The following is a 72,089-nucleotide window of genomic DNA, read 5'->3' as shown; positions in this document are numbered from 1 at the left end:
GAAGACCCACCATGTTCCAAAGATCGATATGAGGAAGTTTGATGGCAATGATCCCGTAACATGGATACTACAAATGGAGCAATATTTCAATCTCCATAATGTGAAAAACACACAAAAGGTACGCATTACAAATTTATATTTGGAACCAAATCAGTTTGTATGGTATCGATGGCTTTTCTCTTGTAAACAAATTGTCACTTGGGCAATTTTTACGGAAGAAATGATAGCACATTATGAGGATACAAAAAACAACACCTTTTTTAGCCAATTGATAAATCTCAAACAAAAAGGTTCAATGGTGGAGCACATTGAGGACTTCCAAAAATTGAATATAAGGGTAAAATATATTCTAGAGGAGCATAGGATTGATGTGTTCATAGCAACATTAAAGGATAACATCCAACATGAGATTCACATTTGGAAACCTGATTCATTGGAGAAGGCATTCAGGTTGGCAAGAAAAAATGAAAGCAAAATTATGGCAACAAGGAAGCCTACCAATCACAACTATAAAGATGGAAGTGTTGTTTCCCATAGCCTTCCACAACCTACAAGGTTGACACCACAACAATTGGAAGAAAAAAGAGCAAAAGGGCTTTGTTACAGTTGTGATAGCAAATACACTAAAGGTCATAAGTGTGCTGAGAAGAAATTATTTTACATAGATTGTGAAGAGGAAGAAGAAAAGGAACAAGAAACATCAAAAGAAGAGGATACACACCAGGAACAAAGCCTAGAGAAAGAAGAAATGAATCTGACCATATCTTGTAATGCATTGGCCGGAATAACCACTCCTCAAACTATCAAGATAGAAGGACATATCAAGAAGAAAAAGGTAATAGTGTTGATTGATTCAGGCAGTACCCATAATTTTATTCATTGTAAGATAGCAAAGGAATTGAATTGCTTCCTATATCCAGCACTCGAGTGTCAAGTGATGGTTGTAAATGGAAGAACCATAAATTGCTCTAGAAAGTTCCATAATATCAACCCATCCATGGGAGAATATGTGTTGAATAGTCCAATGTTTTCCATTCCAATAGGTGGTTCTGATGTCATATTAGGAGTCCAATGGCTATAATCTTTAGGTATGATAGCTTTTAATTTTCAAGAAATTTTCTTGAATTTTTTTTAACAAGGAAAGGAAGTTGAATTAAGGGGTATCGCAGGGAAACCAGGAAATATAATCATCTCTAACGGCATGACAAAGCTTCTAAAGAAAGAACAACATGGCATAATTGCACAATTATGTTCGCTAGAGGTTCCCACGTTGAAATCATCTATTTCTCCAGATCTCCAAAAAGTCTTGGAAAATCATTCCAAGGTATTTGATACTCCCAAAGGCCTCCCACCTATTCGTGATCATGATCATGCTATTCATTTGATTCCAGGAAGTGTTCCTCCAAACATCAAGCCTTACAGATATCCCTATGCCCAAAAGAGTGAAATTGAACGCATTGTTGCAGAAATGCTAGAGGCTGGTATAATTCAACCTAGTCAAAGTTCTTTCTCTACTCCAATAGTATTGATGCATAAGAAGGATCGATCATGGCGCATGTGTCCGGATTATAGGGAGCTCAACAAGACCACTATTAAAGATGAATTTCCCATTCCTGTCATTGATGAATTATTGGATGAATTACATGGAGCAATTCACTTCATCAAATTAGAGCTTCATTCAGGATATCATCAAATCAAAATGAAGACTGAAGACATTCTGAAAACAGTATTTAGAAATCATGAGGGTCATTATGAATATTTGGTCATGCCTTTTGGCCTTACCAATGAAACTTCTACATTTCAAGGTTTGATGAATTCCATTTTCAAACCCTTCCTTAGAAAATTTGTGTTAGTATTTTTTGATGATATACTAATCTACAACAAGTCTTGGAAGGATCAGGTTCAACATGTTGACAGAGTGCTCAAACTATTGGAGAAGAAACAATTATATGCAAAAACTTCCAAATGTCTCTTTGGAGTACAAGAGGTGGAATATTTGGGTCATATTGTATCTCATGAAGGTGTTGAGGTAGACCCTAGCAAAATTAAAGCCATTAAGGAATGGAAAATCCCCACATCCATAAAGCATCTACGAGGATTTCTCGGGTTGACAGGGTATTATCGCAAGTTTGTTAAGAATTATGGGAGAATAGCAGCACCTCTAACAACATTATTGAAGAAAGATGCATTTTCTTGGACTCCAGAAGCAACGAAAGCCTTTGAACATCTTAAAGAGGCAATGTGCCAAGCACTGATCTTAGCTACGCTAGACTTCACAAAAACCTTTATTGTGGAATGTGATGCCTCAGGAAATGGAATTGGTGTTGTTTTAATGCAAGAAGAAAGACCCATTTCTTTTGAAAGTCATCCAATCAAAGGAAAGTATTTACACAAATCTATTTATGAGAAGGAAATGTTGGCAATACTACATGCACTTAATAAATGGCAGCCTTACCTAATGGGAAGACACTTCAAGGTAAAAATAGATCATGATTGTCTTAAATATTTTTTAGAACAAATATTATCTTAAGAAGAGCAACAAAAATGGGTCACAAAGATGTTGGGTTATGAAATTTAAATCATCTACAAAAAAGGGAAGCAAAATGTTGTTGTAGATGCACTCTCAAGAAAGGATGAAGATATGTAAGCATTTATTTGCGTCATTTCTATTATCCAACTAGATTGGATAAACGAAGCAAGGGATGAATGGAAGAATGACGAAGAAGTGTGGGCACTCATTCAAAAGATACAACAAGTCCCCAGTACATCGGATACATTTAGCTGGAAAAATGATTCGTTATGGTACAAAGATCACTTATACCTCTGTAAGAATTCCCAGATCAAACAAAATATTTTTATGGAATTGCACACCTATCCCTTAGGAGGGCACTCAGGATTTTTAAAAACAGGGAAAATTTTGAGGATGGAAAATTATCTTGAAGTTTAAAAACATTGGCGAATCTCACTAGTCCCTAATATGCAAATGATAAAATGTTTTAGCATTTTTGGGATTCAACTGCGTTAAGTAAGTCATTCAAATGTATGACCATTTCCATGAGAGGTAGTCGTAACTGACTAATTTCTCATGATTTTTGAATAGTTCACTTAGCACTCAGTGCATCGGGTGATGCTCACAGGGGTGAAGAAGTGGGATTGAAACTAGCGAAATGTGGAGAACGAATCACATAGCATCAATCATCACTTCCGGGGCTTGCACCCGGTAACCAGGACTTCCCAGGAGGTCACCCATCCCAGGATAAAATGTTTGTTGATATATTTCTAAAATTATTCAAATTTATAATGATTTTATATATAGTCACTATATAATGTTGGCGATTTTTAGGATAAAATAATTTTATATTGTAAAACTTGGGCGAATCATTTTTAGAAAAAATGGAAATTGGCCAATATTTTTTTGGGAAAATCATGGAAAATTAGCCCACTTGCGAATATTAGCCCCTAAAATTTTCCATGTTTAAAAACTTACTACACAGTTAAGAAGGATTTTTTTGGGATGGCCTTAAATCTGATATTCAAAAGTTTGTGGCAGAATGTTTGGTTTGCAAACAAAATAAAGTTGAAACAATTAATACCCCGGGTCTATTACAACCTTTATCCATTCCAAGTCAATGTTGGGAGGAGGTTTCAATGGATTTTATCACAGGTTTACCCAAGTCCAAAGGAAAGAATGTCATCATGTTTATAGTTGATAGACTTACCAAGTATGCACAATTTTGTGCATTATCTCATCCCTTTAAAGTTAGTACAATTGCTACTGCTTTTATCGAAATAATTCAAAAGCTACATAGAAACCCAAAGATTATTGTAAGTGACAGAGATCCCATTTTCACTGGAAATTTTTGGCCAAAATTATTTTCTTATCTGGGTGCTCAATTAGCTCATAACTCATCATATCATCCTCAATCTGATGGGCAAATTGAGATAGTGAAAAAAAATTGGAAGGATATATTCATTGATTTGTACATGATAAACAGACACAATGGGTCAAATGGTTTCCTTTGGTTGAATGGTAGTATAACACTTCCTTCCATACTTTAGCAAAAATGACCCCATTTATGGAACTTTATGGATATCATCCACCATCCATCACATCATATTTAAGAGAAAATTCTAAGGTTCAAGCAGTGGAAGATCACATCGAGCGTCAACAACATGTTCTCCAACTCTTAAAGGATAACCTCACTTTGGCACAAAATAGAATGAAACAATAGGTAGATAAACATTGCAGTGAAATAAATTCTGATGTAGGTGACTGGGTATTTCTATGGCTACAACCATACAAACAAATGTCCCTCAACCACGCAAAGAAGGATAAACAATTATCACCAAAGTATTATGGTTCGTACAAGTTGTTGCAAAGGATTGGTACTATGGCATACAAATTGGAGCTTCCAACAACTTCCCGAGTGCACCCAGTTTTCCATGTTTCATTCTGAAATAAGGTTATAGGTGACAAGCTCCCAGTTTAAACAATATTTCCAGAACTTGACGAGGAAGGAAAAATCATACTGGAACCTGAAGCAGTCACAGAAACAAGAACTCGACATCTACGAAATCGATCAATTTCAGAGTATCTCATCAAGTGGAAGAACTTAACTGCTGAAGGTTCCACATGGGAGGATGAGAATTTGATACAAAAGCATCCATAATTACTCAAGCATTGAGGAAAACACTTTTCTGAAGGAGAGGTGCATGTTAGGCCCTTATAAAACTAGTGTATTCCCTTATTATTATTGGCATTGTAGCCCCTTATTGTTATTTTTGTGCCCATGTTGTCCCCATATTGTTATTATTGTGCCCCATAGAAGCCCACTATTGTTATTGTCGTGCCCTTACATTATTATTGTTATGTCATCTTTGACTATATTGTGACCCCTTAGACTCCTATATATAGAAAGGAGGTCTTGTCATTTGTATCATCCAAGAATTGTTCATTTGTGTAATGTAAAGAAGGTTGCCCCCTCGAAGAGGCTGATTTTGAAGTTGTTTCTCTATCTTTTCTTCTTTTTTGTGAACTGGTTGCATAATAGGATGATCCAAACCATCCTTTAAACCATACTAGGGTAATAAAAACAAGATTGAAGAGAACACTACCAACTGAAAAATTTGAAGAGTTGATGAGATTAGCATACATTGATGACATGCCACCTAGCCTTAATGATGGTGATGATAGTGAAAATGTAATGCATGAAGAAGGATTGAATGAAATGCTTACAATTTTCTTTGGGGATGGAAACAATGATGATGATAATGATCATATGGTTGACAGTAACGATGATAGCAGGGGTAATTACCACCAACGTAATATTGATGATAACAACCTGAAAGACTCAATCAAGCAAGCAACTAAGACACCTGTGTTCATATCAGGTGCAAGTAGAACCTCAAAACTTGCATGCACATTAATATTATTAGAAATCAAGTCACTATTTGGTTGGTCAGACAAAGGATTCACTACCCTATTGAAGTGAGTTGAAATCTATTTCTTACTTTGCATTGTCAATTGGTGTACATAATTCATAAACATTCATCAACTTCGTTTATATTTATTTAAGGGATTTTAAAACCATATATTATATATAAACAATCCTAGTATAGATTGACATATCAAACATGTTCATCATAAGTCAAACATTCAATTGATTTAATCTCAGGCAATCTTACAGGGCACTAAAAACTAAAATATTCCCTGAAGAGAATGTGTTTCCATCAACTTGCAGAGAAGTGCATTAGTTGTTGGTTGAGTTGGGGATTGAATATAAGAAAATTAATTCATGTAAAAATGATTTCATTTTATACAGAGATGAATATCAAGACAAGGTAGAATTCCCTGTATGCAAAGAGAAGAGATATCGTACAAATGTACAAGGTCCTACAATTCCAAAGAAGGTTTTACATCACATGCCAATTATACCTAGACTTCAACGAATGTTTTGTTACAAGTCACTTGCACAATTGATGGATTGACATGCAAAGAATAAGAGTAAAGATGGATTCATGTGAATTTTGGCTGACTCCAAAGCAATGAAACACATAGAGGAAAAATGGCCAAGAAAATTCAAAGATGAACCTTGTAGTATTAGGTTTGGTCTTGCAATTGATGGAGTGTGCCCATTCTCTTTCCTGAGCTCAAATTATAGTGTTTAGCTAGTTATATTGATAGTATACAATATTCCCCCATGGATGAGTGTTAGAAAGGAGCACCTTATGCTGACTCTCATCATTCCAGGAAAACATCAAGTAAAAAAAATGGATGTTTATCTTGCGCCTTTTATTGATGAGATGCAATTGTTATGGAAAGGCATAAGAATGTATGACATATCACGTCCTCCATCAAATAGGTCCTTCATGTTGTATGGTGTGCTATGTTGGACTATTCATGATTTCCCAGGACTTGGTGTTTGTTCTAGTAAGATAAAATATTTATGTATTTACACTCATAATTTATTTTCATCCCAACTTTCATACTTACATTTATACTATTATTTTGATGTTATTAACATTACTTATTGAATTGTAGGGCTTCAAACAAAGGGGATATTTGCATGTCCAAGATGTGCAAAACAATTTCAAGGGCATTATTCTAAAGATATACATAAATTTATTTATGTAAACAACAAGGTTTTTCTACCACCAGATCATAAGTTTAGAAATCACTAGAAGAATCAATTTGATGGAAAAGTTGAAAATAAACACCTTCCCCTAATTATGGCTCCAGGTGATTAGCTTAAGAAGTATGAAAATATTGAATCAAAAGCTTGAGAGGATTTTTTTGATCGGGGTGATTCAATTGTTGAAGAACCATAACAAGTTGTAGTTAATATGTTGTTGAGCCTCGAACCTGCACCTTCCTATACACCCTCTCAGCCTTCTTTTTCCACTCATTTCATCCACCACGTTGATTAAATCATTGTATTTTAGTTTAAAAATGAGCTTTTGACATGGTTTTCTAACTACGCTGATGACTGTTGTTTGGTTTAGAATTTTGTTCAGACAGCTGCAGAAGCTTCTCAGTTTCCGCAACCGGCATAGGTTTCCACAGCCGACCCAGGTTTCTGCAGCCAGCACAGGATTCCGCAGCCATTTTGTCAAACACCATGCTACAGGTGTCCTCTGAAGAAATGAGCCACATGGGCAAGTTACAGGAGTCTGGGACATGGAACGTGTCCCTCCAGATCATCCAGCACGGCCATAAGAGCCCGCGGTCAAACAAGGGGCAAAGGATAGTCGACGGAAGTGTTCAGCGGTGGCACGGCTCTGCGTAGCTCTGTTTTTGAGCATGTGAAGCTACGTGGCACAGTCCTTAGCCACGAAGACATCCTGATAGCGTGAATACAACAGCCATACCTCCCAGATTTAATAAACATGATGACAGTTACCTAGATCCGGGCTGAAGAGGATTTACGTGTCTCTGGCAGCGTGGTTAATAGCGTAGATTTAGTTAATCTGTTTAGCTTTCTTTCCTTATAAATAATGCGTCCATGAACGCTGTAAAAGTTAATCTTTTTGGTAATGTAATTCGAAGTTGTTGTATTTCCCCACTGCACTTTTACGTTGTTGTTTAATATATGAGAAGACTGGTTTAAACTTAAGCTTGTAGCTATTCGTTGAATCGGTTGAAGTGGCAGAGGGCCCCTGCTTACTGAAGCCTTGTACAGTTGTCCTTTAACTCTTGCATTACCTTTTTTTTCTGTTCATGTATATTAGCTGTACAGTTGTCATTTAAATGTTGCGTTTTATTTCATCATGTATATTAGTTGTACATAACAAAGCTTTTTGATTTCTGTTGATTTACATTTTCATTGCTTCTCTTTTATGGTTACAACTGATCAGTGTTTTTGCAGGTTTTCTTAGGCAGCCCGGGGCAATTTTTCACCTTTTCTTTTTATAACTATTGGCATATGAGATCATCTTGTCTTTGTCGCTGACTCTTGTTTTCTGAAGTTCGATTTCCAGTACTGTCATTTCCTTAAGTTGTACATTTATTTTCTGCTCTTAGAAATCATGCTATTCATCTGTTAACGGTTTCTTTCTATAATCAAATAACTTTATTAGGAACCAGAATATCACTCATTATAGCTTGATTTAGTTTGCTTTAGATCTCACATTGCTTGACTTGTTCATGACTGTTTCTCACAGGGTAAATTAAGCTGAAAGGCAAAAGGTCAAGAAAGTTAAAGTAGTGTGATTAGTTTCTTTTGTGCAGTTTAACTTCTTTTAGATTTCACATTGCTTAACATTTCATGATATCTTTTCACAAGGAAGATTGAGTTGAAGAGTTGAAATAGTGTGGATTAGTTGTTCTTACTTTTAATTGAATTTAGTGTAGATTTCACTTTCATTTTCATTCAGCAACAAAGATACTGGGCCGATGTCATAGTTCATTGTTTGATGTCTTTATTTCTTTTAAAGAATTGATTTCATTGCAGTTATTTTAAAGCTTTCTCTCTTTTAAGTTTTGAAAACCACTTAGATATCACCATAATCATCCATATTTCACTTGCTTTATCACCTTTTCATCATCTCACATTAGGGAAAGATAAATTCAAAAACAAACTTAAAAAAAAAAACTAAAAACGACAAAAGACTAAGGAAATGGTTATCTAGTACATATAGTACACTTCACTTCGTCAGTTTACGAACCCCGGGTTGACATTATAAATAGCAATTTAGATCACACTAAATTGACCAAACATATGCCATAAGGAATGAAATGGAAATCCATATTTTATGAACTCCCTTATTGGAAGGATCAATTAATAGCTCACCTATTAGATCCTAAGAACATCTTCAAAAATGTCCCAGATTCTATATTTCAACATATATCAGGCAAAGATCAGGACGCCTTGTCTTCAAGGAGAGATGTTTCTCTTTCGCTTACCAAATTTAATAGAAGACATTTGTGACCAAATAGGGAAAATGAAACATATGCATAAGATCCATGGATTTTGAAAGAAAAACAGCTAGACCAACTAAAAAAGCCACTCGTTCAATGAGGACACCTACTAGCTATGGGGCATCATTTTGAAAAAGCTTTTACAGTTGATGGACATATGGCAAGATTTAAAACACATGATTTTCATAATTTCGTGAAGGTATTATCATGATTTAATATTTACTAGTAACATTTATTAAGTACAAAATATATTTTGATATTCTATTGTGTGAGAAAAATTACTAATGACCTTTGAGAAATTTGTTTGATAACATATTGTTCCATTGGAAATTAGGGTGGATTCATGTCTTACCGTTGACTTAAGGGATGCCATAAGCCAATTTAAGCGTTTGCAAGGTATGTGATATGAAATGTTCATGTGTGATAGACATAAATCTATTATATTGATTTTTAATTTTTGACTAAAGGTTCATACTAATTTTCTATTCTTATATTATGTGGGTGACCTCCAAGGCGATCCACGAATGTGAAGTGCCAAAATGGAAGAAGAAAATTGTAGAAATTGTATGTGTATTTGAGAAGGAGCTCCCTACAAGTTTCATGGACCTACAAATCCATTTACTTATACACCTAGTCGATGCCATTAAATTGGCGAGTGCCGTATCAACGGGGTGGATGTTTTTCTTTGAGAGGTATATGAAAACTATAAAAATATATGTCCAACAAAAGGCACATCGAGAGGGTTTCATGGCTGAAGGGTATGCATTGAATGAATCATTTTTTTTCCTATGTGAATTCCTTGGTAAGGATTTTGAAGATGGGCCACACTTTTAGGATGAATAACCAACATCATATATTATTGATGGAGAAAAACCACAATCTAATGATGTTGAAGTAGAAATTAGTAAGAAAATTTGTGATCGTTGTGGTTGTTTTCCTTGCAATCATTAATTTACTTTGTAATTTATTTGTCAAATATAAAACATCACTGTTGGATTTTGAAATAAACATGTTGACATGTAATAGGTGCAGACGAAAGCGCTATTTTCGACAAGTTCATTTTGTACCACATGGACTTTATGAGAAAATGCATTGATTTATATGATAAAAAGAGAGAAGAAGTGTTAGAATCAAGGACACAATTTAAGAGATCGAACCTAAGGAATACTCCACTTCCCACTAATTTGCTTGGGGAATGGGGAAAAGATCGCACACTACAATGGGTTACTAAACAAATTCAAATTCAAATGGAAGATGTATGTATATATATATTTATATATATTCAAACATAAAAGAATTTGAAATCAACATGTGTAGAGGATGTGAAAGAAAGGTACTGTTGGAATTTTACAAAATGCTCTTTCTTTACAATTTTGACACTATTAACTATTTTATTTTTCATCATTATATTTATTTTCACTGAAATAAATGGTCTTTTATAGGTGAGGAAATATCCTGCGATGTGGGCATATAGTCAACATTATTGTGTAGAATGTGTAGATGTAAAGAGACGATCCTTTGATTGTGGCATCATGGTTGATTTGAGGCAAACTAGTCAATCAAGCTCAAAATATAATAATATTATTGAAGGGAATATATAATATGTTGGGAAAATACAATAAATTATTAAGTTGGATTATCACTCTTTTAAATGTTGTATTTTTAACTGTAGATAGTATGAAGCATTTGAGAGGACACGGAGACATGTTACCCTTCGTGGATTGTTTTCTATAGATTCCTCAAGGTTCCTACCATAGGATAAGAAGCCTTATGTTATACCAATTCATTGTGAACAAGTATTTCTTTAACTCAAACAAGAAGCGGTAGTGATAAATAATTTATTAATTCATAATTTATTATGAATATTATATGTGTGTGTATGTGTTTATTAACAATAAAATTGTTATAACATAGGTCTAATATATGTATGTCATTCATGTGCAAATATTTTTCTATGAAGATATTTTGGACCCGAAATGGATCTTTGTCATACATTATGATCCAATATTAAGGCATATATTTGACGATGCATTAGTGGATACTGAGGAGAACAATGATGACCAACAAATGAGAGAGAGGAATTAGAGAACATTAAAGAAATTGACATCCATGATGATGTTGAAGATGGTAATGTTTAGGCACTGTAAGACAACAATTCAGAGTTAGATGATGTTATAGAAGACAACAATATGGATGTTATATAAAATGATGATCCAAATACTTGGAACAACATATGAACATTGACAATGATACAATGGATGACATTGTTAGACAATAATGTAAATGAGCAATAATTCTAACTTTTCAAAATTATTTGCAATCCATGTTTAAAAAATGATGGTTTTTGTGGCTCAAACTTTGAAATGCTTCAATATTATTTGTGTCGATACAAATTACCTATTGCAATATCCTTAAAGTGTTCAATCTTTGGTATGAATTGTTGGCAGGAAAAAATATGATTACTTGGATAAGAGTTAGCATGGTTAGTGGTCATTTATTGGTTGATAATGGTTTAGAGGTGTTGTCAACTTATTGGTTAGACTTAGATTGAACTAGGATGAAGAGCCTATTGAATAACAATACATTAAATATGCAAATTTTGTTCATTAGTTTATATTATAGAATAAATTGAAATATTTCACTAAGCCCAAGCATTTTTTTTTGTATGGGAGTAAAATCATTCAATTTTGCCTTGTAATAAAGGTTAGACGTGCATTTTTGTCAAGCACGCCAAAATTGTCGTGCTTCACTAAAATGCACACTCAAGATTCATTTCTTGGCCAATATGGTTGATTCAAATTGTATATTGTTTATTTACTAAGTAAAGACATTATGTCTTTTGCTTGATACTTTGGAATGTTGGAGCTGGAGTTGATAATTTCTTGAGACTTGAAGCCTTATTTTTGTACTATTTTTTCAGTCTTAGAAGGATATTTTGTCTGGTGAGATAAGGATATGTGGATTATATTCTTGGTGATGTTGATATATACAATCTTATTATGCAGTTATTTTGTTTTGATGCTACTAAATTTGTATCTCATGTAAGCTTTATGCAATTTTCTTATTAATAGAAAAAACATGTTGGAGAAGAATGGAGAGACCTTTCTAGGAAGCCCACATCTCTGCTTGATTAATTGAGGTAGTGCCAATCCCCCAGGCATAAGACATTATTTTTTTTACCATTTTGGTTAAAAATTACACCTCCAGCTCCAACAACCCCCAGATTTCCTTTTGAGGCACCCTATGGTAAATTTTTCCATATGATGCACTAAGCATATTGTAAATTTGTTCTACTATGGAAAGAAGACATATTTTATATTTCAAATAGAAATTTAGTACATCACTTAGCATGGTTTTCTCAGTTCAGTAAGTTATCAACTTATAAAAGTCCATTACATTGTCCAAAAATAAAAGAGTAACTAGATCTCAATGAGACCACAACCAGATAAAAACTCCATGAAGGAGACATAAAAGTAAGTCCTCAAAAAAGACTAGCAATTTATTAAAAAATGCACATTAATGGAAAATATAATGATATATAATGCACGTTAATATATATATATATATATATATATATATATATATATATATATATATATATATATATATATATATATATATATATATATATATATATATATATATATATATATATATATATATATATATATATATACATGTTGAAATGTGTCTACATAGATACAACACCTAAAAATTGTTATTCTGAAACTCAAGGATGCTTGGGAGGATTTTGCAAGCCCTCTTGAGAAGAAGAGTGTCTCTTTCCTTCTGTGGATAATTGTGATTGTTTGGGCACTAAAACAAACACATCATTTGATCCTTGTTGAAGATGTTGAATTTTCCTTTCATAATTTTTCTCTCATATCGATTTTTTCTTGTCTTAGCTTGTTAAATAAATCCACATAATTCTTATATTTATTCTCAATTACGTTCCTTTCAAGATCTTCCTTTCTAGATTTCATTTGATATCTACATTTGGCTAATTCACTAGTGAGTTGTTGTACTTTATCCTCAAGCTATTTTTCCCTTGATTGTTGTTGATTGTTGTTGATTTGTTGATTGTTGTTGTTTTTCCCTCTCTAATTGTTGATGCAAATAAGAAACTTGAGATTTCAAATTTTGTATCTCCATGTCACATCCCAAATGTTGTACTTTTCGGCTGCTCATGAGATTGTTGCGTAGCTCTGCAATTATTTTTCTCTCTCAACTACTGTCTACTTCAATGATTGAACTACTATTGATGAGACACACAGATCACCCACATATTTCATGGTTGAGACCCTTCACTCATGCTTTTAGCTTGGTTTTATCTAAACACTTTGAAGGCATTTGTTTTACTCTTGTATCCTGACTTGTACCTTTACCCTTACCCTTACCTTTATCCCCACTCTCAATACCACCTTCTATAAAATGCCGATATTTTTCCTCTTCAAGTTCTTTAATCTTTTGTTTTTCCTAGGAAATTTCAAGATATCTCTCTCTCAACTTATTAGCTTGCCTATGAAAAGTTTTCTCTAACTTAGTTACTATTTTCTTATATTCTTCAACCTGTGATTCACGCTTTTGTTTGATCCGCAAACTGTCGTGGATATTCCACTCAATAGTTCGTCACAATAGATCTGATAATAATATATTAAAATACCATATTTTTACACTATTACAGCTTTATTTAAATTCTAGATTTGTATATTTTACTATAATTAGTGCATTCATGTGAATGGAAGTTATGCAGAAAAGTAGATAATGAAAAAATAAGCTCACATACACATAAGACACAAGATATGCTCTTTGGGAAACCCTTTCGGGAGAAAACCTAGTTGGAATGTGAGGTCACTTTGCTCTCTTTCTCTATTTGGAAATATGGCTACAGGTACAAAGAAGTAATGCATGTGGCCCCTAGGCCGTTATAGTGCATATATCCTCTCTGTGTGCTCTAGATCCTATCTCTCCTGGCTATCTTTTCTCATCTATGGAACAAAATGCTCTCTAAAGAATGGAATGCCTCTTCATCATAGTGGCCCGGTTATAACACAACTCGATAGCCTACTAGTGGTTAAGTTTGACTACATCAACTCTTAACTAGAGTTACAAATAGACTCTTCTAAAGTATTTTACATGACAAACACATGTCTAGCCCATTTTCCATGAATAATGGGGGCTGGCGCGACATCCTCCCAAACTATAGGTGTGAAAATAGGAAGGTCAACATATGAGTAGCGTAACTTTTGCATACAGACTCTATTGACGCGCTTCTTACACCGTTGGAAAGGTATATGTGTGTAGAATAGCATGAAATGGTGTGGCGCTAAAGTCACAAATTTATACCCCCAAAAAATGTCGTTTGATGCCTCAAAATGCTCCCGGAAGGTTTCAGACCCTCTTTCGCCAAATTGGGTCCCATCGGTAAAAACAACCCTATGAGTTGATTCCTCCACTTTTTCCACTCCAAATGCATCAAGATGAATGAAAAACAATATAATGATCCAATTCATATCACTGTTGGTCATGATCTTTAGATTTATTTGCAATTTTAGCCTTTAAATATTCAATAAATTTATCTTTTTCATTCAATAACTTGACTAATTTAGCCTTAGAAGTATCTAAAGTTGGCAATGGAGGTATATCAAGAACCTTTGGTCTTCTTCCCAACTCCTCTTTGAGTTCAATAATTTTTTCATCATATGTAACTTGAACCTTTTTGAACCTTGCATGTAGTTCATCTATTTCCCTCATACCTTTATCACTCATTCTGGATACTTGATTACATAATTCATCAAAAAAATTATCCTTGGCATTTACGTATTTCACTGATTTTTGTGTTTGTTGCACAACTGGTGATTCTAGCACTACATTCTTCTTCATGCATTCAACAATATGCTTCTCCTTTTGTCCGTACTTTTCCTTCCAACTGTATATAAAGGAAGAATCCTCCATTGCAACTTTTTTGTAATGGATTATTCTATCATATACTAAGAAAACAAATCTATTATCAAAATTGTATGTTGGATTGTGCACATTTAAACTTGGAGATGTAGATGTTGAATCACCCATAAAAGGGAAATTATACTGAGGTGCCAACTATTTAGAAGGAATTCTATCTATTATAGAGAAATCATCATTACACGTTTCCTTATATTGGTCCATAAATTCCTCCTCCTCATCTTCATCCACACGCACATGCAAGTCTGCTAGAACACTAGCAACTATATCTTCAACATGGAAAACTATATCAACAAATTTTTTCACACCTTCAATCAGAGTCCGTTCAGGTTCTTCCTCAATGGTTTTCTTTGTTTTTGATTTCCTAATGTAAGTTTTAAGAGGCCTTGTTTCAACATCGAGTTGATACAAATCAATAATTCTCTTAATTGTTCCCGAGAATTGAAATTAACCTTTGTAATTTTACGTTCTTGTAGGGCATAATGTAATTTTTAGCCAATAAATGAGGGAAATCTACGGCCTTACTTTCAACCTAATGAATAACTAGCCTCATGCAGTCACCAGAAATATCAAGCTTGTGATGATTCATAATTGTCTTAAGGACAACTTGAATCAAGGATTTGTATAGTCCTTGGGGAACATCTTGCATTTTTAATCCATTCCTCGGAACAAATACTTTTTTCCCACATATTTTACTGGTCATTTCAATCTTTTCTAGCTTAGGGGTTTTCTTGGAGTTAAATATTGCTCCCCCTCTGCATGGAATTTTTGTTTCTCTTACAACCAAATCAGGGTCCAGATTAATCCTCTGCCCAAATATTTTTAATTCCATGGAGTTATCATCAATTTTCTATGGTCTCATCTATCTCATCATTTTGTAAATCGAACTATCCAAACATAAATTTATAAACCTATGCTCTTCTCAGGATATCCAGCATACCCAGTGGACAATTGCTTGTATCTCTCCATGTATCGACACACTTTGAATTTTTTTACTTTGAGCTTCTCCTGGGAATCTCGTGTGTCAACTGTTTGCGGGGAAGAGGATGTTGTTGTTTCAATTGAGGCCATCATTGTCTAGTTTCAAAACACACTAGCTAAATGCATGTTGAATGCAAGAATGCATGCCGAATGCAAGAATGCTTGCTACATAGACGGTGAGGAATGCATGTTGAATGAAAGAATGCACGCTGAATAAATTATGATGAATGCACACCGAATGAAAAAATGCACATTGAATCAACTATGAGGAATGCATGCGTAAATGAGTTGTTTTTTAACTTATTGCTTTATTTTTCTATAAATCACTTTTATAAATAAAAGAAATTTTTATTAATTGAATAAAATCGTCTATAATTTGCTTTGACTTTGCTCCTTTACTCCTATTTTTTCTCAGATACTAAATTAAAAATTCAAATTTATTATTTAGATATAAGATATCGTTTATTAAAAAATAACACTTTTAAAAATAAGGTTGCAAGATTTTGCTGGCATGTAAGATGGCCATCACTTCTTTCTCATGGGTAGAATTGACCAAATTTCCAACATGCAATTGGTTATTCATAAATGATAGTAAATATCCTTTTGCATTAAAATGGCACCCAAACCTTTTTATAGTAAATGTCCTAACTAGGCCACTTGACCTAATATTAAACTTAAAACCCTGAAAAATGTGTACAGTATAGAAAAATCATAAAATAGACCCTGCAAACCTTAGGTGCTATCTCTTTATCTATCCCTTGGAAACATTTAAAGCTAATTACTACTAAGATAAGGTCATCCAACCTTACTTATAGGGTTTCAACCAAGAAACTACAAGTCTAAATTATTATAATTCAAGTTTGTTTTTACTTAGTCCATCACCTTGTTCCCAAACATTCCTAGCGTGCATTTATTTGAGGCACACAAACCCAGCCTTTTATCCTTTTAAACCCATGCAATTTGGATTATTTTTTAACAACATAAACATATTTGTGAAAACTTATAAATAATTAATTGCATTAATGTTACCTATGAGTAAAAAAATACTCTCCAAGTTGAATCATTTAATTTGGCCTTGAAATGAAGGCTAGGTATGCATTTTTGTGAAGTAGTAAAAAATTGCCTTTCTTCACTAAAATGCATGCCCAAGCTTCTTATATTGGCTAATCCGATTGATTCAAATTGTAGATTGCTTACTTAATGAGTTTACATACTTTTGCATTGTTATATCTTACCTAGACTTCATTGCGAAACAAGAAATAAGAACTAGTCCTATTTGTCTCCATTCTCCTTACATATTTATCTTCAAAACTTAACTAGGCCACTTAACCTAATATTAAACTTAAAACCCTAAAAAATATGTACAATATAGAAAAACCCTAAAATAGACCCTACAAACCCTAGGTGTTATCTCTTTATCTATCCCTTGGCAACATTTAAACCTAATTACTACTAAAATAAGGTCATCCAACCTTACTTATAACATTTTAACCAAGAAACTACAAGTTTCAACTATTAAAATTCAAGTTTGATTTTTCTTAGTCCATCACCTTGTTCCCAAACATTCCTGGTGTGCATTTATTTGAGGCACAAAAACCCTGCCTTTTACCCTTTGAAATCCATGCAATTTGGTGTATTTTTTAAAAACACAAACATATATGTGAAAAATTAAAAATATTTAATTGTATTAATGTTACCTATGAGTAATTTTTTTTAATCCAAGTTGAATCATTCAATTTGGCCTTGAAATGAAGGTTGGGCGCACATTTTTGTGAAGTAGGCCAAAATTGCCTTGCTTCACTAAAATGCACGCCCATGCTTCATTTATTGGCCAATCTGATTGATTCAAATTGTAGATTATTTATTTAATTATTTTACACACTTTTGCATTGTTATATCTTTACTTAGACTTCATTTCCAAACAAGAAATAAGAACTAGTCCTATTTGTCTCCATTCTCCTTACCTATTTATCTTCAAACCCTAACTAGGCCACTTGACCTAATCTTAAACTTAAAACCCTAAAAAATATGTACAATATAGAAAAACCCTAAAATAAACCCTAGGTGCTATCTCTTTATCTATCCCTTGGCAACATTTAAACCTAATTACTCCTAAAATAAGGTCATCTAGCCTTACTTGTAGTGTTTCAACCAAGAAACTTGAATTTTAAAGATCAAACTTGAATTTTAATAGTTGAAAGTACAAGTTTCAACTATTAAAATTCAAGTTTTATTTTTCTTAGTCTATCACCTTGTTCCTAAGCAATTTGGTGTGCATTTATTTGAGGCATAGAAGCTCTGCATTTTTCCCTTTGAAATCTATGCAACTTGAAGTATTTTTTAAAAACATAAACATATATGTGAAAAATTAAAAATATTTAATCGTATTAATGTTACATATGAGTAAAAAAATACTCTCCAAGCTGAATCATTCATTTTGGCCTTTAAATGAACTTTGGGGGTGCATTTTTGTGAAGCAAGCCAAAATTCACTTGCTTCACTAAAATGCACGCCTAGGTTTCATTTATTGGCCAATCTAATTGATTCAAATTGTAGATTTTAAACACATTTGCATTGTTACATCATTCTAAGTTTTGCTTCAACTTGCCTTATGCGAAAGTTGTGTATAAGTGGGAAGCATAGTTATGTAAGATATTTATGAAATGTAATGCAAGGTTATATCCTAAGGTTAGGAATTGTCCAATCATGTCCCATTTCAAATTTCATTACCAAGAGTGTAATTGGTTTGGCCTAGGAGTGCATATTTGTTTCGATTGTGATCATTGGCATATATGATCAATTGCTATTTCGACGGACTTGGATTTCAGTGTATAACATTTCCTTTATGAAAATGACTATGATATGTTGCATAAAATGGTTTTATATTTAGGTTGGAATGATCATTATCGCACAGTCAATTAAGTACAGGTCCTAGTGTGCATTTATTTGAGGCACACAAACCTTGACTTTAACCCTACGAAATTGATCCAATTTGGCATATTCTTGCACAACAAAAAATTCTGTGTGAAAAATTAATGTTAATTATGAGTAAAAAAGTACTCTCAAAGTTGAATCATTCAATTTGGCCTTGAAATGAAGGTTGGGCGTGCATTTTTGTGAAATAGGCCAAAATTGCCTTGCTTCACTAAAATGCACGCCCATACTTCATTTATTGGCCAATCTGATTGATTCAAATTGTAGACTATTTATTTAATTATTTTACACACTTTTGAATTATTATATGTTTACTTTGACCCTTAAATAATTCTGCTTCAGATTTCATACAACATTCCAAGTTTTGCTTCAACTTGCATTATGTGAAAGTTGTGTATAGGTTTTTCTTCAACTTGCTCTTGGGGAACAATTGTCCTTTTAATTCAGAGCAATAGTTCCAACTCTTCACATTAATTGTCAATCCGGGTAGGTTTTGTTATTGCAAGGCTATTACACAAAATATATGCAAGGGAAAATGATGGCTAGTGCTAATGAATCTCAAACTCAATCGTTGTAATCACACTCTCAACAACTCAACACTCTGGCTGTTACACTCTCAAACCTTGTTCACACTCTCAAGAAATAAACACACAATGCAAAATAAAACCACTTTGTCACACTATCACTCTTATTCAAAAAAGAAGAGCACTCCTGGAAACCATTCTCTCAACAAATTCTGAAACACACATTCAAATGAAATGAACACACCATCAAACTGTAATAGGAATTAAATAACTTTCACACTAACAAAGAGACCGGTCCAGGACTTATGTTGTTACACAATATAATGGTTAGAATTCTACAATCATTAAAGCATGAACAAGACTAATAATAACAATAACACTACACAACACACAAGCTAGTCAATAGAAAGGTATGGTGCCACCAATGATTGAGATTGCATTAATGAAAAATACAGGATTACAATGTTGGTGCTCTCCCCCTTTATCACTATCTATCTGTTTCTATATGTATATATCGCATGGTCAAAGAGTACATCTCTTTATAATTTCAAATTTCAATGATAAAATCATTATGACAATCTCTCGATTCTTATGTGATATAATTTGAGAATACACATTAACAATTTGATAACAATTTCCAAGGTTAGGACAAAGTTGTAACAACTTTTCCAAATTACAATAATTATCAATAGAAAATCTTAACTGTTTCAATTGCATTGTCCATAAACTTCTCCTTTTATAATCAAACTATCGCTTTACCAGATAATTTCCAAACTGATCTTCATAACTAATTAAAGGAGGTGACCACATCCAAAATATATCTTCATGTGCAACAAAAATGCTCAGTGAGCCATTATCCTGTCCTTGGTGAGGCAAAATTGGAAAGTGTAATCTTGCAACAACATCTCACCATACCACAAACACTGTAACAACCAGGTTGTCATTTTTATGAAAAAAATAGTGTAAAACAATAGTTATCATGCCAAATTATAAGTAGAATTGGATGATAAGGATGACATATAAAAAGAGACATACCTAGGTTGATAATGATTGTTATAATAGCAAATTATGGTCTCAAAAAAAAAATAAAAAAAAAAAAATAAAAAAGTAAATAAAAAGTAGGAAAATGAGTGCAAAAAGATGCCAATTTCACATCCCAACATCTTCCCCAAACTTAATTATTTGCATGTCCATATTTGCATGATTTCACATCCCATCATCTCCATCCCACTCTAATTCAATCGATGTTTTTTTGTAACAACAACACATTCAGTAGGTTCTTGTGGAACAATGGTTTGGAATTCTTCATCTTTTTCTCCAACTTGAATTCCAACTGAAAGAGTGGTTTTCCTTTCATAACCTACTTCCTCCAACACTTCCTTACATCCATCACATAATCTAACTAACCTTACTTCTACCACTTCTTCCATGGTTTCTCATTCATTTTTTTTTCTAGAGTGAAGTTTCCCTTCAACCATGGTAAGTTGTTTCCTTAAATTCTCATTTTCCTCCAATTTATTAATTTGTTAAGGAGGTCAGTTTTAGACTTACCTGGTAAAGAGACATCTTCTTATTCCTTTTTGAGCTCCTCCTCTTTTTGTCGTTCCTCAGTTTCCTTTAATTCAAGTGGAACAACATGAACTCCAGGTGTCAGCGTATGTTTTTTTACAAATTCTTCTTCTTTCTATTCATTCTATTGTCCCTCATACTCCTTTATTTATTTTGTATTAGTACATTCCTCAAATATTGGGGTATATGATTGTATAACAATTACCCGCACTCTCTTCTTGGGATTCTTTCCACCTAGTGGCTTCTTCAATTTCCTCTTTTTCACCACAAATTGCATGAGAGTATATTTTTCAGATGCTTTCTAGATTCCCTAGGAATTTCTATTTCAGGAACCCCTCCTTTAGCTGACATTGTTCCAGGTTCCCATGTTTCAATAGTATCTACCTCATGCCCTTCTTCCTTAATAAGGAATCCATGATAACTATCCTGAGATTGTCTACTGGATACAGCCATATGTTCTTTAGTGAATGCTCTTTTTCCTTCAACGGATGCACCAATAGACATTCTTATGGAACTCCATTTATTAGGGTTTCTATGATGGGGTATAGGAGGCGTAACCACTCTTCTTTATCTAGGAAGTGTAATTGCTCTACTTTGTCTAGGAGGTATAACTGCTCTATCTGCTAGTGTTTTTCCATCAGTTAACTCTTGTTCTTCACTTTCTGGCTTCTTCAATTTCCTCTTTTTCATCGCAGTTTGTACATGAGCAGATTTTTCAGATACTTCCTTTGATTCCCCATGCATTTATGTTTCAGGAATCCCTACTTCAACTGATTCTATTCTAGGTGCCCCTGTTTCAGCAGTCTTTGCCTCAGGCCCTTCTTCCTCAATATATCGTTCATGATAACTATACTTAGATTGTCCATTGGGCATATCCACAGGTTCCTTAGTGCATGCTCTTTTTCCTTCAATAGATATACCAACATATGCTCTTATGGAAATCCATCTCTTACTATTTCTATGATGGTGTCTAGGAGGTGTAGCTACTCTTCTTTGTCTAGGAAGTATAACTTCTCTTATTTGTCTGGGAGGTGTAATTGCTTTATCTTCTGGTGTTGTTTCAACAAATACCTCATGTTCTTCACTTTCACTTTCCTCTATTTCAGTGGTTGGTGCATGTGAATTTTCCAATAAACTAGTCCATGTGCTTCCCTGTTGTTGCAGTGAATGAATTATGATTAACTTGATGAGTGCATGGTTGGTTAAGAAACTCTTTGGATGTTTTTCCATATGCACCACCTCTACCATATGTTGTAAATATTTTAGCAAAAAATAAGGAAAATTTATCAACTATCCATTACAAAGATGTGCCAATAACTGAAAATGATAATTGAATACTATCCCAAAACGTCCCTCACAAGTAATGAACTTCTGAATAAAGAAATCCACATCATCCCAAGGGTGAGGAAGGGATGTTTTATCAATACCTCTCCCCTTTCTCCTTTCTCTCCTCACTGTAAAAATGTTTCCCTAGCTGTTGGAACTACTATTTTCCTAGAAAACCAATGAGCCCTTGTTTGAGGTAAACCTGTCACCCTGGAAATTATGTCCTCTATAATAAAAATTATGAATCCTCTAACCTCTAAATGTTGCTCCTGCAAAGCCTATGTGAATTCCATAACAATTTGTTTGTTGAAACCCTGCAACTTCTCAAAGTAGACTAACCACCCTGCATTCCTAAATATTTCTAGGGCTTCTGGATGGTGTAGCAGTGCATCAATGGAGTCTGGTTCATGACAGACTGTTTCTCCTCCCATGGATATTTCGGGGACTGTTACTGCTCAAACATTGTTACAAGGAAGCTCTTGGTAAATACAAACACTTGGGCAGAGAATATCAGTCAAATGAAATTTGGCAATGGGTAGGGAATAATTATTTTAACCTTTCAATGAATTTCGGGTTTCAATCATACATGATAAATACCATGAATGATTTCTAAGTAATCACATTGATTTTCACAAATGATAGTTGTGTTTACCATTACACATTCCCCTTTCTATATGGCTTAAACCCTTGCCTATTCCTTTACTACGATGACAATGGGTAATTAATGATTTAGGATAAGTGTATTGTGCATCCACCATATGGTAATTACTAAATTTGGCCACAGTCATAAGGTATCATACGATACATGTCGTCCACTCCTCCCCCAACTCAATTACAAAATCCATCCTCGACATGTGTGACAGAAAAATTCATATCCAATGCCATAACGAGGAGTAAAATATGATGTTATAGAGGAAGATAAAGAGGAAGCTACAAATGAATCTAAAATGGATGCTAAAAAAAATGCCATAACTAGGAGAAAAATATGACGTTACACAAGAGGCTATACATGAAGCGACATCAGGAGCTAAAGAAGAGGCTAAACTGGGCGATTTAGTCGGTGCTAAAGTCAGCGTTATTTAGCGGTGACTTTAACATCGATTATATGTTATCGACATAAAATATGCCAAAATTAGCACCATCCTGATAAATAATTCCGATTTTTTAAAAAAATTGTGGAGAAAAATACACTAAAACAGTTAATGGAAGCAAAAAAGGGAGCTAAAGAGGAAGCTAATCACAAGGATTTGTTGTAGTAATTATCTTGAAGTTTGTGCATAATATCTTATGTTGATAATTGCAACCAAGGAAAACTTCTAAGAATAATGGTGGTCATGCATATTATCCAGACGGGCCTCCTACTCCAAATGGTGTGAGGTCTAGTTGGGACTTCATACCAGGGAGACCCCATTTGTTGGCGGATTTCCAACACTGTCAACAAGTGGCGCTAGAAGGAGGGCCAGATGAAAAGATGAGCTCGGGATATGTTTTGAATCTTTCATCTTAAATGGCTTCTTCCCAAATCATAATCTCAAGATGATTTTCTAATAGATTGAATCTTAAAATCCTCGCAGAACTAATTTACAACTTGTCTCAATCAAAGTTTGATGAAGAGGGTGGAACAACCTTATCTGAACACACACTTCAATTTCTTAGGTTTTGTGATTTTTATGAAGTGAATTGTGAAGATGTTGCTTGTAAATTATTCACCCTCACACTTGAAGGTCGAGTTAAGAAATGGTGTCATACCTTACCATCTGCTTCTATTCATTCATTTGAACAACTCTTCAAGGAGATTCATCAAGCCTTTGATATGTATGATTATTGAAATGTATATAAGAGGATCAATCAACTTAGAATGAAACCTGATGAATCATTAGAGGATTTTCTAGATCGGTTTCTTCACCTTTTCTATGAATTTTCTAAGGAAGATGTGGATTGGGATTTTATGAATGAAAAGTTTTAGTATTTAGTTCGGATTTCTTTAGAACCATCTAAATCTAAATCTTTTATGATTATCCCAACTTTTCTCAGTCACAAGGCACTTAAAATTTCAAAGGATGAACCTATTATCCCTTTTGTTCCTTCTCATGCTCCTTATCTGTTACCAAATAAGGTAGTCCCACGTACTGATGTTGAATTTGGAAAACTTGAAAATCAAATCGTTATCCACTTATCCCATCTTCATTTCCTCCCCATGGACAAGATATTATCTAGGAAAACTTTGAATGTTCTAATAAATCCATGGAGCCTGAGGTGAAGATTGATCCCTTGATTCCTCCAAATGACATTAATATGCATAGTTCAAATATTGAATATGATCTGATTGAAAGTATTGCTTCTTCAAGGGATACCTTTCATCCTTTATCATTTACACCTCATGACCCTTTGTACCTTGATTTACTTAATCAATCTTGCTCCACCAATAATTTCTCTAGATACTTTTGATTCTCAATTTGTTGGTTCACATGGTAATCAAGTACAAGGTGGTCACATTTCACAGGTAGAGGTGAAAAAGGATGAAGACACTTTTAATCTATCTTCTCTTTTTCAAATTCCTCTATGTAAAAATGATGTTTCTACATTATTTGTCGATCAAGAATCTCAACATCTCGATAATAACTCGAGTGGTATTGAATTTGTCAACCAAAATGAACTTCTAGGAAACCATCACCCTAAAGATAATGACTCCAATGATAAGCATGGTGATGAGTGCCTACATTGGATGATATCATGTTTCACAAGATGACTTGGATTTGAAAAGTTTTGATCTATAATATGATTCGATCATAGAAGAGTTTCTCACATGAATTTCTTCCTCAGCTCACGATCCCTTGGGTTAGAATATGTATAATGAGTAGATTGATATATCATGTTCTTCCAATTTTCATTTGGATGAATTATATCCTAAGTACACACAAGGTGGTAAGGTTTCCCATGATGAATAAGATGATGAGGTAATCATTGAACATATTTCTTACAATCTGGGTAATCTATTTGGTGGTGTTGACACATCCAATGAAACTGTCGATTCCAACAATCTCCATTTGACTCATAATGATCTTACTGAAATAATTGGTGACAATTGTCTTCACACAAATGTTGATTTGACTATACTCTCAAATATTTATCATTCAACATTTGAAGGATTTGGGACTCGTTAGGAATTCAAGGCACTTTAGATCCCACTAATGGTTTTGTCAGGTTCTCTTGATCCTAATGACCTCCCTGAACTAGGATAGATTGGAATATTCTTGCATAATTCTTTTCTCAACATTGTTTCAATGGATGTAAGCTCACTCTTGAAGGATTTTCAATGTTTTCAAGTTAATTTTCTTAATCCTCAAGATAGAGTCTCTGATCGGATAGAAGAGTAATTTTTACCTAATTCTTATTCATGTAAATCCTTTGTATCAAATCCATGGTTGGAATGCATATTTTTCTCAAATGCACGTAGTTTTGAATCCTATCATTCTGATTATCAAGACAAATATCATCACCAACTAAAATATTCATTCCTGTCAAATTATTCATGAACAATTAATTTCTTATTTCTCTAGTATATGTTATGAAGTTAATCAGTTTTTTGGCACAATCAATCCTTTTGAGTGTCATTCAATGCTTGAATCATTCATTGGATCACAAACCTCATGCTGATATGGATACTGGATTTTATTTAACATATGTTTCAATTTTCTTGTCAGCTTGTTATCCTAATTGGTTTCCCAGATTTATGATGCTAATAATCATTTTTAATCCCATAAGATCTCATATTGCCAATCTAGTATTTAATGAGGTATAAAGGGAACCAATGGAGAATCGAGAATATTATATGCCAATTCATCAATTTGATCATAACACTAGTTCTAACTATCACTCGATTAATCATTTTCCCACTAGTACATGTGATGATAATTGTTTTACATCAATTAATCTTGTTGAGCCCATTGATCTTTATGATTCATCATTTCACTGTTTAGGTACCTATCATATAGTTGAGGCAATTCAACTTTTGATGATGGTTATGTCAGGTCCTCATGATCTTGATAAAGTTTCTAAGCAAGCTCAAATTAAATATCCCTCACAATATTCTATTTGCAATTCGAGTGCGTTGATTGAAACTTCATCTTTCCAAGAGTTTCAGGATTTTCAAAAGGGTTGATTCAAATACTATGACTGAATCTATGATTGGCTAGAAGAATCTTATAAGGCAAGCTCTATTTCTAATAATAAGTTTTAATCTTTCTTGATGTTTGCTAAGATTGAAAATACAAATGAATGCATATTCACAAGCAACCTTCAAGGTTTGTATGATCATTGTTCTAATCAACAAGGTAAAGTTGTAGATTGGTTAAATTTAGTTGTTATGGTACTTCTTTCTGCCAATAGGAAAGACCTTCAATTTCTTGTGCAAGGTATTTAGGTTGACATCTTTATTTATGCACATTATTTTATATTATTTATATCTTTCTTCTTACAGGTCGGGAACAACTTGAATGGTTACATTGGAAATTTGACTTCACATAATCCTAACCTTTTAGTTTAGATAGATTAGGATTTAGGTTTAGTTCTATTCTTTTTCTTATTTGCATACTAGTTACTTTTGAATTACATTGCAACACTTTTCCCGTGTTCCACTTTTCATTAGAGTTTTTTTTTATCTCCACATGCCCTTTTCAAGTTTTACTTGTGTTTTGATTTCTTACATTTTGTATTTTATGTCATATCATGTTTTCTTTCATTTCTTTTCCCATGTTTTGTTTTAATAAGATCATGTATCAAAGTCATCTTGTTTGGTTCTATGGTAATGTGGTGAAAGTCGAAAGGGGAACTGTGAAAACTAGCAATGCTTGGCTTATCTTTGGTCTACTTCTTTCTTTGGGCCTAAATATCTTTTAAGGTCAATGAGGGATGTCTAGAAAATACGTTTCATCCTAAACAAAATCTCAAGTGGATTTATGATTCCCGTATCTATTATAGCATCTTTATCCCTTGAATCGACCCTTTATAATGATTGGTTTTAATGTGCCAACTCCATTGAGTAGAAAATGGAAAGGAGGAAAAATTTAAGCAAGCATAATTATTCCAGAGGTGTATATATAAGAGTCTCTGCAAAATAAGGAACAACCTCTCTTTCTTGTTAAATAAGTCAGGATCATTCTTTTTCCCTTACTGAAATAAACGTTGATAAAATGCTAATGTGCATAAAGTAATAAAATAAACAAAGGGTGAAAGAAGAGAAAGGATTCCTGCGCAGAGAGGTGAAGCAATCAAATTCATCGAGGTACTGAAGAGACTCACTGGAAGCGAAGCAATTCTTGTGATTCCTTGAGGTGACTCCATCAGGATATTGAATAGGCCTACTGGCAGCGAAGCAACATTAGATTCGATAATAAAACTCTGACATCTTAAACTCGCGGAATCTACATACTTCTATTCCCTAATTGAAACCATTGAAGTTTGACAAGTTTTGTGAAATGTGTTAAGCCAACAAGAGGAATAGCAGAAACTACATTTGCAACCGGGCTAAGTAAAGAAGCTAGGGTGATCAATAGGATGAGACAATGCTTCCAGAAGGCTAAACCTCATACTTAATATTATACCTAAATAGAGAAGCTGGAGTTCTTCCAATGTATCACCAAGTGTTGTCGTTGCAACAAGCACCCTCCAAAAATTTTCTCACATCCAAATTTTGGAGCCTCCTTATGGTCATGCCATTCTTCATTTCAAGCAATTAATGTAATTCTTAGTGATGTTTCTCAAATGTTCAATTATTCCTTTGAGAATTATAAGTGTCAAAGTGGTCTGCTTTTACATTCCTATATTGTCATGCCCAATAGAAAAATTCTTCTAAGCAGACCTATTAGTCAATGATTCAAGCATTGCACAACCCTTGATGACAATCATTGCGTAATTCCTAATGATAGTGGATGAGTAGTTTTTAATGATAGTGACTGTGCATTGCCTAGAGATGATTATTGTGTAGTTCTCGTGAGCAATGCTTGCACGGTCCTTCTGGGTAGTGCCTGTGCATTTCCTATAGATAGAGATTGTGCAATCCTTATGGACAGTGACATTTTGATGGCATCTTCTACTAATAGTGATTGCACACTCTTTGTTGACAGTGAGAGTGTACTTCTTTAAAGTCAGTCGATTCACTCTTCGCTCCTAGTTTCCTGACATGCACTAAGCGTGCTCACTAATTTTAATCCTAATTGCATGTTTACTCTCCCTATGAAAATATTCTAGTTCAGAGCTCATTTTCACATTCAACTTTCGTTTCTGATCTCTACGCATTTTTGGAGTATAAGGAGTATTATCTCACCCAGGGTTTCAAATGCCCCATCATTTGGGTGAGTTAATCAACTGTCGTTATTCTTTTTCAAGTGTTTATTTTTCTTTATATTGATCTTACATGTGTCAGTTTTTCTTGCTCTATCTTTTACAAGTTTCACTTTTTCCTACTTCATTCTTACATGTGTCGCTTGTGTTTCTTTTTGTTTACAAATTTTGTTTTCACTCTTGCATGTGTTTCTCTCACTTGTTTTCACACATCTTAAGAGCACCTCCTAGAAGAAGCTCCAACACACACTCCTACACTAGTTGATGATATTCATCATTAGGACAAGTGCAGGACACATTCCTATGGCATAGTGCATCTTGTGGTTGCATTGTGACACTTGTATCGTAAAGGTGCATCTTAAGTGTTGCACTTGGATATAAGTGTTGTTTTATTGTCATTTCATTATATGCTCGTTGGTTTTGGGTACTTTGTTTATTATTGTCATGTTCTTGAGTGTATGTGTGTGTTATCATGTTTGAGACCTGTTATATGCTCCTAACATGTTATCTCATTGATCTCACACTTAGTCAATTTTGGAGTCCATCCTTATTCTCACATCTTGCGTAAATCACGAGCACCATTCAATATACAAATCAAGTGATGAGTATATTATGCACTCTTGTGCTTTAGTGATGTACTTCTCATACCTGTGCATTGTACCCATCCTGAGGACAACCCCCTCCAACTGCACATTGAGCAACCCAAGAGTACAAGCTCTCAATATTGTTGCTTATCCTTGCCCACTGCGTTTTTCATGATTCTTCCTGCCCTGTATTGTGCATTGCTTACTTGCAGTGGATGGTGGGGTTATATCAAGACTCCTACAAAGCTCAATTGTGCAGTCCTTTAAGCCTCCTCTTCAATTACTACGCGCTGTGTGGTCATAGTGCACAACCTTTCCTCCCTTGTCTCCTTCACTTTCTCAACTATGAAATGCCTTGTTCTTCCTGGACATAACTATGCATTGCACAATTATGTTAGAAAGTAGGTCCCTCTCTATGCCACTACAGTGCTCAACTACATAATCCTAGGAGTCTTCTTCTTAATCACCGTACATTACGAATTTATAGTGCCTTGTCTTGCTACTCTTGCTAACTAAACTTGCCCACTACATAGAACCTTGAGGATCCTTTCCTTATTATGCATTGTGTAGTTCTAGTGGAAAACATGGTCATCCATTGATCCTTGTAGTGCTCAATTGCGCAATTCCTAAGCCCATTTCCCTCAATTCGTTGCGCAATGTCCCATCATAGTAAGCATGTTACATGAGTAAACATAGATAGAATAAATGATTATGGGATTGATGTTCTCTTAACATGAGTGAACTTCATTTGCAGGTGATATCATCCTATCATGGAAAGATAATACTCAAGGATGTCAACAAGAAAGAGGTTACAAGAAGGGCACTCTTGGAGACAAGACACAAAGATGATATCATGCAAACGTAATGGAATCTTGGACCATGGCGAGGAGATGGAAACTCATGTTGACTTAGAAGGTTCCAATACTTATCCTGACACTTTGGAGGGTGATGATGAAGCACATCTCAGACCTATCATGAATAATTTTAAGTCATAGTAGCAAAAAGAAGAGATTGGCATTGATACAATAAAGTATTATGTAATAGTCGTCAAATCATCGCTTCTTAAAGTGTCATTACAAAAGTCTTATGTTTTCCATGTGTTTTGCCACAACTTGTGGAATGTAATATTGTATTTTAAAAAAATGAGAAAATGTAAAATGTGTGGAAGCCCAAGGGTCACATATGGAATGTCAAAAGTCACTAGAAATTCCTAGTCATGTAGAAGCTCAAAGGTCAGATAGGAATTCAAAAGTCACATGGGATCTCAAGAGTCATGAGGGAAGGTCAAGAGTCACAAGGGAGGTGGAGAGTCACCTCATTTGTTATATATACACCCTCATGGCTCAAGCAAAAGGACTTTAACCTTGGCTTCTCTAACTTGGCATAGGAGAGAAGATCATTCTGTGGAGGAACAAGTAGTGGCTTAATGTTCCACTATTGGAGCTAGTGTCGTATCGTTGTAATGGTGTATATTGGGACTTTCAGTTAATATTTGAAGCTCTTAGAGCAAACATACTTTCATTCATGTATCGGGGATGTTGTAAGACTATTATTTTAACATTTGTGGTATATGTTATTTCATGCATGTTAAAGAATATGAACTATTTTGTTAACTTTAGTATATATCTTGTTGAATGTGTGTTGTTATTTACTTCCATAATCGTTGTTTCCTTGTGAACTATTTTGCAGGATAACTAATGATTCCTTCTATGCTTATGTGTGCATTTACTAGAATAATACTATTACTTTTCTCTTAAAGGCTCACTCTTTCTAATTTGTTTGTGGAAGAAACTTATATACATTGTAATTGAATGCTTCGTAGTTTCAATTTACTTGATCATCTTGAAGTTTGTGGATAATCTCTTATGTGGATAATTGCAACAAAGGAAAACCTCTAAGAATAATGGTGGTCAGGCCTATTATCTGGATGGGGCTCCTACTCCAAACGGTCTAGTTGCAGCTTCATATCAGGGAGACCCTCTTTGTTGGTGGATTTCCAGGACTGCCAACAAGTGTGTTTTTTTTCTCCCATCTTTTTTCAAAGGACAACAGGGTTCCTTCCTTAGATCAGAAGTCAATAATCTGACTGTTTCAGAGGGTCTCCTATTTGTTCTATAGTATCCCAAAGGACTTTTTCTTTGAGATGTTTTTGTACTTTTTCCAAAACTAGGAAGGTACTTTAATTATTTAAGCGCTAACTATCTAATATATAGATTCCTCAATTCCGCTAATGATAATTCTCAAATTTAATAAATCTTTTTATTTTTTACAGTCACTCGAAATTTTTCTTGAAGGCATTGCTTCTTTTCCTATTGAACTAGAAACATCTATTTTTCAAGGTTTTCTTTTCCCTTGGGGTTCAATGCAACATGATTTTTTCTCATTCTAGGCAACGTCGTCTTCAAGTAAAACTCTTAACTGGTATTTTATTTATTTATCTCCTTTATTTACCCTTTGTTGTTCTTTCCAATATGAATATTGATATGATAATGGATGGCTATATGAACCACTCCTCTATCCAGTATTTTTGTTATGAGATTTCTTGGGTTAAGTCGACAGAGAAGAAATTTTCCAAGGAAAAGGGTTTGATATTACCAGACCTCGTTTTTCTTAGATACCATATGTACCCTAACTGGGTTTTTAAATAGTACTACATTTGAAAATGGGTATTGTTATTATTTATTTTAAATTGGGGGTTTTCCTCAAACCTGTTATATTTATGTGCAATGTTTCTTACGTATAAATATTTTTTATATGTCCTCTTTCTACTAATGATTTCTCTCTCTTTTCCCTTCTTATATTTTCTACCATAATATGTGTTCACTAGGTTCGACAAAAATGAATAGTATTTAGAAAAACACTACCCAAATTATATGTTTTCATAATTATAGGTTTCTCTATGTATTTTTCTTAGAGAGGGTTTTATTTTTCTTTACACAGACAAATTATTTTATTTTTCTTAGTTTGGGTAATATCCCCATATTTACTATTTATAATAATTTTTCTTTTTCAAGAGAGTAAATACATTCTTCAGTTTTTCGAGCAGTAATGTTGTAACCCTTCAACCAATTCTTTTCTTTCCTTTTACTACTTATTTCACTCATTTTACCTTTGTTTTTAAGGAGTACTAGGTTTTTCTTTATTAATTGGTTGACCAGCAATTTTATTTACATCCATACTTTGTTTAACGTTTCACTATTTAATTCACCATTTCTAACTTAAATCTAAGTGTTGTTTCTCTCCAAGTATCATATTTTCTTTGATAAAGTGACATTTCCTTAAATCATTTTAACGTATTGGTTGTCCACAACTCACGAGAGAATTCATTTATCATTTCCAGGTCGGATACCTAGTTCCTGGTTCATGTGATTCGTGCATTCTGTACCAAATTTTGTGAGACTGCTATATTTATCTTATGAATACTATAGTTATATGATTCTTCCTACTCATAAGATTATTTGAAGGCATAAAGCCTACATTACAACATGTATATAAACCTTTTCCTTTCTTTCTTTTGATGGTTTTCAAGCAACCCTTCATTACAACATGTGAAATTGTATCTGAGTTTTTGACTCAGTTTGTATTTGTGATTAATAGATTATATCTATAATTATGTTTCCTATTATGTATATGAGTTTCTCATTCTCAGTATATTAACTTTGATATTTCAAATTAATCTTATATATACATATTTTCTTTATAATTATCTTATAGATTTTTAATATTTATTAGTCTCTAAATGTAAGATTCTTTTTCCTTCTCGATTATTACTATTATCTCATCAATATAAAGGAGTTCCATACACTTAATGATTTTTGTTTTGATTTACTAATTATTTGGTATATCCACAAAACTGACAGATTATATAAATTTATATTTACTGCTGGATTATATAACTTTGTATTTATTGCTAGTATATATATATGACTTATTCTTGATAGAATATACTTTCACGACCTTACATTAACCCAATGGGTTTATTTTCCTTCTTTTTCACTAGTATTCAAGTAAAATAAATAGAAATAAAATTATATACAAACATTTAACATGAATATTCTATTTATATGAACTACATAATGATACTCTCATTTTTCTATTTTCTCCTATATAACAAATATGAAATTTAGAAACATAAAAACTCTTTACTTTGTACATTCTAATTTTACGAATAAAATTCGTTTCATTATCTTTTTCTCTTTTCACAATGTAATAAAAATAAATATGGAAATGAAACTAATCATTTTTCTTTTTCTTGAGCAAACGACAAACAATTGTTGTAGATAGAGATACTGAATTGATTAAATATTTGGAGAATTCATTATTCAAGTATTGGGGTCCTCCCAACCTTGACATAACAAAACAACTAGTGTCCCCCTGAGCATACTAGGCCTACAAATTTCTCTTTTTTGTCTACTAGTTCTTGCCTCTCTTCAGTCTCTTCTACTCTCAGAATGAGATAAAAGCAAGTAAAAACAACAAATATTATCCATCCCATCTACTATTCTTTTGGTGGTTAATAATTGCCTCTACCTCATCAACATGTGGTAGGTAGTTACATGCTCATTAATGAGCTCTTCTTTCCAACTCTTGAGGACAACTCCATGTCTTCTAGGAAACAATTAACTAGACAATGTCATAATTCTTCAATTAAATCTAATCATCCAGATTAGATGCCTATGAATTATTGATGGGAAACAATACTCTACAATAATTTGCAACCTCATCTCTTTTAGTCATTTGTACTCAACAACTAATTTTCCAGATTTTTCTTTATTTACAAATAAAACATCATAGTTACAAATTTATAATCAGTTATTATCTACATTAAATTTGTTGATAATTAAAATTTTCCAATTGTCTTTTATCCTAACTCACTTAACCAGATATAAACATATGTACATTTAATTACAATAACATTAAGCAGGGGATATCACAATTGAGAAGATCAAAAAACAATTTATAACCTACAACCTCAAGATTAAAGGAAATACTCCCTACCTAATGCTCTTGATTGAAGCTAGTATTTCCCCCATTGAAAACATGGCTATGACTAGGTAGCTCATGTATAAGAATAAATTCAATGTGGAAGCCAAGATGTTTCCTATAATTTCTTCTAACTCTAGCCAAAAATCCCACCTTCAGATTAAGCGAGAATGGCTTAAAGATGCCCAATCTTGGCTAGACCATCGGGGGATAAAGGAGGAGACCATCTTGAATAATAAGGATAATATTAAAAGTATTATTACTTCCAAATTAAGGATATGTTGTTGAGCGATAAAGAGTTAGAGGGAAACATGAAACTAAGATATTATAAGGAGGTGATCAATCCAAATCTTGAAAACCAAAATTATATATCTATGTTGACTAGTGTCAAGAAGAAAATGAACATTTCTAAGATAAGAACTAATTCTCATGAGCTTCAAAATTAAATTGGACATTGTTCAATTCCCAAAGTTCCATGGGATGAAAGAGTTTGTCACCTATGCGATACTACGAGGGTTGAAGATGAAAATCACTTCGCTTGGATTGTCCAAATTTTACTCACATCCATTCTAAATTTAAATATATTTGTCACGCTACCAACCTTCTTGACTTGTTAAGAAAGCATAACTATGGTAATATGGGAATGCTTTTCTCATTTCTTTTCAATCATAGAAATATAATGTTAAAAAATCTCAATTTATTTCTTTCTTTCTTAAAGTTTGATATGCCATATTGATCTTAGTAGATGTTAATTATCATAATCATCATCAACATCATCATCACACACACGCACACACATACACACATTTAAAAATACCTAACTAAAAAATTAATATAAGATTTAATTATATTTTACCATTGTTGCTATAATTCCTTTGTCAAGACATCACCCCATGATAAATTTGGCATTGATTCTCTCATGAAATTAGTTGTGTATTAAAATCCTTTTTCCATGGTTTATCATACATGATATTGAGACTAAGGATACTTGGTTCGACTCTCTATTGTTGAAATTCTATAGCATGTGCAGTAGAATACAATTTTATGATCTGATAATTACTTCCTAATAATTTTCAAATAAATTTTCTCATGTCACTGATATCATTGAATAATTACACACAAAAAATGTCAACAGTAATTACAATAGAAACAATAAATATCATAGAAAGACAACCATGCATAATAGACACAATATTTTTACCCTGGAAACCCAACCATGGGAGAAAACCCAACGATCTTTTCTTTAGGAGAAATTTTATTTTTAAAAAGGTTTACAAATCATAAATTTGTCTGTAAATTTGTGCCAATATTACAAGTCAAATCACCAGTCAAACATGGTCAAACAAATGTTATTCAACATTGGTCACTTGTCAAAAGTCAACTTATTGTGGTCAAACCCTCACATGTGCATCCTGGAGTCAACCTTTCTATGGTCAAAATCACACATGCGAACCTCCCAAGCTCTATAGTCAATGTTGGTTAAATAATCAACGATCAAATTGATCAAATTCGACCAAATAGTCCATGCTCAACCTTAGTCAAAGCTTGCAGTCAAAACTCAGTCAATTTATGGTCAAACTTGGTTGTATGGATCACACATGTGACTATACTAATGCTAGTCAAATTTGGTCAACTCTTCACTCGTGAAACTCCAAGAGAGAGATAGAATGATAAAGAAAATATAAAAGATGATCTCCAACAAAAGAATTTTCCTTTGATGAATTTAACTTCCAATAGAAAAGATTTAATGAGATTGCTATTTTGATGATTTGTCTCCTCACATGCACATCTATTTATATAGAGATATAATTTTGAGTAGACCCCATTAGGAAACCCCTCATCAGAAGGATACCCTTCACTTAATGAACCTACATGAAAACTCAACATTAGATAATAATGGTTTATTCCATGAGTGGGTGAAAAACACCTACTAAATAAACAAATCAACCTTACTCTACAAGCAATAGATCAAGCCATCCTAGAGTAGGCAATGTGAGTATCATGGGCCAATCTCCCCTAGTCACATCGGCATGGCCCCATGAGAAAAACAATGCCCCTAGGCCATTCACCCCTAGCCAATCAACATGTCCCCATGTGTGAATGTATCATTCCCCACTAGATAACTCAACATGACCCCATGGGAGAATGTTTTCGCAATGCTGCAAAAACATCAACATTATCTCTCAGTGAGGAGACATTCTACATCATGCCAAGCTTGTCTCGGAAGTATACAAACTCCCACCTAGACATAGGCTTGGTGATAATGTACACAATATGATTTTCTGTGGATATGTACTAGAGCTTCACTATTCCCTTATGCACCATGTCTCGGAAGAAGTGATTATCTGAATGTGCTTCGACATGTCATGAAATATTGGATTCTCTAAAATCTTGACACAACTTTGATTATCACAATATATCAAGGTCGTCTCTAACACATGATCAAATAGTCATGCAAATAGCTTCTAAATCCACACTACTTCCTGACTTGTGACACTAGCTATGATATACTTTTCTTCTGTTGTATTGAGTGGAAAAAAAGTTCACTTCCTACTAAACTAGGATATCATAGTTGATTCCAAGCTAAAGCAACACCTTTAGGTGCTCTTTCTATCCACTGCACTCCTGCCCCAATCAGAATCAGCATATCCCTACAACCTCACTTCACCACCTAAGACATATCTTAGACCATCTCTAACTATACAACATAGGTATCTCAACACATGCTTCACTGGAACCCAATGTGCATGCCTCGACTCAACCATAAAATGGCTCAGGGTGTTCATTGCAAACAAAATACCTAGATTGGTGTTAACTAGGTACATCAAGGATTTAATCAACTTCCCACACTATTTTTGCTGCCACAACACCCTCCAAAATTTTGGCCTACACCCAAATTTTAGAGCTTACCTTGATCTTGCATACTGTCTTCACAAACATTGAGACTCATTGCATGTGTTTTCTCTAAGTGTTTTGCTCCCATTTGTAAGAAAATCAAAGTGTCGTCTTTTCACAAGTTGTGTCGCATGATGTATATAAGATTATTTTGGTGGTTTCAAGGGGTTATATTTGTGTAAATGATTCGTTCTTACTATGTAAACATTCATCGCACTCATTTCCAAAGTTTTGAGCATTGTTGCACAAGTTTCATCACGGTAATCGCAAAGTGTATCTTGGGCATCATACTTGTCGTCACAACGTTGTCACACTTAGGGAAGTTTGTCGTTCATGTTTTCTGGATGATCTATATTGTGTTGTTATCTTTTATAAGTGTGTGATCACAGTCAAGTCTTATCAATGTTCACATTAGCTTCATCAATCCACACTTAACCAAATTCAGAAAACTCCCCACCAAGCAACTTAGCCTCATACAACCCTCCTGAATTGAACATTGTGCAGTCTCGGCCCTCAAGTTGCAACCTTGCCTCTTGGAACTACACAATGTATAGTTCTTGTTTCCCAAGACTGTGCACTACGTAATCATAGTGCTCAAGCCCAACCTCTAACCCCAAAAACTGCGCAATTTCTCCCTCCTACCTAGTCAGTGTTGCGCATTGCACAATCACAAGGCTCAAGCCCTAGACCTGAGCTCTTGAAATGCACAATTTCACAATCATATGGCCTCCTCTGCCTTCGAGAATTGCACAATGGGAAAAATCAGTGCTCAAGCCCTCAGCTTGGCTCCTCGAGCTCCCCAACTGTGCAATATTCTTTCTCAGTCCAGCCTAAACTACACATTGCACAGAGTCAAGGCTCAAGGATGACCCTGACTGCCTGAGATTTGAAATTGTGCAGTCACTAAGCCTCTCCCTCAACCTACCACCCGATTTCAGCTCAGTTAGTGGATTGTCATGCAACATGTTAGGCTAGGGTTTATCGAATTGATGTCGTCTTGTCATGAGTGAATTGTAGATGCAGGTACTCTATCATACCATGAAAGGATGATGAAAAAGGATATGTAGAAGGGGAAAATGAAAAAATACACCTTTATAGACAAATATGCAAGTATATCAATCAGAAGAAAGAAAAGGAACACTCATTTGTGACCACTTCTCAAGATCTGATATCACTGAAGACTCCTCATCTCTAAGCCATATGGAGGTGGATAGAAGAACATTCTCAAGAAGACACATAGCAAGAAGAAGCAAGAATGACTTGACATTTCCATGTCATTAGTGTCATGTCATGAGTCATCATATGCCACATCACTTTTGTGGATTATGTAAATTCCTATTCAAAATGTATTGTAAAGTGGAAGTCCAAAGGACATGTACAAAATATGAAGAGTCATGTAAAGTTGAAAAGTCATAGGAAGTCAAATAGTCATGAGGGTAGTCAAAGAGTCACAAGGGAGGTGAAGCATCACCCCATTGGTTATATATACACCCTCATTGTATAAGCAAAGGACTTTTCACCTTGGCTCCTCCCGTAAGGCATCAGAGAGACAAGGTAGTTATTTTGGGGAGTAAGTAGTGGCCCCAACGCTCCACTATCGGAGCTATTGGTGTTCGTTGTATACATGTGTCTTGGGAATTTTACGTAATTTGTGAAGCCTGATGGTTAACACGTTCCTCATGCATGGATTATGAATGCTTGTAAGATTGTTCTGTGAATGTTTATGATTCATGTTTGTTTTCACTTGTACTAAACTAGTTGAACTATTTGGGTTATTTTAGTGCTTATCATATTAAGAATGTGTTGTAATGGTTTCGATTCCCATCGCATCTTTGTGGACTATTCCGTTGGATGTTAGATGGATATCTCTTGTTTGTGTGTGTTTCTACCAAAGTGGTACTATTACCTCTCTCTTTGAGACTCACTTTATTTTCCCTCCATAGTACAAGAACCTTAACACACCTACAAACGAACATTCACCAAGCACATTCAATTTATTTTTGAAGGAACACATGTGTTCCTCTCTCTTGATGACGGTTAGAACTGAGGAAAATATTAGGAAACGTTAACCAGGATGTATTCCGAATGGGGCTCCTATCCCAAACGGTGTGAGATATAATTGGTACCACATATTGGGGATGCACCTTGAATGTTCGCAAGTCCAACACTGTCAAAATTTCTAGCGCTAGAAGGAGGGAAGCCAAATTTTTATGGCTGATAACCTCACCCACCCTCATCATACTTCTTTTGGTCAAGGTAGCAATATTCCCAGCACCTCCCCTACTCATATTCCTAAATTTGGTGGATCTTCTCAGCTTAGTCTTGAACAAACTTGTGAAATATCTTACGAGCACATCCAGAAAATTTTCCCTATAACCCGTATGTTTGCAAAGGCTATTGGATTGATCCCTAGAGTACACATTCTTCTTTATTTTCCAAATAAGAACACAACTACTCCTACTGGGATAGTGGTTTCGAAAGTTGAAGATCTGGTTCTTGTCACCCTTGAAGAGTTAGCAGAGACTTTAGAAAGCACAAAGAAACCAGAGAAACCTCCATCTTTTAATAGAGGTGACGCAAACAACATTGTAATATCAAAAGACACTTTCCCAGGGTTAGGCAGTGAAGAAGAAGAGGAGGAAGATCCATCATATTCTGGAGAAGAAGAGGAAGATCCATGAGATTCTAATGAATAGGAAGAGCATATAGATGAAGATATGGTGGACTAATATTTGGGTTGAATGACTCGGAGCTCACTTTCTCTACTAGGTATTTTACACAAGATGTCGAGGCACCCAAAAAAGTTGTTAACGAAGTATGACCCCGACAAACCACTGAAAGCAGAGGACCATTTGGACAACTTCTACCTACATCTGCAATTGCTTGAGGTATGTTATGACAATGTTGCATATAGAATTGTCCATTGTACCTTATATGGAAGAGAAGTTGTATGGTACAATAGTCTCCCTCCAAACTCAATCCATAATTGGAAGGGGTTTAAGAAGTTGTTCCTTGAAAAATTGCCAATGACAAAACCCCTGCCATGTTGTTGAAAGAGATGGGAAATATGAAGATGGAGAAGAAAGAGAAGGTTAAATATTTTAATCAGAGGTTCAATCGTATATTGAACAAATTTCCTACAGATACAAAACCTCATGACTCCATCACTATTGATTATTATACTTTCGCCTTACTGACAAGCATCACGCGGTTTGTGAAGAGAATTGCGAAAATAATTCTTGCAGAAACTTATGAAGAAGCTATTGCAGTTGAGAAGGACTTGCACGTAATTGAAGTCATCGTGGATGATGAATCATCAAAGGACTCCAAAGACACTAGAAAAAGGTCTCAGGCCTCCTTAAGTAATGCCAAAGATAAAGAACCGACTGATCTTGAAAGATTGAACCATACCATCAAGTCTTTGTCCAATGAGTTGGAAGAATTGAAACAGAGGTCAAGAGAGACCATCGTAAGAAACAAGACCCCTAAATTCAACCTTCTAAGAAGGGTTGCAACTCTGACAGAAACAACAATCAGCTAGCCAAGTCTACATAAAGCTCAAGCATTATGCTAAATGTTGAGAGAATGGGCATGGATCAATATTGTTCATTTCATCAAGAATATCACTTAGAAAAGACATGCCCACGATAGAATCACAACATGGATTCTCTAGTTGCGCATTTCATCGAAACAATACTTTTAGATGAGTATACTGATCTTGCGGAAGAAGAGGAAGAAATTGCTGCAACCGAAGAAACTGTGAGTGTTGGGCACACAGTAAATATGCTCAATTGTGTATACGCAACTGAAGATAACATTACCGAAAAGAAGCCACTAAGTGAGGACCCAGATCAAAATCAGAATGGTCGGTATAACTTGAGAAGCCAAGGTCCAATTTCCGAACCAGAGTTGACAAGGCAGAAACTGAAAGAACATTTTTTAAGGAAGATCACATCGCCTATCAACTTAGTTCAAAGCACTCAGAGCAGGTCTAGAAATGCTACTACAACGAAGAGTACTTCTGCCAACGGTAAAGGAAAGTACATCACACTGAAAGTATCAGATCAAGTTACTCCTCTAGACACTTCGGTGATGCCCGCTGCACTTTATTATAATATAATCGAAGACATGAAGAAAATTCACACTAACGTTTCACTCTTCGAATTTACAAGGATTGTGAGCCAGTGGGAACTTCTTGTCTGCGCTCTTGAACATCCTGCCTCAGGTAACAATGCTTCTTCGCAAAAGGGATCTGGTAAGTCTTCTAGTCCCCTGGAATATGTACTTAATGCATTAACATTAGATGCTAACACACTCTTCCCTCTATTTTTGTTAACGTTCGAAATTTTTAATTACAATGTACATAATTTCTTAGTTGATTTTGGTGCATCTATAAATGTAATGCCACTATTTGTACCTAATAAAATTAATGCAAAATGGGACCAAACAGATGCAGTGATCATCCAACTGGACATGGCTCTTGTCCATTCGATTGGTGAACTCATAAATGTGCTTATTCGCCTATCATCCGATCAACGAGTTCACCAGTGTATAAATATAGTAATTGTGGACATCTGAGAAGCATATGGTGTATTCTTGAGTAGAGACTAGCCTAAAAGATTGTAAGGGTACTTTGCTACCAACTGGTCACATTTATGGCTTCCATGCAAGGGCAGAAATAATCAAATCCAGGTAGACTCAGAGCCTTACATGAAGCATACTGTCACACCCTTCGAGGGGAAAAATGAACCAGTTTCTTTCGCAGATCTAATATTTGGTAATTTCTTCTTGGAGACTAAAACAAGGTGCTACCTTGCTCAGCCTTCCCCAATCCCACCAGACACATAGTTGGAACTCCTTCCTAGTCCAACTGGTGCAAATGATATTTGTATGGTAGATAATAGTAGTAGTAGTATAGGGTGTATCTCTTGTACATATGATGTTTGGACTTTGGTTTTTTACGGTTCCAAGGCAAAGGAGGGCTCTACAGTTGGTTGTGCTTTAGTAGACCTGTGACATAGAAAGTACCTGATCTCAAGCTACTTGGAATTCGGGTGCACTAATAACACAATGGAGTATGAAGCCATTGACCTCAATGTTGGGGTTCTTAAAGAAGTAGGTGACTCGTAGATTGTCATGTGACAGGTACATAATATTGTACATTGTGTGTCGCCTAATTTGAAAAGTTATCAACAATAGGTATGGCATTTAGCTTCTCAGTTCTAAGATTTCAACATTATATATGTTCCTAGAATGTGTAATGTAGATGCGGATGCATTAGCAAATGTTGTTGCTAGGTTTTCACCTCTTAGGGATGGATTTTCTATTGAAACCCTTTATAAATCATTCATCCATGATAATATCACTAATTTATGTGTTTTTAATGATGACCCACAGATACTTCATTTTAGGGCGAATGTTGATGTATTCAAAGATGCATCTATTGATGAAAACGAGCACGAAAAAGTGTTGCAAGATACAGCTTGCGTCAACAAGGAGAACCCCATGCCGTAGGGCATGGTATCATTAGAGAATTTATACGACTTGCAGAATCACTTCAGAGGGCTAGTGAATGTCAAAACCCAAAGTTCAACGTTGTCACATGAACAAATTAATATTGGAACGGAAAAAGATCTGAAGTTCATCAATCTTGGTACTTGTTGTACACCACAAGAGAGGCAAGACTTCATCCACTTATTCAAGCAGTACTAAGAAGTGTTCGCGTGGACATACGATGAGCTCAAAACTTACGACACATGAATAATTTAGCATGTCATCCCAATCAAGGAAGGGGCTAAGCCTTTTCAGTGGGAGTTTCGAAAGGTACATCCATTGCTTGAACCCCTAATCAAGAAGGTATTGAGGAAGTTGTTGGATGCTCGAATCATATATAAATCGTGACATTTAACATGGGTGCCAAATCGGGTCCCAGTAAGGAAGAAGTATAGGGAAATACGCTTGTTCACAGATTTCCAAAATCTTAATCACGCCTCAAACAAAGACAACTTCCCTGTGTCATCTATGGAACAAATATTGCAGACAAAATCAGGATAAGAAATGTTATATCTTCTTGACAGTTATTCTGGATACAATTAGGTTTTGGTCTCAGAGCCTGAGAGACTAAAGACTACTTTTTAGATGAAGAGGGACACGTTCGCATTTAGAAGAATGCCATTTGGGCTAGTTAATTCTGGTTTGACCTTTCAACATGCAATGGACATCACATTTCACGGAATGATTAGACAGAGCGTGGTGGTGTACCTTGATGATGTCACGGTGTTTTCAAAGAAGAGATTCGACCATCTATGCCACTTGAAGAAAATCTTCAAGTGATGTCGAAAGTACGGGATATCGCTTAATCCCAAGAAGAGTATTTTTGTAGTGTCTGAGGGAAACCTCTTGGGCCATATTATCACGAAAAGTGGGATTAAAGTGGACCCTAAAAGGGTCAGAGCCATTATACAGATTCCCTTCCCAGTGAAAAAGAAATCCATGTAGTCCTTCTTGGGGAAAATCAACTTTCTCCGCAAGTTCATCTCCGATTACGCTCAAATTGTCAAACCTATACAAGAGATGGTAAAGAAGGACATGATATACAAGTGGGATAAAAGGGAAAGGATGCATTTTCCCGTATTAAGCTATCATATAGGAAACATCCTTATACAACCCATATTTCAATAAATACTTTCTGATCTACACCTCCACTTATGACACTTCTCTTGTCATCGTACTTACGCAGAAAGATGATCAAAACAATGAGCGACCAATATATTTTATGAGTGCCAACCTACAAGGACCTAAGATTAATTATCCCACCATTGATAAACATGCATATGTAGTCTATAAGGCAGTAAATTACTTCTAACCCTATCTCTTGAAGAATCATTGCATTATCTTTGTTCCACACCCAACAGTCAGATCATTGTTTGTCCAACAAGAGCTGGGCGAGAGAAGATAAATCTCAATCACTGGTATGCAAGAGTATGACTTAGAATTTAAACCAGTTCACACCATCAAGGGCAATGTTCTATGTCGACTAGAAGCAAAAATAGTGGATGCAAGAGAGGATGATTCATTCGGTTGGGAGCAAGAAATTGAAATGTATAATGTTGATCGATCCCCCCCACTTCTACCTCTAACTATTGGTACGCGAATGTGCGCTAGTATCTCGAGCATGGAATTTTTCCCTCTCAATTATCTGCATGGTAGAAGAGGGTAGTTAGATTAAAAGAATTATCTTACTAGATTGTGCGTTGGGGTGCTTTTCAGAAAGAACCAAAATGGCGTATTGCTTAGATGCCTCGAAGCACATGATTCAAAGAAAGTGTTGCGTGATCTCCACGATGGACAGAACGGGGGACACTTTGCGGGTGACACAACAATGCAAAAAGTTATGCGGGCTAGTTTTTATTAGCCCAGATTATTCAAAGATGCTCACGCATATGCCTGCAAGTGTTCGGTCTATCAGAAATGTGTCGACTGAGGAAAGAAGTCAGGAACCCCATTGTAGCATGTCACTATGGAAGAGCCATTTCAATAATGAGGCATAGATTTTATTGGTGAGATGTTTATGCACACGTCAAAGAAACATTGGTATATCCTCACTGCCACATATTACTTCACGCGGCGGGAAGAAGCAGTTCTACTGAAGCAAGTGAATGATCAGGAATTCATCAACTTCCTCAAGCAAAATATCTTTTCCAGGTTTGGCATTCCGGCTTCACTTGTTTTTGACAATGCAATGCACTTTTAGTTGTTAATATTATATGATTTTGGATTGGAAAATGGAATTGTATTGAAACATTCTATTAATTATTACATGCAGGGAAATGGTCTTGTTGAGTCCACTAATAAGAACCTTATCCACATTATAAAGAAGATTTTTTCTCTGAACAAGGAACTGCACTCCGCTTTGGTGAATTCCTTATGGGTTGACCGAGTCATGCCAAAACCTTCTTTGAACATGTCTACTTACTTACTAGTGTATGGAAAAGAATCCATCCTACCCATGAACATCTATTTGCCCGCTCTTCAACTTTCACAAGAATCTCAGGGAAAGTCATGCTTATTGGTTTAGAGTAGGATAAACACCCTTCATAAGTTGCAAGAAGAAAGACATGAAGCAAAAGAAAATTTTTCGCTTCACCAAAGTGATATCAAGAGGTTGTTTGACAAGAAGTCTATAGGGAAAAATGAATTCAGTGTGGGTGACCTAGTTTTTAAGTGGGACAAATCCCATGAGGACAAAGGCAAACACACTAATTTTTAATCCCTGTGGATCAGACCATTTGTTGTGCACAAAAATCTTGGCCAACACACATATCGTCTTCAATATCTAAACGAGAAGATTGACTCTCTTCCTATTAATGACAAATATTTAAAACAATATTTTCAATCATGATCTGGGGTTGTTCCATATCCTATGTACATAGTTTGTTTTCTTGTTTGTTGTCTATTTGGTCTTGTGTTAGTTTTCGTTTCTATAAATGAGCTTCATCTGTGAACATGTTTTCTGACTTCTTTGTGTGTGGTTGAGTTGAAAAAAGTCCCATGACACTACAAAATTTGGCTAACCTTCAGTCCTCCTTCTTTGTGTTGGTTACATCTTTTGGTCAATGATGTTCTAACGGAAAATACAATCTGTCCATAAGGAGAGTTTTGTGTCGAATAGTGATACCTGTGCTACTCGGGAAACCTTATGCCCGCACCTGGTTCCTTATGTTTCAATGTTTTCATGCTTATACAACTAGTAGAGGAGGAAAAGGGGAAAAACCCAAACGAGCAAACCTAAATCATAGGTCTCTATATGCCTCTCTAAAGGAACAACCTCTTCTACTCTCAATAAGTTGGGATCCCTCTTCTGCCCGTAAAATGAATAAGTGCCTATGCACATTCCTACATAAATATATAAATAAAGGCGAAAGAAGAGAAAGGCTTCCTACACAAAGAGGTGAAGCAAGAAACTCCATCAAGGTACGGTCCAGGCTCGCTGGAAGCAGAGCAATGTTTGTGTTCCTGTAGTGACTCCATTAGGGTATTGTCCAAGCCTGTTGGCAACGAAGCAACACTAGAGATGCAAAACCATACTCTGAAAATCTAAAGCTCGCAAACTATACTACCCTTTCGGATTCGAAACATTGCGATATGGCTTACCTTATGTTTGTGTTAAACCGAGATGGCACATATGGGACCATGTTTATTCACGGGGTAAGTGGGGAAACCAAAGTGATCTGCACGATGAATCAATACACTCTGAAGAACTAAGACCCTGCACAAAAGAACCAACCAAAATATAGAAGCTGGAATTATACCAGTATGTCACCAAGTGTTGTCGTTGCTACAACACCCTCCAAAATTTTGGCCTAAACCCAAATTTTGGAGCCTGCCTTGATCTTGCATACTATTGTCACAAACATTGAGATTCATTGCATATATTTTCTCTAAGTTTTTTTCTCCCATTTGCTAGAAAATCAAAGTGTCATCTTTTCGCATGTTAAGTGTCATGTGATGTATATAAGATTGTTTAGGTGGTTTCAATGGTTTATATTTGTGTAAATGATTTTTTCTTACTATGTAAGCATCCATCACACTCGTTTCCAAAGTTTTGAGCACTATCGCACAAGTCTCATCATGGTCGTCTCAAAGTGTATCTTGAGTGTTGCACTTGTCGTCGCAAAGTTGTCGCACTAAGGGAAGTTTGTTGTTCATGTGTTTTGGATGATCTATGTTGTCTTTAAGTGTTACAAGTGTGTGATCACAGTCAAGTCTTATCATTATTCACATCAGCTTCATCAATCCCACACTTAGCTAAATTCAGAAAAACTCTTGACCAAGCAACTTAACCTCATTCAACCCTCTTGAAATGTGCATTGTGCAGTATCAGCCATCAAACTACAACCCTGCCTCTTGGCACTATGCAATGCACAATTCCTTCCTCCCAAGACTGTGCATTGTGCAATCACAGTGCTCAAGCCCAACCTTTGACCCCAAAAACTAAGTAACTTCTCCCTCATGCCCAATCAATACTGTGCATTGCACAATCATAAGGCTCAAGCCCTGGCCTTGAGCTATTGAAATGCTCAATTTCATAATCATCTGGCCTCCTCTTCCTTTCAAAACTACGCAGTGGGAAAAATCAGTGCTCAAGCCCTCAGCCTGGCTCCCTAAGCTCCCCAACTGTGCAATATTCTTGCTCAGTCCAACCTGAACTGCACATTTCATAGTCTCAAGGCTCAAGCCTGACCCCTGACTACCTGAGCTACGTAATTGCATAGTCGCTGAGCCTCTCCCTCAGCCTACCACCTAGTTTTGGATCAGTTAGTGGATTGTTATGCACCATGTTAGGCTAGGGGTTTATCGGACTAATGTCGTCTTGTCATGAGTGAATTGTAGACGCATGTACTCTCCCATACCATGACATGATGATGAAGAAGGAGATGGAGAAGGAAAACATGCAAGAAGACACCTCTTTAACTAAATATGCAAGTGGATCAATCTGAAGAAAGCAAAGGGACACCAGTTTGCGACTGATGCTCAATAATTGATATCACTGAAGACTCCTGATCTCTAAGCCATATGGAGGTGGATAGAAGAACATTATCAAGAATACACATAGCATGAAGTAGCAAGAATGACTTGACATTGCCATGTCAGGGGTGTCATGACATGTCATGTCATGAGTCACCATGTGCCACATTGCTTTTGTGGATTATGTAAATTTCTATACAAAATGTATTGTAAAGTGGAATTCCAAAGGACATGTATAGAATATGAAGATTCATGTAAAGTCGAAAAGTCATAGGAAGTCAAACAGTCATAAGGGTAGTCAAAGAGTCACAAGGGAGGTGAAGCATCACCCCATTGGTTATATATACACCCTCATTGTATGAGAAAAGGACTCTTCTTGTTGGCTTCTCCCGCAAGGCATCAGAGAGACAAGCACGTTCTTTTGGGGAGAGAGTAGTGGCTCCAACGCTCCACTATTGGAGCTAGTGATGTTCATTGTATATATGTGTCTTGGGAGTTTTACTTAATATATGAAGCCTAATGGCCAACACGTTCCACATGCATGGATTATGAATGTTTGTAAGACTATTCTATGAATGTTTATAATTAATGTTTGTTTTCACCTATACTAAAGTAGTTGAACTATTTTGGTTATTTTAATGCTTATCATATTGAGAATGTGTTGTAGTGGTTGCAATTCCTGTCGCATCTTTGTGGACTATTCTGCTGGATGTTAGATGGATATCTCTTGTTTGTGTGTGTTTCTACCAGAGTGGTACTATTACCTCTCTCTTAGAGGCTCACTTTCTTTTCCCTCTGCAATAGAAGAACCTTGACACACCTACAACTGGACATTCACTAGGCTCACTTACTTGCTTTTCGAAGGCACATGTGTGTTCCTCTCTCTTTATGACAATTAGAGCCAAGGGAAATGTTTAAGGAAATGGTAACCGGGTCGTATTGCAATGGAGCTCCTATCCCAAATGGTGTGAGGTATAATTGGGGCCACATATCGAGGAGACCCCTTGAACGTTGGCAGGTCTAGCACTATCAACACATACGTTGTGGGGACCATTAAATATGAATTTGAAGTAGAATCACTCATATTCTTCGAATTTGTCACCATAGGTGTAGCCATGGATTTGCAGTTCATCATACCAAATCTCCTCAAGATCTAAACTGTGTACTTCCCTTGTCCAAGGAAGATCTCATTTGGTCTTTGCCACACCTCCAATCCCTAGAAATAATTTATCAGGCCAATATCCTTCCTCTCGAACTTCGAAGCCAACTCCCTTTTGCACCTAATCAAATATTGCCATCAACAACCTTATAGTAAAGGTCAGGATCCACATCACTCTTGGTGAATCCCAAAATCATCAAGTATCCATCAATCGTAGAATATCATGCCCTGGGCGCCTACTTGAGTATATACAAAGTATTCTTCAATCTACAAACATAAGACTCCTTCCCATGTATCACAAAGCCCTGTGGTTGCTCTATGTACACTCCCTCGTCAATCATACCATTGAGGAACATAGTCTTTACATCCATCTAATGTAACCTCCAAACCATAACTGAAGTAACATTAAAAATAGTCCTAATGGAAGCACACCTAGTGACTGGAGAAAAAGACTCCTCATAGTCTTCTCCCTCTTTCTAGGAGAACCCTCTCACCACAACCCTCACTTTGTACTTCTTGATGTTGCCATCAATTGCATGCTTGATTTTATAGATCCACTTGGAAGTCACAACTAACTTCCCCTTTGGTCTTAGAACTATCTTGCACACATCATTCTTCGTGATGGAATTATACTCCTCCATCATGGCATCCTTCTAAACCTATTGACCTAATTCCTCCTCATAACTGGAAGGTTTAGAATCAATGATGTGACTCATAAATTCCATATAACTCAAGAACCTCTATAGTTGTTTATTCTCCCTGAAAGTACCACTGGGAGCTACATGCTCCCGTTGGAATTATGGTTAATGTCTTTTCCTTGATGGAAACCTACTTGATAAGTATGTCAACATCATGGTTACGCAGATGCTATAGATGGTATGGAAAAAGGAATTTCAGTTCAGAGACAAATGGATGGTAAATATAAAATTCGAGAAAGTATACGCAGGTCCTGAGAAGCAAGGTCGCACACATATTCATGGATTGTGAAGAAAATTCGCGTACATAATCCGCGCCATGGTAATCTAGATACCAGGGGTCTTTATCATGGTATTGGCCCATATTAATGAGAGTGACAACAATTATTTGATCCCATCAAATAATACTAATGACATTACCAAGGTATTTGTCTAAGATATTGGCTAAGGATAAATCTATATAAGGATATGGATATCAAGGTGTTAAGCGTGCAAGTTATGGGTTATTCATGTGTAATCTGATCTGAAACAGGAATGCACCAGGAAGCAAGGAGATGGATTAGATCAGATAGATATGAAAATATGGTGAATATTAATGAATACACTTGATATGATTATGATTGTGGCTAACAATAATAGATATGTGGTGATAATGAAACTCTGATATGAATGTGTGACAATGAAGTTTGCATAGTATGTGTTTTGGTTGCAGCAAAAGTGTGTTTTAGTAATTTTAGATTTGTATGCTATTTTTCCTCTGAATGATAGCATACATACGCGGATATGTCTCTGTAGATTCACGCATAAATTATTGCAAATTTGTATTGTATGTTGAGATCTTTACGCGGGCGTTATGCATGGTTGTCACGTACATACGTTGATATGTTTTGTGGAAGTCATGTATATATACTAGGGTTTTGCAATATGGCTTGTTGATGACATTTGATCAGTTTAGTTTTGTTTGTTGTTGTCTGTCGATGATGTCTCTATCATGATAATCTGTGTTTGACAGTATTGATTGGGTTGAATTGGTTATGGAATGGAATGTTGATTAGTGATGATGCTACAATGTGGTGATCTGTAATTGGTTCAATGATCTGTGATTTATTTATTACATGATTAATATTTGTTTCAGTGTTACAGTGATTCAAATTTAGTTGTCAGTGATTTGAGATTTGTATACATGTATGATACAAACAAAGCACGCATATATGTGGGTGTGCTTCAGAGCAGTAATATATACATTTTAATGTATGTCTGGTCATCGTTTGCAGGAACAACACTAAGTTTATATGATGGTGAATAATGTATGGTTTATTGATTAATAATTGGTATGATCTGATAACTTATATCTATTATGGATTTATTTTGGTTGCAATAGTTGGATGAGATTTAGTGATTGGTTTTCTAATGTTATAGTGATTCAGTTAGTTTAGTGATTGGATGATTTGATTCAATATTTGGTTTCAAAGATGTTACTTGGCTTGGGCTTAATGTCGGAAGTGGTTCCAATTTGAAAATATGATGAAAAGTAGCCTACAGGTTTTGATGTTTTGAATTACGTGGATCTAGTATGAAATATTATGATGATCTCTTGCATGTTGGCTTTTACCTCCCAAGGGTGATGCTCTCTGATGTTGGTGAAGAAGGATTGGCAAATTTGAAGGATCAAATCATTCTGCCAATTCCCCACTTCTTTTTCCTTATGTAAGTCCCTCGAAAGCCTTTGTTGGATCTTATTATGCACTTCTCTAGTCAAACATCTGATGTTCCACCTGGTTTTCTACTCCATGTTTTATCTTAACGATGACAAAAACCATTGTGATAATGAGGCCATTTTTTCTAAGTTTGTTGAATTTCTCAAATAATTTCATGACAAACTGTTGTAGGTATATACTTTCATGGTTTAATTACATACACAATGTACCCACTTGTCATAATAATGTTTTAGAATGATATAAACTGATTTATAAGGTACCCAGAAACATAAATAAAGTTGTTATAAATTTATGAATAGTGAGAAAGTAGGGGACCTGGAGTGCTGACATAGACTTCTTATTTGAATATTGTTCCCATAGTGCAAACAATTTGGCCAGTATGACATAGTCCCCTTGAGAATAAAAGTGTTGAAGTAGATACACCAGTGATTCAGTCCTCCTCTTGAATTGATCAGTATCTTCCAATGACAATATTGCAATCCAATGGATATTAGACTCCCACTTTCCCAAACAAAGTTATTTCACTGACTTGTTTGGTTATTCATTTTTACAAACATATCATAGGGACATTGTTGTAGGTGTCTCTGAATATTTTCGGTTCTCCAACCATGGTTTTTATGCAAAATAATGTCTCTAGAGTTGGTCCTTGTCTTTAGTATAAGATAGCAGACCGACTTAACCAAAGTATAAAATGCACTCGTCTTATTTACATATCATATCAGTCCATAACCCATAGAATGAAAGCAGGTCCATTTATGTTCAACACTTTCATAGCCAAACATTTATCAGCATTACAGCCAGAAATTAAATACACAGTGGGACCAGGAAAGGAATGACGACTGGGTAGTCAACTGGGCAGTGTGTCAGTCTTCGAGCATAATTACCCAACAAACGGATAGCACACACAACAAGATTATATCAACAATACCTCTCCAGAATGGGCTCACGCATAAGTTAACAATCCCGCGTTGGTTTTTCTTTAATGATTTCCCTCTGGAACCTGCGTACACAGTGATGGGGTACAATGACTACGTCCAACGACCATAGAACGGCAACTCTTATTTCAGATCCTATAGCATTTTAAATGCGTTCTAGCATGGCCACTCGATACCCAGAGCATATTGATCTCCGTTTTTTTCAATAGCAGTGACATAGCGACATGTTATATTGGGATATCGAGCGACCATGTCAAGCCTCATTTAAAATGCTATAGGATCTGAAATAAGAGTCACCCCATAGAAGCCACGAACTTCACAGTGACCAATGTCCTCTACAAGAGATGACTACGTCCAACGGCCATAGAAGCCAGTGAACTTCACAGTGACAGAACGTTCCAAGAACATTTCCTTATGAAATATAGACAATTCAATTCTCAGAGGTTTTAATGGTCCCAATGCACAGGTAAAACTTGCCCCTTGGTATCTGAAACTCATTCCAGTTATAAGGTGGTTTGCTTAGCAGCTAAGACGAGTATATTTGTTTCCCCTCTCCCCAGGAAACTCGTCCAATTGAGGCAACACGACCAACATTTCCAAGAGAGACGCGTTTACTGCTTATACTAAGAAAATCGTCCCTAGAGAATGTGATTCTGCTATAATAATTCGGCCCAAATCTATATCAGTCTTTCACAAGTCTGCAATTCGATTTCTTTGATTCCATGATTGCACAAGACCTGTCCGAGTGATAAATCAATTCACTAGAAAATCAATATAATTCAACCCACATGTGATAATTCGACACCAGTGTCTTTGGCCTCAATTCGTGATGATCTTGGTTAATAAAGGAGGTCTGCAATTAAAGAGGCATTATGTCTCAAAGTAACTCATCCGATTGTTTTGAGTAACAAACTAAAACTGATCTAATTCATAATCACCCGTTTGGCCCTTCAAATAATTCGGCCAATTAATCTCCCTTCGGCACCTTAAACATAATTTGGGACAATAATAATATTTGCCTCTTGTAAGATTGGGCCAAATAAACAATATAACCTTTGAATACAATTTGACCTTTGAATACAATTTGTCTCCTCTTGAAAAGAAATATTTTCACGGCTCTACAGATTGTCGAATAATGACACTCCTTATGTAGAATATTTAATGCCAGAGCCAATTTGTTGAACCTTCATTAAAATATGGCTATATCTCGGACTAAATCAATCCGAGATATGGCAATAAACTCTCAGGTTGGCAGGGAAACCAGCTCCAATGCTACTGTAATATCCTTAAGGAAAATTTAACAGTATATACCAGAAATGAACTCGAACAACAAAATAATAGCAAATAAACATGCAACCAACGAATTGATACACATATAGATACCAATAAAAATCACTAAGTTGTTTTATTAATCCACTAGAAAGAGTACATCAAAGTAAGGAATAGTGGAACCTAAGTTTGTCAAGCAAGCGGAGCAAACCCAGAAAAAGATCTCTAACCCAATGAAGCATTGTGAGATTTCTGAGTGAAATCTCTTCAAGAGCATTGGGTTTCCATCTAACACCCACTAGCACACCCGAGGGTTTCCATCCCGGGGATTAGAAATTGGGAAATAGGTTCTCCAAACCTCATCAATAGAAAATAACAATAATCCAAGTTGATACCCAATGGCCTCCTCCTCCTCTTTTTATAGATTTGATGGACCCCTCTAGAAGCTCCTATTTTATTATTATTTTAACCATTAAGCACATTTCCATCAATTAAAATATTTTTTTAATGTTGGGAAATGGTAAATTGGCCACCATACTCTCTCCAACCATTGAAATTCACTTCTTAGCATCACATCCCATAGATCTTCTCATTCTGATTCCAACGAGATTTTACACTAAGGTGTTCCATCAATTAATCTTCTCGGAATGCCACCTCGAGCATAATTAATTAAGTTAGGCCCCACAATAATGCAATTTTTTGAAAGTTGTCGAAATGCAACGAAACAAAAGGAAAATTGCATAGGTGATGGAATATGCGAAGCGAATGCCATCAGATTCCATAAAAAAATCCTCAAATCTCCCTCGGAACCCCTGATGACATAAACATGCTCCCATGATCTAGCCATCCCGTGCCTTGGAAATCCACCCTGGTAGTACGATAGAGGAAAATAAAAAAGGGGATATGACATTGACCAACATTCTTGATAGTGTATAGATTTGTTAGGGCATTATACATATTCATAGAGGTATCCAACTTTTCAATATAGGGGATAAGATGATTTCTAATCATATCCACAATGATTCTCATGGCATTGAGATCATCTTCCTTAAACTTCTCCTTTCCTGTTGCATCTGTTGGTTCCACAACTTTCCCTATTACAATATCCAATACTTTGTTCTTTGCAAGAATAATATCAACTCTAAGTTTCCAAGGCCTAAAATTTGAATCTCCTTGCAGCTTATTTTCAAATTTCATAGTGGAGGCCATGGATGTGAATCAACAAGAAGGACTTCAACAATGATGATATCAAATTAGGGATTCTTCATAAGTGAGCTCAAAGTTCCTTTCTTCACCAAAGCTTTGACACAATATTTTTGAAAAACTAATAATTACTTTTGATGTAGATCTTATTTTACTTTTATTCCAATATATCATTTAGTAAGTATACTTCAGAAATTCAACCATAAAGAATAGTAGAACAATAGAGATCACAATGCGCAAAGAAGAGACAAGATTTACCCTGAGAAAACCCACCAAGGGGAAAACCCAACAACCTTTTCTATATAAAAATTTTATTGTTCAACAAGAGACGCACCTAGACCGATAATCAAACCTAGTCAATCCCTCCAAGTCAAGCCTCCTAATCTGATCCAAAATTTCATTCTTTCTATCCTAACCCAGAATTTCGACCTTCCTACAATTATCAATCAACCCAAAATTTCGGCCCCTGCAACAGAATGCCAAGAAAAATTGCAAACCAAAAAAAAAAGAGAGTATATCCACACATGTGAGTTGCAAGAGAGAGAAGGAGAGAGCTAATTCATCATCATATTCATCTTTTTTCTCCTTTGCTTGCATGCCCAAAAGATGTCTTATTTGAGAAATGTGAATTTCCCAAGTGGAGCAGATCAATCTGCCTTTAGATAGTGTTTTGTTGGGTCAAATGGTTGTGTCCTTTGCCCAAGGCCAACTTGACTTGGAGTGAGGTCGACTTGACAACTTTGGAGCCAAAAATTACAATTCAAAAATTCAAATTTTCTTCTTTAAAAAGTCACAATGGGACTTTGACTCATTTTTATTTTTATTTTTATTTACTCTAGCATTTAAAATATGCTTAACAATAATAACTAGAAGTACATCAAGTGGCCAAAGATGCATTATGAAGACTGACCATAGTTACAAATTCGACATGAACTAATAACATGTATCATCCCCTGAGAGAGAATAAAATATATCTAGAACCAAAAAGAAGACAACAATAAAACATTAGATCCACCTAAAGGTAAAGCACTTGAATCTGGTCATTATATTGTTTCCCATTGCAATATTGGAGTAACTGAATATCTATTCCACACTTGATTTGCAACGTGTCATATGACGTTCTAGAATTACTTCTTTGAATACCTTAATGACAATGTCGATGGATCGATGTATTTTGTAAATAAATCAAGTCTCAAGCCCCTAGGACTTGGCACCATTAGGCTTAAAATATATGGACTCATATAGTTCTAATGAATTTGAAAACTACCTTTGCCAACATGGGATTCAACATCAATATATTATTCCATACAATCCTGAACAAAATGGTGTAGATAAAAGAATGAACGGGACTATATTGAATATGGTTCGCTCAATGATGTTTTTGAAAAATATAAAGTTGATGTTTTGGGCTGATGCAGTTAGTGTGTACAGTATATGTGAAAAACATATGCCCATCTCATGCTCTCAAAAATAAGACTCATGAAATGTGATATGGCCACATTCCTTCAATAAGGCATCTCAGGATCTTTGGTTCCACCTACTATGCCTTGATTCCTAAGGAACAAAGGAGCAAGCTTGATGCAAGGAGTAAGAAATACATTTTCTTGGGGTATTCAGACACCACCAAGACATATTGTCTTTACAATGAGTAAAGAACAAGTTTATTCTTTCTATAGATGTAATTTTTCGTGAATCTTCCAAGATTGAAAACATTATTGAGAGATAAATTCATTGTTCAGATAGATTCAATCATGTAAAAACTTATGATGAATTTGAGAATGAGATTCCACATCTTGAAGGGAGGATCCCTATCATGGATCAATTTTTAAAATCTCCTTTTGAAGCATTGTCTCCCTTTCATGAAGTTCCAACCAATTCTTCAGATCAGGAAGACCCTTTAAATGATGTGCTTAAGAGGATTGGAAGTCTAAATCTTGATGTAGCCCCGCCTCAATCAATTGAGCAACCTGGACCATTTCAGAAAGGTCCCCCAAAATTTCTCACCAAAACATTTAAAAGTGTCCATCCTAACGAGGTCAGAAAGACATGAACCATAGATTCCACATGACAAGATGGAGGTGATGTAGATAATTTTGATTCAGTTGATGTAGATGACATGGATGTTTCATATGATTGTGAATTGAATTTATCTACTAACTTTGAACCAACTTCCTTTAAAGAAGTTGTTTCTCATGATGAATGGAAAGAAGCAATGTAGAAAAAGTATGATGCTCTCATAAAAAATGAAACATGGAAGTTAGTGGACCCTCCATTTGGAACCAAACCAATTGGATGCAAGTGGGTCTACAAGAACAAGTACAAATCAAATGGCTCACTTGACAAGCACAAAGCAAGGCTCATGGCAAAAGGATTTGCACAAAAAGAAGGTGTTGATTATGAAGAGACATTTTGCCCCACAAAAAAATGGGCCAACTTCTAAACCCTCCTTGCCTTGACAACTCAAAATGGATGAAAAGTTCATCAAATGGATGTGAAGACTACTTTCTTAAATGGATACTTGAAATAAAATATCTTCATGGCTCAGTCAAACGGTTTCATCATAAAGGGAAAATAACATAAAGTATGTAAACTTATCAAACTATTATATGGCTCAAAGCAAGCACCACGAGCCTGGAACGAAAAGCTAACTTAACATCTTAATTCAATTTCAAACACTTCAATCTTAATGATGCAACTCTATTTGTCAAGAAATTTGTCAAAACTATTGTATATCTTATGGTTTATGGAGATGATATATTTAATAGTAGGAAAAATGAAAACTATATTGCATCCATAAAGAAATAACTGAAGAAAGGCTTCGAGATGATAGATTTGGGACCCCTTCACTACTACTTGTGAAAATTCCTAAGCTGGAATCCCTACTGCAACAAACTAATGTTACTTCTCCTACTTGTTAATTCATGCAAGTTATTTACTGCGTTATACGGTAAATATCGAATCAAATACTTCTGCAACTTTCACTTAATTAACATATATTCAGAAACAAAATACTAAGCAAGAAAGAAAAATACAACACTTAAGACACTATTATTTTTGGACGAATAGTCCCCGAAAAAACCCAATGCGGGAAAACCGGTGCAACAACTATGAGGGTTTATTATTATTAAGAAGTATCAAAATATGAATACATCATTGAATACCTCACAGGGTTATTCAGTTACAGAGAGAAATACTGGCAGAAGCTTTGTGAGTTTTACCTCACACAATCACTGAGAAATCCTTGTTGATCTGGCTACTAGATGAGGTGTCTCTAACAGGCACTACACTGGCTCTACGTTGCCTCTACGTTTTCCCAGCATCAACCCTTCCAAGCAATGCGTCACCCTGCTGACGATTAGATCAGTAGCCCAGAGTCATTGTTGTCAGCCTCCTAGTCGCACACCCCAACTTCCGGCTGTTGAAACTAACCCTCTGCTCTGATTTTCGATTTTCTCTCTTTGCCTCTGCATCACTTCTATGTGGCCCTTCTGGCCCTACGTGAATCTCTACGTCAAGGCTTCTGGATCACTTACTACCTCTCTCTATTGATGTATCTCTGACTAAGAATCTCTCTTTCCGGAAGCTACTATCCCTACCCCTCAACTACAAGAGATCTCCTCAATCAATTTTTCCTCATGAGAACTTCTCTCTTTAGAAAACCGATTTTCTCTATCTCTCTATGTGTTTTCCAAATGACCCTCAAGCCCCTACTTATATCTTCCTGTTGGACAACCAATGACCTAGATTAAAACATAATCAAAGGCTTAGATCATTTTGGCTTGATTCGTGGCTTTTTCTAGAAGTTTCACCCCTAGTTAGATTAATACCCATTAATATTTTAATTTTCCAAAGTTTAGACTTAGGAACCCCATTAAAAATATTAATTATTTTAATAAAATCACTTATGGGTGGAATTTCCCAAAACGCTTTCTGGTTTCTTTGGAATACCTATGCCCAAGCCTCCCTACAAAATTTGTGACTTAGGGCACATCTGATGCTACCCAAAATCAACACTCCCTCTTAGCGAGGAATGTGCTCTAGAAATACACTGCCTCTCTTCATACTACTCTGACTCTAAAGCATTGTCTCTGCACTGCTGATGTTTGACTTGTTTTCCACCAACCAATGTGTTGCTTCTACTATATTGTTGCCTTTGACACTGCCATTGCCAATGCTATATTTGTATTGATGTTCCCTCTCAAACATTGCATCTGCTATGCTACTAGCACTACCACTGCTAACACTGCATCTGTACTGCAACTCAGTTGCTGAGAGAAGCAACTAAAAACATCCAAAACTGGACAAGTATCGAGTGGATACTCCACTGTGCTGAAATCTTAACTACTGCTAGTCCCATGCTACCTCTGAAGCCACTGCGTTGCTGAAGCTCTACACTTTGCCTCCTCGCACTGCTGCCTCTCTGCTCTACATTGCTCAGTCTATGGCTCTCCTAGCCACTCATCTGTCAAATCAACACTCCATGGCACCAACTGAAACTCCACCATCCCGCTACTCCTGATCATGGGCTCCCATAGCAAGGTGATGTTCCAAGAGGTGGGCTCCTGCCCATCTGCAGTCTTCCTTACTACAGTTCTATATTATCCCACCTCCCTCTTGGAGGTATCTTGGTTGTCATGGCGAACTCCTCCTCTTTTTCGATCTTTGCGACTACAACCTTGGGATCATTCTTTTCATCCTTGTCATTTTTCTTCAAAGGACACTGGGATGCGTAGTGGCCCATCTCGCCGCATCTAAAGAACTTCATCTTGGGGATGTCCTTCTTTCATCTATGTTGCCCTTGTTGTCCCTTCGATGTAAGGGCTATGTTATCCTCCTCCTCTACTTTGGGCTTCGACCCACTACTCCTGCTACTCCCGTTAAGTTTGACCTTAAGCAGGTCTCTCCTTAGCTCTTTTTGTTTGAGAGATGCCCACATCTTGTCCCAATTTGGTAATGTTGCTCTGCCCATGATACTCTGGACAAAGATTTGCCAATCATCTGAGACGAAATTTAGAGACAGTCTCACTAAATCTGAGTCTTGAGGTGTATGTCCTGCTGTTGGTAGTTCATCACAGGTCTCCTTCAATTTCGTGAGGAACGGATCCACACGTTCTCCCTTATGCATCTGAGCAGATCTCAACTTCTGCTCTAAGTACATCTTCCGCTACTTGGAAGATCCCTAATACAATGTGGCCAAGGCATCTTGTATCTCCTTAACGGTTCCTTTGCTTGCAACGTGGCACACCATATGATCCTTGACTCCATCCGAGATCATCCTTTTCGCCTTAGCCATCTCATCTTTGTACTTCTTCAATGGATCTGCATCCGTTGGGATAGCTACCACAATATCAACATAAGTCTTGAGGGCATGCTCATTTAGCAGGAAGGTCATCCTAGCCTTCCAGATGGCATAGTTGGAAGCCCCATCCAACCTGTCCTAATCCCTCAAGACACTGGTTGCCATCTTCTCTGAAAACTATCAAAGAACTCATTCTTTCTCCGTACTGCATAGTTCCTAGGCTGACTTACACACTCCCTGATGGAGTAGGTAAGTTGTTGCTCCTCTGTTGCTCAACAACTGAGAAATGTTAATTTCCTTAGCAAGAAATCACTGAGGAAGTATTCCCTCACTATGCTCCTCTTCTTTCTTTTGACGTCTTTTTAGCCCAGTAAAGATGCCTACTAAAAAATCTACGTCCACCAACTACTACCACTACCACGACAAAATTCGAACTGGAAGCTCTTTCTCTTGCTGGCTGGACAAATCGATCTTGCGGACAAGACCGATCTCCCTAGTATCAAAAGATAGTCTAGCAACAGACAGACAAACAAACCTATTTTTATGTAGACATATGCGATTTATAAGTAAATACTACGAAGGTGTTAAGATCCTACCTTAGATCCAGTGCTTGTTCGTTGTAGTCATCCTCCTACCGTTCGAAAGAGTTATCTTTGAAGACCTGCAATCACAAACAAGCAAACATTAAATAGCACCTGCATAGAAAATATTATAAATCATGCCAATTATGGTGATCAAGGAATCCATAATATAAACCATGAATTAATAGCTTATTGAGAAAAACAAATATATTTGTATTAACTTTGAAAAGTAGAAGAACTTTACAACCTTTTCAGCCTTGATGTTGAACAAGTTCTTCCTGGGGTCCGAAATAGGAATTTCCTTTACTTTGACAAGTCTTGCACTCTTCCAAATGAGATTCATAGAGGTATGTAATCTCTCCTCATAAAAACTCAACTAAAGAAGACTAAGTTCCAACAGCATTTTCCCTCAAAAAATAGTAAGCTTCTAACTCTAACCAGTTAACCAGCTCAATGCTTCTTTTTATAGTGCAGAGGAGGAGGTTACAGGTCCACCTATGAAGGGATAAAATCCTCTTTCAAAGGAATAAGCTCCTCACATCAAGGGGTTAGCTCCTTAAGGTATGGGTTACATGAACCTTAAAAGAGCGAACTTACCACCTCAAGATTCCTTTCAAAAGCTTCTAGAAATAATTGAAAGTGAGTTTTTCAGAATATACTTGCACCTTTTTAACTTTTACAGGGGTCCACACCTTTAATATAGAGACAGTACGGTCAGGTGCGCCGGAGTCATGACCATTAGGTGCGAGACCGCAGGTAAGACACAAAGAAAGTGCGGAACCAGAGTTTTAAAAACTTTTGAGAGCTTTTCTCTTAGTTTCAAGACTTGATATGAGGAATTGATGTTTTCTACTTGCAGAGGAGGAAAGTGTGAGTGGCAATGAACTCATACAGATAGCAGAATGTCAAGGTGACAATTTTCAGTGCAACAGATTGCCCCCCTAAAGTGCGAAGTCTATAATAGATGAAGATAGAGTCTGTCATGTATGAAGAGTGAAGTACTTTATCTTTCAAGGATCATCTTGTGGACACCCCAGTTGGAACTTGTAAAAACATTCAATGCAATATATATATATATATCTGACGTAGGCATTCCCATGCTCAGATCAAAACTGACTAAATTGTTCTGATACAGGAATGATTTTGTATTACATCAAGAGTATAGACATGTGTCGACACAGTATGGACGCAGCCATCTGTTTATGAATAGTCCATTGTATAATGAATAACAAAATTCCTCGCAGCCTAGATGGTAGAAACTAGATCCAGGGTCTTGATTTCCGCTTCCCGAACTGGTACGATTCTATCCATGTGAATGAATGTGTCGAAGTCGAACATGGTATAAACCACTTGATTACCAGTCAATGGTATGGACTGTTAACAAGTGTGAGAGAAACCACCAGTAATGTCAATGGCTCTCAAAGTATTCAGTACAATCCATGAAATGTGAATAAATGAGCTGAAGTCGAACATGTCATAGAATCATTCAATCGAAGGTTAATGATGCAACCTATCGTCAAAGGCGAGAAACCTGCCATTAGGGCATGCAGATTTCAAGGTGCTAACAATTTCTATATCAACTTCCTAGATAATGAGTTGAAGTCGATAGAAAGTGATCCATCGTAGGCAAGCCCACAACACGAAATCATAGATCAAGTTTTGAAGAAATATATGGGCAAGGACTGACTCAGGGATGGTTAAAATGGATGATAGATATCTTGCAGATGAATGGTTTGTTTGAACTGTTCTCTTGAACACATAACGACACTGTAGATGGCTTGGTGACAATTGACTTAAAGCTAATACCCAGATACCGGCTGAAAACTTTCAATGTGGTTTCATTAACTATTAGGCAAAGGATTTTCCCAACCCAGGTGAACAAAAAAGTGTCGTGTTCAAAAGTGGTTAACAACAAAGTGTAACAAACAAGTTCATTTTTCTCTATTTTCCCCCACCATTTCTGGCAAGTACCTCTTTATTTTTGACAAGCTTGAGGAGGATAACATTTGCTTGTTTATAAGCTCATCCTTCAGATGAGTCCAACTTAGTTTAAAATTCAAACCCTAAGAAGGAGTGGTTCGTTCTTGTTTAAAATTGAACAGGTCCTTTACTGTTAAATTTTAACGAGTCCAATATAGGAAAAACTCGGTGTTTTTCAATTTTAGGGAGTCAGAAGAAAAACTTAAGAAAACTCCATGGGGGTACTTTTTCGTAAATTTAGTCCCTCGAGCCCAAAAAAGGATAAAATAATGCAGGAGAGAACTCTATTGACCGTAATTAGTCAATGTATACCTTTTTTGTAAATAGTCCATTTCAGTTCGTAAAAGGGGTAAACTTATACTGAAGGGACGATTATTCATTTATTTTAACGAGTTCGAACAATCAAGTGCTCGGCAATCTTTTCAATTTTCAAGAGTCTGAAAAGGGCTTAAAGAGGACTCCAATGTTTCGCTTTTTCGTAAATTTTTGAAAGAGTCCAAAAAAGTGATAAAAGTATGCTCTTTGTTGAAAAATGATCAATTTTCCCGAAAAATCCAATATTCTGCACAAAAACTCAAAACATTACACATACCTGTTTAAGATAAATAAAAATGTATTTAAAAATTTACCTTTTTAAAGTGAAAAATAAATAAATTAAAAAACTTGCCCCTCAGTATCTGAAACTCGTTCCAGTTATAAGGTGGTTTGCTTAGCAGCTAAGACGAGTATATTTGTTTCCCCTCTCACCAGGAAACTCGTCCAATTGAGGCAACATGACCAACATTACCAAGAGAGACTCGTTTACTACTTATACTAAGAAAATCATCCCCAGAGAATGTGATTCTGCTATAATAGTTCGGCCCACATCTATATCATTCTTTCTCAAGTCTGCAATTCGATTTCTTTGATTCCATGATTGCACAAGGCCTCTCCCAGTGATAAATCATTTCACTAGAAAATCAATTTAATTCAACCCACATGTGATAATTTGACACCAGTGTCTTTGGCCTCAATTCGTGATGATCTTGGTTAATAAAGGAGGTTTGCAATTAAAGAGGCATTATGTCTCAAAGTAACTCATTCGATTGTTTTGATTAATTCTTTCCCCAATATGCAACAAACTAAAACTGATCTAATTCATAATCACTCGTTGGAGAAATGATGCAACTGCTGAGGCCATGACCTATCAAACAAGTTCGATGACCTCCGCACTTTGAAACTATTAGATGGCCCTCAAGAAAAATCGATAAAAAATATGGCCTCTAGTTTAACTGGTCCCTTTCCGCTTATATGAATAATCGGTCCCTATACTTTTTTTTTTTAATTATGAATTCCCTCTCGGCCCCTCTGAAAATTAACTTTGGTGTTTGGCCCTTTAAATAATTCGGCCAATTAATCTCCCTTCGACACCTTAAACATAATTTGGGACAATAATAATATTTGCCTCTTGTAAGATTGGGCCAAATAAACAATATAACCTTTGAATACAATTTGTCTTCTCTTGAAAAGAAATATTTTCACGGCTCTACAGATTGTCGAATAATGACACTGCTTCTGTAGAATATTTAATGCCAGAGCTAATTTGTTGAACCTTTATTAAAATATGGCTATATCTCGGATTAAATCAATCCGCAATAAACTCTCAGGTTGGTAGGGAAACCAACTCTAATACCACTATAGTATCCCTAAGGAAAATTTAACAGTAGATACCACAAATGAAATCGAACAACAAAATAATAGCAAATAAACATGCAACCAACGAATTGATACACATAAAGATACCAATAAAAATCACTAAGTTGTTTTATTAATCCACTAGAAAGAGTACATCAAAATAAGGAATAGTGGAACCTGAGTTCGTCAAGCAAGCGGAGCAAACCCAGAAAAAGATCTTTGACTCAAATGATGAATGACCTTGGCAATGATGTAGATGACCCGACAAGAAGACTGTTGCAAACCTCTACTGTAAAATTTCTCTCCTCAAAACTCCAATGAAGCATTGTGAGATTTCTAAGTGAAATCTCTTCAAGAGCATTGGGTTTCCATATAACACCCACCAGCACACCCGAGGGTTTCCGTCCCGGGGAATAGAAATTGGGAAATAGGTTCTCCAAACCTCATCAATAGAAAATAACAATAATCCAAGTTGATACCCAATGGCCTCATCCTCCTCTTTTTATAGATTTGATGGACCCCTCTAGAAGCTCCTATTTTATTATTATTTTAACCATTGAGCACATTTCCATCAATTAAAATATTTTTTTAATGTGGGAAAATGGTAAATTGGCCACCATACTCTCTCCAACCACTGAAATTCACTTCTTAGCATCACATCCCATAGATCTTCTCGTTCTGGTTCCAACGAGATTTTACACAAAGGTGTTCCATCAATTAATCTTCTCGGAATGCCACCTCGAGCATAATTAATTAAGTTAGGCCCCACAATAATGCAATTTTTTGAAAGTTGTCGAAATGCAACGAAACAAAAGGAAAATTGCGTAGGTGATGGAATATGCGAAGCAAATGCCATTAGATTCCACAAAAAAATCCTCAAAACTCCCTCAGAACCCCTGATGACATAAACATGCTCCCATGATCTAGCCATCCCGTGCCCTGGAAATCCACCTTGGTAGTACTATAGAGGAAAATAAAAATGGGGATATGACATTGACCAACATTCTTAGTAGTGTATAGATTTGTTAGGGCATTATACATATTCGTAGAGGTATCCAACTTTTCAATATAGGGGATAAGATGATCTCTAATCAAATCCACAATGATTCTCATGGCATTGAGATCATCTTCCTTACACTTCTCCTTTCCTGTTGCATCTATTGGTTCCACAACTTTCCCTATTACAATATCCAATACTTTGTTCTTTGCAAGAATAATATCAACTCTAAGTTTCCAAGGCCTAAAATTTGAATCTCTTTGCAACTTATTTTCAAATTTCATAGTGGAGGCCATGGATGTGAATCAACAAGAAGGACTTCAACAATGATGATATCAAATTAGGGATTCTTCATAAGTGAGCTCAAAGTTCCTTTCTTCACCAAAGCTTTGACACAATATTTTTGAAAAACTAATAATTACTTTTGATGTAGATCTTATTTTTCTTTTATTCCAATATATCATTTAGTAAGCATACTTCAGAAATTCAACCATAAAGAATAGTAGAACAATAGAGATCACAATGCGCAAAGAAGAGACAAGATTTACCCTGGGAAAACCCGCCAAGGGGGAAAACCCAACAACCTTTTCTATAAAAAAAAATTATTGTTCAACAAGTGATGCACCTAGACCGATAATCAAACCTAGTCAATCCCTCCAAGTCAAGCCTCCCAATCTGATCCAAAATTTCATTCTTTCTATCCTAACCCAGAATTTCGGTCTTCCTACAATTATCAATCAATCCAAAATTTCGGCCCCTACAACAGAATGCCCAGAAAAACTGCAAACCAAAAAAAAAGAGAGTATATTCACACATGTGAGTTGCAAGAGAGAGAAAGAGAGAGCTAATTCATCTTCTTCTTCATCATAATCATCTTTTTTGTCCTTTGCTTGCATGCCCAAAAGATGTCTTATTTGAGAAATGTGAATTTCCCAAGTGGAGGAGATCAATCTGCCTTTAGATAGTGGTTTGTTGGGTCAAATGGGTGTGTCCTTTGCCCAAGGCCAACTTGACTTGGAGTTAGGTCGACTTGACAACTTTGGAGCCAAAAATTACAATTCAAAAATTCAAATTTTCTTCTTTAAAAAGTCACAATGGGACTTTGACTCATTTTTATTTTTATTTTTATTTACTCTAGCAATTAAAATATGCTTAACAATAATAACTAGAAGTACATCAAGTGGCCAAATATGCATTATGAAGACTGACCATAGTTACAAATTTGACATGAATTGATAACATGTATCATCCCCTGAGAGAGAATAAAATATATTTAGAACCAAAAAGAAGACAACAATAAAACATTAGATCCACCTAAAGGTAAATCACTTGAATCTAGTCATTATATTGTTTCCCATTGCAATATTGGAGTAACTGAATATCTATTTCACACTTGATTTGCAACGTGTCATATGACCTTCTAGAAATACTTCTTTGAATACCTTAATGACAATGTCGATGGATCTATGTATGTTGTAAACAAATCAAGTCTCAAGCCCCTAGGACTTGGCACCATTAGGCTTAAAATATATGGACTCCCTGATTTTATTCTGCATGATGCACTCTACCTTCCAAATCTATGGAGAATTATGCAGTACCTTGTTACAATTTTCCAACAAGGCCACTGTATTCATATGTTTGATGGAAAAGTAGAGATTAAAAAAGCATTTAACAATACAATCGTCATGACTGGAATAGAGGAGGAAATATTGTTGAAGCCACAAGGAACATCTGCTCGTGCACATAACTATGCATACCTTTCTTAATACAATGAAGGTGCATTTCCATAAGTCTTCTATGGCATGCAAGATTTAGAAATCTTAATTATGATAGCCTTTTCTTACTGAAAAAGAATGGTGTTACTGGTTTGCCAACTATTCCTAGGAAATTGAAGTAACGTGATGTTTGTATGTTATGAAACAAAACAAACAAACATTTCATGATTCTACTTCTAGAGCATGTATAAAACTTGCACTGATTCATTTTAATTTATGTGGCCCTATGCATGTTCCTTCTGCAAATGGAAATAAATATATGATGAATTTTATTGATGATTGCACTAGGATGTGTCGGGTATATTTGTTGAAAAGTAAATCACAAGATTTTGAAACTTTCATAAATTTCCATGTGTGGATTGAAAATGATGCACAATCATGTATTAGCTCCCTTCATATTGATAATCGAAAATAATATAGTTCTAATGAATTTCAAAACTACTTTTGCCAACATGGGATTCAACATCAATATATTATTCCATACAATCCTGAACAAAATGGTGTAGATAAAAGAATGAACGGGACTATCTTGAATATGGTTCGCTCAATGATGTTTTTGAAAAATATAAAGTTGATGTTTTGGGCTGATGCAGTTAGTGTGTATAGTATATGTTAAAAACATATGTCCATCTCATGCTCTCAAAAATAAGACTCATGAAATGTGATATGGCCACATTCCTTCAATAAGGCATCGCAGGATCTTTGGTTCCACCCACTATGCCTTGATTCCTAAGGAACAAAGGAGCAAGCTTGATGCAAGGAGTAAGAAATACATTTTCTTGGGGTATTCAGACACCACCAAGGCATATTGTCTTTACAATGAGTAAAGAACAAGTTTATTCCTTCTATAGATGTAATTTTTCTTGAATCTTCCAAGATTGAAAACACTATTGAGAGATAAATTCATTGTTCAAATAGATTCAATCATGTAAAAACTTATGATGAATTTGAGAATGAGATTCCACATCTTGAAGGGAGGATCCCTATCATGGATCAATTTTTAAAATCTCCTTTTGAAGCATTGTCTCCCTTTCATGATGTTCCAACCAATTCTTCAGATCAGGAAGATCCTTTAAATGATGTGATTAAGAGGATTGGAAGTCTAAATCTTGATGTAGCCCCATCTCAATCAATGGAGCAACCTGGACCATTTCAGAAAGGTCCCCCAAAATTTCTCACCAAAACATTTAAAAGTGTCCATCCTAACAAGGTCAGAAAGACATGAACCATAGGTTCCACATGACAAGATGGAGGTGATGTAGATAATTTTGATTCAGTTGATGTAGATGACATGGATGTTTCATATGATTGTGAATTGAATTTATCTACTAACTTTGAACCAACTTCCTTTAGTGAAGTTGTTTCTCATGATGAATGGAAAGAAGCAATGTAGAAAAAGTATGATGCTCTCATAAAAATTGAAACATGGAAGTCAATGGACCCTCCATTTGGAACCAAACCAATTGGATGCAAGTGGGTCTACAAGAAAAAGTACAAATCAAATGGCTCACTTGAAAAGCACAGAGCAAGGCTCATGGAAAAAGGATTTGTACAAAAAGAAGGTGTTGATTATGAAGAGACATTTTCCCCCACAACAAAATGGGCCAAATTCTAAACCCTCCTTGTCTTGACAACTCAAAATGGATGAAAAGTTCATCAAATGGATGTGAAGACTACTTTCTTAAATGGATACTTGAAATAAAATATCTTCATGGCTCAGTCAAACGGTTTCATCGTAAAGGGAAAATAACATAAAGTATGTAAACTTATCAAACTATTATATGGCTCAAAGCAAGCACCACGAGCCTGGACTGAAAAGCTAACTTAACATCTTAATTCAATTTCAAACACTTCAATCTCGATGATGCAACTCTATCTGTCAAGAAATTTGTCAAAACTATTGTATATCTTATGGTTTATGGAGATGATATATTTAATAGTAGGAAAAATGAAAACTATATTGCATCCATAAAGAAATAACTAAAGAAAGGCTTCGAGATGATAGATTTGGGGCCTCTTCACTACTACTTGTGAAAATTCCTAAGCTAGAATCCCTACTGCAACAAACTGATGTTACTTCTCCTACTTGTTAATTCATGCAAGTTATTTACTGCATTCTACGGTAAATATCGAATCAAATACATCTACAACCTTCACTTGATTAACATATATTCGGAAACAAAATACTAAGCAAGAAAGAAAAATACAACACATAGGACACTATTATTTTTGGACAAATAGTCCCCGGAAAAACCCAATGCGGGAAAACCGGTGCAACAACTATGAGGGTTTATTATGATTAAGAAGTATCAAAATATGAATACATCATTGAATACCTCACAGGGTTATTCAGTTACAGAGAGAAATACTGGCAGAAGCTTTGTGAGTTTTACCTCACACAATCACTTAGAAATCCTTGTTGATCCGGCTGCTAGATGAGGTGCCCCTAACAGGCACTACGCTAGCTCTATGTTGCCTCTACATTATCCTAGCATCAACCCTTCCAGGCAATGCATCACCCTGTTGAGGATTAGATCAATAGCCCAAAGTCATTGTTGTCAGCATCCTAGTCGCACACCCCGACTTCCGGCTGCTGAAACTGACCCTCTACTCTGATTTTCGACTTTCTCCCTTTGCCTCTGCATCACTTCTATGTGACCCTTCTAGCCCTGCGTGAGCCTTTGTGTCAAGGCTTATGGATCACTTACTACCTCTCTCTATTGATGTATCTCCGACTGAGAATCTCTCTCTCCGGATGCTACTATCCCAACCCCTCAACTACAAGAGATCTCCTCAATCAATTTTTCTTCATGAAAACTTCTCTCTTTAGAAAACCGATTTTCTCTATCTCTCTATGTGTTTTCCAAATGACCCTCAAGCCCCTTCTTATATCTTCCTTTTGGACGATCAACGACCTAGATTAAAACATAATCAAAGGCTTAGATCATTTTGGCTTGATCCATGGTTTTTTCTAGAAGTTTCACCCCTAGTTAGATTAATACCCATTAATATTTTAATTTTCCAAAGTTTAGACTTAGGAACCCCATTAAAAATATTAATTATTTTAATAAAATCACTTATGTGTGGAATTTCCCAAAATGCTTTCTGGGTTCTTTGGAATACCTATGCCCAAGCCTCCCTACAAAATTTGTGACTTAGGGCACATCCGATGCTACCCAAAATCAACACTCCCTCTTAGCGAGGAATGTGCTCTAGTAATACACTGCCTCTCTTCATACTACTCTGACTCTAAAGCATTGTCTTTGCACTGCTGATGTTTGACTTGTTGTCCACCAACCAATGCGTTGCTGCTACTGTATTGTTGCCTTTGACACTGCCATTGCCAATGCTACATTTATACTGATGTTCCCTCTCAAACGTTGCATCTGCTATTCTGCTAGCACTACCAATGCTAACACTACATCTATACTGCAACTCAGTTGTTGAGAGAAGCAACTAAAAACATCCAAAACTGGACAAGTATCTAGTGGATACTCCTTGGTGCCGAAATCTTGACTGCTGCTAGTCCCATGATGCCTCTAAAGCCACTGCGTTGCTGAAGCTCTGCACTATACCTCCTCGCACTACTGCCTCTCTGCTCTACGTTGCTCAGTCTATGGCTCTCCTAGCCACTCATCTGTCAAATCAACACTCCATGGCACCAACTGAAACTCCACCATCCCGCTACTCCTGATCATGGGCTCCTATAGCAAGGTGACGATCCAAGAGGTGGGCTCCTCAAGGATCCTACCCATCTGTAGTCTTCCTTACTACAGTTCTATATTAGCCCACCTCCCTCTTGGAGGTATCTTGGTTGTCATGGCGAACTCCTCCTCTTTTTCAATCTTTGCGACTACAACCTTGGGATCATGCTTTTCATCCTTGTCATTTTTCTTCAAAGGACACTGGGATGCGTAGTGGCCCATCTCGCCACATCTGAAGCACTTCATCTTGGGGACGTCCTTCTTTCATCTATGTTGCCCTTGTTGTCCCTTCGATGCAAGGGCTATGTTATCCTCCTCCTCTACTTTGGGCTTCAACCCACTACTCCTACTACTCCCGTTAAGTTTGACCTTGAGCAGGTCTCTCCTCAGCTCTTTTTGCTTGAGAGATGCCCACATCTTGTCCCAATTTGGTAATGTTGCTCTGCCCATGATACTCTGGACAAAGATTTTCCAATCATCTGAGACGAAATTTAGAGACAGTCTCACTAAATCTGAGACCTGAGGTGTATGTCCTACAGTTGATAGCTCATCACGGGTCTCCTTCAATTTCATGAGGAATGGATCCACACGTTCTCCCTTCTGCATCTGAGCAGATCTCAACTTCTGCTCTAAGTACATCTTCCACTGCTTGGAAGATCCCTAATACAATGTGGCCAAGGCATCCTGCATCTCCTTAACAGTTCCTTTTCTTGCAACGTGGCACAACATATGATCCTTGACTCCATAAGGGATCATCCTTTTCGCCTTAGCCATCTCATCTTTGTACTTCTTCAGTGGATCTGCATCCGTTGGGACAACTACCACATTATCAACATAAGTCTTGAGGGCATGCTCATCTAGCAGGAAGGTCATCCTACCCTTCCAGATGGCATAGTTGGAAGCCCCATCCAACCTGTCTTGATCCCTCAAGCCACTGGTTGCCATCTTCTCTGAAAATTGTTGAAGAACTCCCTCTTTCTCCGTGCTGCATAGTTCCTAGGCTGACTTACACACTCCCTGATGGAGTGGGTAAGTTGTTGCTCCTCTGTTTCTCAACAATTGAGAAATGTTGATTTCCTCAGCAAGAAATCGCTAAGGAAGTATTCCCTCACTATGCTCCTCTTCTTTCTTTTGACGTCTTTTTAGCCCGGTAAAGATGCCTACTGAAAAATCTACGTCCACCAACTACTCCCACTACCACGACAAAATTCGAACTGGAAGCTCTTTCTCTTGTTGGCCGGATAAATCGATCTTGTGGACAAGACCGATCTCCCTAGTATCAAAAGATAGTCTAGCAACAAACAGACAAACAAACCTATCTTTCTCTAGACATATGCGATTTATAAGTAAATACTACGAAGGTGTTAAGATCCTACCTTAGATCCAGTGCTTGTTCATTGTAGTCATCCTCCAGTAGTTTGAAAGAGTCATCTTTGAAGACCTGCAATCACAAACAAGCAAACATTAAATAGCACCTGCATAACAAATATTATAAATAATGCCTATTATGGTGATCAAGTAATCCATAAAATAAATCATGAATTAACAACTTATTGA

The sequence above is a fragment of the Pinus tabuliformis genome, chromosome 5_2 (genome assembly GCF_031772625.1).
Source record: "Pinus tabuliformis cultivar Carrire ecotype Pingquan chromosome 5_2, CPIR1, whole genome shotgun sequence".
In the NCBI taxonomy this organism is placed as follows: Eukaryota; Viridiplantae; Streptophyta; class Pinopsida; order Pinales; family Pinaceae; genus Pinus; species Pinus tabuliformis.
The sequence above is the reverse complement of the archived record's forward strand: the minus strand, read 5'-3'. Positions refer to the sequence as shown.